Source organism: Panthera leo, chromosome B1 (genome assembly GCF_018350215.1).
Source record: "Panthera leo isolate Ple1 chromosome B1, P.leo_Ple1_pat1.1, whole genome shotgun sequence".
NCBI classification, from domain to species: domain Eukaryota; kingdom Metazoa; phylum Chordata; class Mammalia; order Carnivora; family Felidae; genus Panthera; species Panthera leo.
The window spans coordinates 45,151,660-45,223,748 of NC_056682.1; the positions used below are offsets into that span (position 1 = coordinate 45,151,660).

Below are 72,089 nucleotides of genomic sequence, written 5' to 3' on the forward strand. Positions count from 1 at the left end.
GACTCGTTCTTCTAGGTTTTTCCTGGAGTCTCACGTTCTGTTCTGTATGATGTGTTTCTCTGCAGTGGCTGGTGCTCCGTGGTGGAGGGGTTGTGAGGGGCTAATTCATTAACAGGGCAGCCCACGGCACGGGAGTAAAGATGCTTCAACAATGGAAAAACCCACCAAATACCTGCTCACCTTTTTCTGGACCCTTAGTTGGACCATGGGCCAGGACAATTGCCCAGTTTCCTTGCGATTCTCTCACCTGCTATGCAGCCCGACCCCCACCCAGAGTCTGATCCATCTGGGCGTTGTGGATGCTCTGCTAGGTGATTTGGCCTCAGCGCCCAGCTACCAACAAGTGGGGGGGGGGTCTCTAGAGGGCCCGCGGGGTCAAAAAAGTGTCCTTGCTTCTTGCAGGTGGGAAGCATTATGGGGTTTATTCAAGGTGCACATCTAGAAACTCCACCCTGGGCCGGGCCCCCCTCCCCAGCTCCAGGGCCATGTCAGATGGGCTCAGTCCCACCAGGCTGCTTCTCTAGTCGCCCCAGGGTCACCAGCCTCCTCCCGCCCTGTCCCCAGCCTTTGTGGACAGAAGCCCGGATAGGCCAGGGGCGGAGGGAGGGGGTGTAAAGACACGGATTTGGAATCCACTGAAAAGTTTACTCTGTGCAGCACTGAAATAAAAAAGCTCATTCGGAAAGTTAATGATTTATTTTATAGTTTCATTATCAGGGTCACATTACTCAATAGCATTTCAAACATGTCATTTGTACAAACTATGGTAATTAAAATTTATAACATACTTCATCAGCAGCATATGAATCTTTTAGCCGGCACTCTGCTGTCATATAAACAGTGTAATTTCAGCTGCAATTCACCCTTTATTGGCTCTCATTTGTGATTTAACAGCCATCAATGACTGTGCTATAAAGAATAAATTAACCATCCGTAAACCTTACGATGACAGGGACAGTCAAATAGACTTAAACGTCTTCCGCCCAGGTCTTGGAGCCAACAGAGAGCAGGTGAAGGCCAGGTACACACCAGGCCCTCTGCTCAAAGGGCTTGCCGGGCTCCTGCTGCCTCTTCTTGCTGGGATGGCCCCTGGCTGGTAGTGAGGTCCCTCTAGCTGCCACTGGCAAGAGTATCTCCCTCTCTGCTCCCAGGGTGGCGAGTGGAGGGAGAACTGGATCCTTCGCGGACCCACTTGGGATCTCTGTGCCTGGGGAGGACCTTAGATATTACCTTCCAATAATTGTCAAGTGAGGGCATTTGGAGGTGTGGGTGTGGGGCACTTTGGGTTGATCCAGTGACCCGGTGGGGGAGCTACTGGCAGGTACTCGTCGGTATCAGAGATGCTAAGTCCTGCAAGGAGCAACATCTGGACTCCCCCGGATGCCTCTAGTGCCCCCCATTGAGCCACACGGAGTCCAACCTTCTCCTTCTGTAAGAAGAGGGACAGGACCTCGCTGCCAGCTGAACTGAACTGGCTCTCGGGGTGGAGCAGAAGGAGAATCTGGGACGAGCGGTCTGCAGGTGACGACTCCTAGGGCAGGTCTGGCTGGCTCGCAGCGAGTGACAGGATGGAGCGAGGCCACTGCTTCCCTGAGGGCCACACTCCTGGGCGCCCCCTTGGAGAGGGTGGTCAGGGCGCTCTGGCCGGGCCCCACGGCTGACACTGTACACAGCTCATAAATGAAGTGCATTGGATTTGTTACTGAGACGTCTCCAAGGAGCCTGGGTCATGCAGGCCAATAAAATTGGCCTCATAAATTCATCCTGACATGCAGGATTACTCCAGCCCGCTGAGGTCACCTTCCTGCCCTGATTTATTGCCAGCCTATGGGTTAATAATACTGTTTACTGAGTGTTCCCGGCTTGTTTCTCCACTTGCCCTCCCCTTCTTGGAGCAGATACTAATCAAAGAGTCCCTCTGGAAGGGTGTGGTCGATGGAATGGAGGAGGGGGGTGGACATGTGGGTGGGGAGTTGCATTCTGTGCTGCCAGAAAGCAACACTTCTTTTTTTTTCTTTTCTGAGAAGTTACCTGCAGCCATTCCCGTCTCGGGCCCCGTTTGGGGTTTTACCCGAGAAAAGGTGGTTTGGGGAGAGGTGGGTGCTCTCCCACTATCCTATGCGTACCTGTGACACTAGGTAAGAGGGTACTTTTCTGTTTCCCCTTTAGCCGAGTTGTGGCATACTCAATGTGCTTGTCAATGGTGAGTGTCTGCTCAGAAATGTTATCAAACTTAGTGTCGATATGGAAAAGAAGGTAGAGATCACGTGTCTGTGCTTTCTTTTCCAATGACCAGAGGGTGAAGGTGGCAACAATATGGAAAATCCTCACATGGATTTTAAAAGCCCTTCCCAGCCCAAGATTCTCTGACCCCACTTTTTACGATTTACATTCTGGGTTTGCTGGCTATGGCTTGAACGATCCAGAAACAAAGAAAAAAAAAAAAGAAAAGAAAGTAAAAATGAGATCAACTGCTCTCAAAATATTTCCCTACGTACAACAAGTAGGCTGGAAAAGGGAGTCAGCCTTGAGGGTCCTGCTACCTCGACAAGGCAACATTTCTGAGGTTAAACTCCTAGAGAGACCTTCTTGGTGATGTGTGCTCAAGATCAAGTATTGTCCATTAGGTAACAATAGTTAAACATAGAAACTGGAGATGACTTTAATCAGAAGTGAATGTCCCAGGAACTTGGAAGCTGGTGAGGACTTGGTGGCAGGGCTATTGATGGGACATGTTATCTTGAAATAAATTAGCAATCACTGAGCAATTTCTTTGTGAGTTTCAAACCTCAAGAATTAGTCTCTGCCCTCAAGGTACTTAGCGTCTCCTGACTCTCCCGCTGATCTTGGTGATAGAGCTACAAAGAACTATAGTGAAACAGGGAAGAGAGGTCGTTCTGACTGGGGCAAAGTCTGGATGTGGTTTCGAGGCTGGGCATCTGCTTATTCAGTCAACAAACCCTTCCGACGTCCTGCTTATTTTTTAATTTTTAATTTTTTTAAATGTTTATTTATTTTTGAGAGAGAGAGAGAGAGAGGGAGAGAGAGTGAGTGGGTCTGGGGTGCAGAGAGAGAGAGGGAGACACAGAATCTGAAGCAGGCTCCAGGCTCTGGGCTGTCAGCACAGAGCCCGACGAGGGGCTTGAACCCATGAACTTTGAGATCGTGACCTGAGCTGAAGTCGGAGGCCTAACCCACTGAGCCACCCAGGCGCCCCGAGGTCCCGCTTCTAACCAGGCGCTGGCTCCCTGCCATCTGAAAACTCATGTCTGCTGCTGCCACGGAGCAGATTACAAGTGCAAGTGGTATCTCCATTCAAGTGACCTTCCTCTGCTCCCTGTCTCCAGTCTCTCCCCCAACACCAGCCCTCCTCCAGCCCTGAGGATGTGCCCCGAGAGAGCATTCAGAGGACAAAATCGCTCTTGGAGAACCTGGGCCCGCTTCCATGAATTGAAGGCTGAGGAGGGCTGGGATGGGGGGTCCATGCAGCTGTGCAAGGGGTGCTGTTGTTATTGGCCTGGAAAGAGAGTGATCCCGCCTCTCTGTGGCCAGAGAGCCTGCTGCTTTGATTCGCGTGATCTGGCCGCTTGGGGGTTACAGGACTTTGAATAGTTGTCTTTGGACACTGCCAGGCCCCAGAGGAGAGAGGAAGGAGAGAAAGTGGGGAGATCAGGGCTTTGTCATATGGACAGTGAGCCGGATGGTGGCTGTGGTGGCTCCAGGGCACACGAGTCCCATCATTCGGCTTTCCAGTCGTTACCAACCTTCCGTCCTGCTCAATAAAGCTCCGCCCGGGAGGGAAGAGGACAGATTCCCTGATGGTACAATAGGCACTTTTGCACAAATGCTACCTTCTTTCTGGCTGTAGCATTCCTGACAGGTGGGCATTTTTAGTTCTTTTTTTTTCCCTTAAAACCAGTGGGGAGATCCACTTAGGGAAGGTAAGCAATGGGGTCAAGGTCACATGTCTGGTAAGTCCTTTGAACCAAGGTCTAGCTAACCCTAAAGGTCATGCTCTTCAAAACTACATCAGGGGGCTTCTTGGCCTCTCTGGTGAAGCTGGCCCTGATGGTAAGAGGTCTGGCCAGTTTCAGGGCCAGCCAGTTGGCGGAACTGGTCTTGAACCTGAGTCCTCTCCTGCTTCTTTCTGCTGCTGGCCACCTGACCCACAGGAAGTCCATCAAAAGTAAATGCTTGTCCTCCCCAGCACATCTACTTGCTGGTGAGTGAAAAGCTTTGGGGAATTTGGGACTCTGGAGAAGAGTAGATATTGCCACCTTGGAGATGTGTACCTATATGACTGGACTTGAGACAAAGCCGACTGTAGTCCTGGGAATCAGGTGGCCTAAGTCCAGAACCATTTCTGGGTACAGCGGTATGGTAGCTGGAGCTGCTTCGGTGCCTCGCCTGTACCTTTCTTCCCTACAGCTTTGTCAGGGATTTCCACAGCCCCACTTCTTATGCCCGCTGACATTACAGCCGAGTTGTCCTCACCCTGTGTTTGCCCAGGTAGCACAATCGTCCTTGCGTCCCTCTTGGCCATGGCCGTCTTGGCCACGGCTGGGTACAAAGGGTGTTTTACGAACAAAACAGAATAAAACAAAACACTCCCCCCGCCAGCCCCAAGATCCAGGGAAGTGGTTTGTTTCGGCTTAGCATCAGGGCGAGCTTCCGGGCGCACACAATCACCCTCCATGGCTGAGCTGGTGGGGAGCAGTCACTGCTCGGACTGTAAGGGGTGTGGTGCTAACGGAGGGACAGGGACAGGCAAGCAGGCCAGCCACACGGCAGGCTTGCCCCGAGGCACTTACACATGTGCTCTGGGGGCCATCTGCCCTCTTTGGTGTGTGTTTGGAGGTGAAAACCTCTCCGGGGCGAGGTGCAGTCACATGCAGAGAGAGGTAGGAGACACACATCTCAGTTCCAGACCCACCACCTGTGGGACCCTAAGTCCCCGGCTCATTTCTCCCCTTTCGCTTTTTCCATTTGTCAGTTGAGGGGCTGCATGGAGACACCGAGACGGGACTTTGCAAACAAAGCATCATCATGATACAGAAGGAAGGCATTGTAACTTTTGCGGGGCGGCGGGGGGATCCCCATACTCTTGGTCTGACTTTGAGACATCCTCAGAGTTGTGCATCGTGTATTTGTGCTTTGAACAACGTGGCTCGGGCTCAATTGTATTGCTCCCAAATTCATATGTGGAAATCCTAACCCTTGGCACCTCAGCATGTGACTGTATTCGGAGATAGGGTCTTTAATGAGGTCATTAAAATGAGGTCACTGGGGTGGGCCCCAACAGCATGATAGGTGTCCTTGTAAGAGAGAGATTGGGACACATACACAGAGGGAGAAGGTGGCCTTCTACAAGCCCAGGAGAGATACGTCAGAAGGGACCAAGCCTACCAACATGTTGATCTTAGACTTCCGGCCTCCAGAGCTGCAAGGGAATAAATTTCTGTTGGTTAAGCCCCCAGTCTGTGGTATGTTGTTATGGCAGCTGGAGCAAAGCAATAGACACAGAGATGATTTAATAGCCACCTTATTAGAGACACCTCGGGAAATTTCAGATCACCCACTCAGAGAACTGGAGCTGATCGAGGGGACCGTCTTCTGAGTCCTCTGAGTCCCTCCTCCTCGGGAGGACTTCTCCTTTGTGCTCTTGTATTTAATCGTCCCATTAACCCTGTGAATTTGGGATTACAAATTCCAACTTACTGATGAGGAAACCGAAGCCCGGAGGCTTATGTGACTTGACCCAAGCCACCCTGCTAATTTCAGCAGAACCAGGAGTTCTAGAGGTTGAGTTGCGTAAATGCTCTGCTTGGGACCAGCCCGGCCAACGTAACTTGAGGCTTGCCACCAGCTGCCAAGGTGACCTGCTGGAAGAGCAATTTGGAAAAAATAAAGAAGGTGAGGCACAAGGAAGAATTTCAAAGCCTTTCCCTAATCAGGACGAATGGCTGCGAGCCTGAGGTGTGCGCAGATAGCCTGCCACATCTCAGAACGCAGCTCTTGCCACAAGCCAATGCCTCGCTGGCTCTGAAATTTATGCTGGAATTTAGACAGAGAACACAAATCATCGTAATCTCCCGATGAAAGATCACTGTCTCTGCAAATGCATTACCTGCTTGGAAAGCGACATGTTAAAAAATACTGATAATATATGGGCACAGGGAGAGCGATTTCCATGCCTGGGCTCCTCCAGCTAAAATACGCACACCTGCACAAGAGGCGGCAGATGACAAAGTAAGTCACCGGGGCCCAGGAGCAGCTTCTGTGTCGGGCTGTGGCTCTGACACTCCAAACAAAAGACCCTGCAAGCCTATGGAGCAGTCTCCCCACCACCACCTCCAACATGGGGCGCCTTGGATGCCGGAGGCCCGAGTGGGGGGCATGTGATTCCATCCTTCCCACCCCCAGTCAGGATGCCCTTGGTCTTTTCTGCAGGAGGGAGACGTGGGAGGAGGAACTGGAGCAACTGATGGGCCTCAGAGCTGGAGGAAGCTTCCAGAATGAGTTAGAGGGACCACCCCGTTCACTTCCCTCCCTCTCTCACCCCTCCCAAGTGCTCGGTAAGCAGCCCTGTGGGGGCCTCCTTCGCTTGGAGATAAGATACAAAGACAGCCCTTAGCTGTGGGGGCACAGGCCTGTGGCTGCTGGAAAGGCTGCCCTCCTGTCTCCCCACCTCTCCCTTTCCTCAGGCAGCTTCAAGACATAACAGCGCGGGGGAGAGTGTGGGCTTGGAGACATAACAGCGCGGGAGAGAGTGTGGGCTTGGAGTCAGACAGACCGGCTTTCTGTGGCCCTGACTCCAACTTCCCGACTAATTGGCAGGGTGACCTTGGGCATGTCCCTTTCCCTCGCTCGCTAAGCCTCAGCTTCTTCCGGGCACCACCCGCCTCCCTCTCCCAGCTCCCAGCCACTTGGCTTGTGGCTCAAGGTTACAGCTTGGTCTTTGCGACACGGGCGCCCTGTCTTCCTCCGCAGTGTGCTGTGAGTGCCAAGGCCGGCTTTCCTCCATGCCTCTGCTCGGGGAGAAGCAATTCGGAGTCTAATGGGCCTGCGGAACAGGTGCATCCCTCTTGCTGGAAACATTACTGCATAAACAAAGCGAAAAGAACCCAAACCCAAGTACATTGTCCTAAAGGGGGAAATAATACTTCAAAATGGCCAGAATGTTTACCGACCCAGTGAAGGGAAAACAGCAGTGCTGCGCTGAGCCTCGCTCTCCCCGTCTTGGGCTGGAGAGTGAGCCTCTGCCGGCTGGGCGGCAGCTCCCAGGCCGGTGCTTGTCCTTCAGAGGGGTAGGCTGGCGGCAAAGGAGTCTAAGGGTATCTCCTCGGCCATTTTATTTCCTGACAGAAATGAAAAAGAGCCTAAGGAGTACCGTCTGCGGAGAGGCCAGCTTGGAAGAACCTGTGTTTGCAGCAAAGGCGGATGGCGGTCAGAAGACGGCCTCGTGGGGTCTCTGCCAGGCCTGTTTGAAGGACCGGGCGGCTGAGGGACTGGAGTGCAGGGCTGCCGGATCCGTGTCTGCTGGATCGGTCTGGCCTCTCCAAGCGCGGTTCGGTCTCGCGAAGCTGTGCAACAGGTGTGTGGGGCACCTGCCCCTCCCCCTTCCCGGAGCCCACTTCCCGTTCACCATCGTTCTCCAGAATGGTTTCTGGCTCCATAAAACCAAAGGCATTTGGCGCATAAAACCAAACACCTTTTGTGTGATGGCCTTCTCGTCATGAGCTAATAAGATACAGAATGAATGAGCACGGCCTCTGCGCTCCTGGTTTCCCTATATAGTCGTGAGGGGGTGGGAGGGTGGTCGTCCCGCCCCTCTGGGTTATCTTCAGTGTCTTTCAGGTCTGGTCCCATTTCATCTGGCTTTTTCCTCCCGTGGAATGATAAGCTCTTCAAACAGACATTCCTTCCTTGTGCCCGGTAAGGCTTAGTGGAAGCACAAAGCAAGAAGAGGTGTGGGTAAAGACAGTGAAAACTAAGTGGACAGGGAGAGATTGGAGGTCTGCGCAGCATGACTGGGACCGCATGTTGGGCAGATGTGAGATAACACACATACAAATGTAACACTCATTCATCTAAAGGTATTTGAGGGCCATTTTGTGTCAGTCACAGTAAATAAATATAAGCAAACGAAAAGTTGCGCCTTCACCCTCGTGGAGCATTTATGAAAGAATCACAGAAGTCATGTAAAGATGAGAGCTGTAGAAATGCCAAAGAGTGTTAACTCATCCTATGAGAGCATCAAATAGTAGCATTTGATCAAATTAGGGAAATCAGAGAAGGCTTCCCTGAGGAAGCGATACTTGAGATCTGAAGGTTGACTAGGAGTTCACCTGTTGAATTGGAAGAGGAGGAGCATCTCAGTTGGGCAGGGCAGCCTGGGGCCCGAGAACATATCTATAATAGACAGAAACAGCAAAGGGTTACAATGAAGAATATGTAAAGTACTGTTACAGATCGACTAGAAGAGCACAAAGCAATCTCCTGAAAATAGGCAAAAGACACACAAAAATAATGGAAGGAAACATATGTGGCTGATAAACACATATAGAGATGTTCAGTCTAATTAGTGATCAGGGAACTTCAGATGTCATTTTACAGCATTGACTGGCAATGATTAAAAGGCTGACAACTTACATGTAGAATTAAAAAAAAAAAAATGACCCAAAAAACCAAGCTCATAGCTACAGAGAACAGATTGGTGGTTGCTTGGGAGTGAAAAGGAGTCACAGGTTACAGACTTCCAGTTATAAAATCAGTAAGTCCAGGGGATAGGATGTACAGGTGACTACAGTTAATAATACTGTATTGCATACTTGAAAGTTGCTAAGAGAGTAGACCCTAAAAGATCTCATCACAAGAAAGAAAATTCTGTAACTGTGTGTGGGGACAAATGTCAACTACACTTACTGTGGTGGTCATTTCACCATATATACAAATATTGAATCATTATGTTGTACACTCGAAACTACTCTAATGCTATAAGTCAAGTATACCTCAATAAAAAAAATAAACAGCTGACCATACCAAGTGTTGCAGAGAATATGGAACCATGGGGTCTTTTACACATGTCTGGTGGGGGTGTGAACCAGGGCAACCACTTTGGCAGTCAGCTTCCAAGTGCTTCCTAAAGCCAAACATAAAACCAACCCATAGATCCATCAATGCACACCAAGATATGTACCAAGGGGCGTGTGTAAGAATGTTCATGGCAGTACTATTTAATCAAAAACCAAGCAAACCAGGAAACAATGTGATTGGTGATCAACAGAAGAGTGCATAAGTAAACTACAGTATGTCCACACAATGGCATATTGAACATTAAACAGATGGACAACCATAACATGCAACAATATGGATAAACTCTAGTAATGTAATATTAAATAGAAAACAAGTCTCCAAATAATATAGTATGAACTATTATTATAAAGTCAAAACAGCTAGAATTACTTCTAGAAATATGTGCTGTATTTTACACACACACACACACACACACACACACACACACACACTCTCTAGAAACAGTAAGACAAGGGAATGGTAAACACAAGACTCAGGATGATGGTTGGTAACCAGGATGATGAGATGTGAGGTCACCAGATGGTTTGCTGTAGATTGTTTGCTTTTGTTTTGGTCAGTGGGATTATGAGTGCTCATGACATTGCAAAAAATTACTTATCAACCTAAAGAAATAAATAAGTAAATAAGCCATCCTATATCTGAGCAATGATGACAGTGAGTCATTAAGTGAAGATTATGATTGATACAATTCTGCTTCTCTGAGATTAGAAAAAAAAAAAAAGTCATGTACTTGGGGGAGGGGATGAGAAAAAGCCACATGCCTGAGAGAGGAGTGTGTGAGGTAAGGGATGGGGCTCAGGTGAGAGGTAGGGGAGAGAGCTATGTAGGATCTCATAGGGCCTGTTAATGACTTGGATTTAACGGGGTGGTATGATGACACGGTCTTTATATTTCAAAGGTCTCATTCTGGCTGCATCGTGGGTATTTTATTAGTGGTGGTCAGAGAGAATATGGGGAAGGCTGGTTGGGAGGCTGTATCGACTGTAGGTAAGAGGTGATGGTAGCATGGATTAAGATGAGATAATGAGAGAAGCAGGTGAATTTAAATAACAGTAAGTAAAAACTGATAATTTTCGATAGAATATGGGGCATGAGAGTCAATGATGATGCCTCCATTTTATTTGTGAAGGAGGTGGATGGTGGGCTATTTACTGAGAAGAAAGTGAGTTTAGTTTTGACTATGTTGGATTTGGATGCTTTTGAGATATGCCAGTGGGCAGCTGGATATTGGGCTCCATAACTTCCATGGGATCTGAGTTAGCTGAGGATGTACAAGGGAGTCATGGATATGTGGGTGGGGATTAAAGTTGTGGAAGTTGATAAGATTACCTAGAAAGAAACAGTGTAGTGAGAAGAAAGCTGTTGTAAAAACAAAATTTAAGTAGACAATTAAATTAAAGCAGGCCACACATATCCTATGATGAAAGTGTACCATGAATCTAAGATTATGATTAATCTAGTTTAAAAAAATCAGGGTCTAAGAAACAAAACATATGAATATATGGGAGGGGAGAAAAAAGAGAGAGTGAAACAAACCATAAGATACTTTTTTTTTTTAATATTTTTTTAACGTTTATTTATTTTTGAGACAGAGGCAGAGCATGAACGGGGGAGGGTCAGAGAGAGAGGGAGACACAGAATCTGAAACAGGCTCCAGGCTCTGGGCCATCATCAGCCCAGAGCCCGACGCGGGGCTCGAACGCACAGACTATGAGATCGTGACCTGAGCTGAAGTCGGACGCTTAACCGACTGAGCCACCCAGGCGCCCAAGATACTTTTTACCATAGAGAACAAACTGAGGGTTGAGAGGGAGTGGGTGGGGGTTGGGCGAGATGGGTGATGAATGACAGGTATGAAGGAGGGTACTTGTCATGATGAGCACTGGGTATTGTAGGTAAAGGATGAATCACTGAATTCTATTCCTGAAACCAATATTGCATTGTATGTTAACTAACTAGAATTTAAATAAAAAATTGAAAAAGAAAATCAAGGTCTAGCATTTGGAGAGATCTTGACTTTTCCAGGAGGGAAAGAAAGCCAGTCGGCCTAGGGTACAGAGGGGTGTGGGTGGTGGGAGGTGAGGTGGGCTGCGGAAGGAGATAGGGGATAGATCATCCAGCATGTCATAGAGCATGTTCAGGATTTGGTCTTTATTCTGGAAATATTAAGAAAGATTTAAAGCTTTACAATTTTTGTTTCAACTTAACGTTTTTAATTATTTATGTTTGCTTTTAAATCAACCTTATTAAGGTATATTATAACTTACATACCATAACATTTTGTATTTTATTATTTATCTATTTATTTGCACCCATTTTACATGTACACTTTGGTGAGATTTCACAGGTATATATTCCCATGTAACCACTACTGCAATCAAGATATAGAACATTTCCATCACTGTCCACCCTGCCGATTTCTCTTGTGCACCATTTGGAATCACGGATGCCCTTCCCCCATGCTAACCCCAGGTAACCACTGATGTCTTTTCTGTTATTAAGCACTAGCTTTGCTTATTCTGGAATTCATGTAAATGGAATCATGCAGCGTGCTCTTTTGTGTATGGCTTTGTTCCCACTTATCAAAATGTTTTTTAGATTCATCCACACTATTGCAAGTATCAGAGGTTCATTCTTTTTATTGCAAGTATCCCACTGGGTGGCTATGCCATAGATTAAGTAACCCACTCACTGATTGTTGGGCATTTGCATTTTTTTTCCAGGCTTTGCTATTATGTAGAAAGCTGCTATTAATATTCATGTATGTCTTCACGTGAACACATGTATGTATCTTGGATACATATCTATGACTGACATTTCTGGGTGCTAAGGTAAATGTAAACTTTACAAGGAACTGCCAAGAGTTTGCCAAAGTAGTTACATCATTTTCCGCTTCCATCAGCAACCTATGAGATTTTCAGTTGCCACATGTCTTTGCCAATACTTGATATTGTCCATCTTCTGAATTTTAGCCTTTCTACTTGGTGTGATATGGCATAGGTCAGTGGTTTTACTTTGTATAGCTCTGATGACTAATACTGTTAAGTGTCTTCTGGGAAGTGTCTGCTCAACTATTCCGTCCATTATTTATTTCATTGACGTCTCTGTCTTTTACTGAGTCATAGAAATTCCATATGTATTCTGCACAAGAGTCTTCTGTCATGTATATCTTTAGTTTTCTGCCAATCTGTGGATTGTATCTTTTCCATTTTCAAACTTTTTAACAGGGTTCACTTAAGAACAGAAATTTGTAAATTTGATGAAATTCGATTAAGGTATTTTCTTAGAAGTGTTGTAGTTTCAGCTTTTACACTTAGCTTTATGACACATGTTGAGTTAATATTTGTGAATGGTGTGAGGTCAGGGTTGAGGTTCATTAAAAAAAAAAAGGATATTTAGTTGTTCTAGCACCACTGTTGAGAAAACTATCCTTTCCCACTCAATTATATTTCTATCTGTGTCAAAAATTAATTGGCTATATATGGATGGATCTATTTCTGCATTCTTTATTCTGTACCAGTGATCCATATATATAGAAATATGATAGATCACACTGTTTAGATTACTGTGGCTTTATAAGTCTTGAAATCAGTTAGTGTAAGTCTTCTAAATATTATAGTTTTTGAAAAAATTGTTTTGTTATTCCAGGTCCTTTGAATTTTCATACATTTTTTTTGACATCTAAAAATTTTTATTATTTTAAAATTTTCTGATTAAAAAATTGTTTTAATGTTTATTTTTGAAGGAGAGAGAGAGAGAGACAGAGCATAGTGGGGGAGGGGCAGAGAGAGAGGGACACACAGAATCCAAAGCGGGCTCCAGGCTCTGAGCTGTCAGCCCTGAGCCCGATGCACGGACCACCAGATCCAAAGTCGGACCTGAGCCAAAGTCGGACACTTAACTAACTGAGTCACCCAGGTGCCTCTTAATTTTCTAATTTTTAAATTTCTAAAAGAAATTATGGTAAATTTCACATTACATAAAATTTACCACCTTAATTATTTTTGCCTTTCATTTCTTTTTTTTTTATTCAAGTATAATTAACATGCAGTGTTATATACATCACTCAGTGCTTATCATGGTAAGTGTATACTTAATCCCCTTCACCTATTTCCCCCAGTCCCCCTAGCCACCTCCCCTCTGGCAACCACCAATTTGTTCTCTGTATTTAAGAGTCTGTTTTTTTGTATGTCCTTTTTTTTTCTTTATTTGCTCACTTGTTCTGTTTCTTAAATTCCACATATGAGTGAAATTATATGATATTTGTCTTTCTCTGACTGACTTATTTCACTTAGCGTTATACTCTCTAGTTCCATCCATGTTGTTGCAAATGGCAAGATTTCATTCTTTTATGGCTAATATTCCATTATACAAATACATTTTAAAATCAGGTTGTAAAAAATCCAGCTTGGATTTTGTTTGGGATTGCTTTGCATCCATAGATAAATTGGGGGGAAAAGTCCTATCTTAACACTGGCTCTTCCACTGAATGAACATCATATATTTCTACATTTAGAGGCCTTCTTTAATTTATTTCAGCCATGTCGTATACTTTTTAGCATTTAAGACTTGCCCAAATGTTGTTAAATTTATTCCTAAATATTTTGTATTTTTATGCTGTTGTGAATGGTGTTTTAAAAATTTCAATTTCATATTATCCTTGTTACCAGAAAATGTACAATTGATTTTTGTATGTTGACCTTGTATCCTGTGACTTTGCTAAATTAATATATTATTAGTTAAACATTTGAAACATTTTCAAGAATTTGTTTGAATTTGAACTTTTCATCTGGGCTGCCAAATCATTGACATAAAGTTGTGCACAATATTTTCTCATCCTTTTAATGAGATGGCTTTGTCTGTAGGATTTGTAGTGATGTCCTTTTTTTTCACAAATCATATTGGTTATTCGTATCTTTCATATTTACCCCCATTTCTTTATCACTGGTTTTCATTAATTGGATTATATTGCACTTTTATATTGTTTTTTTGTATTTATCCTGCTTTGGATTAACTAAGTCTTTTGGCTTTGTGCATTCATAGTTTTCATTAAACTTGGAAAAAATTGATCATTATTTCTTCAAATAATTTTCTGCTCTCCATATTATTGCAGGACTCTAATTATCTAGTAACTGCTTGATATTATTCACCAGGTCATTGAGGCTCTGTTCATTTTTTTCAGCTTTTATTTTTATTTTCTCTACCCTTCAGTTTGGGTAGTTTCTATTGCTATTGTAAAGTTCACTGCTTTTTTTCTTTTGTGGTATCTAATCTACTGTTTAAATGCCAGTGTGATGTTTTTATTTAGGGTAACATATTTTTCAATTATGCAACTTATATTTCATTCTTTTAAAATATTTCCTTTAGGGGCATCTGGGTGGCTCAGTCGGTTAAACATCCGACTTCGGCTCAGGTCATGATCTCGTGGTTTGTGAGTTTGAGCCCTGTGTCAGGCTCCGTGCTGACAGCTCGGAGCCTGGAACCTGCTTCGGATTCTGTGTCTCCCTCTCTCTCTGCCCCTCCCCTGCTCATGCTCTGTCTTTTTCTGTCTCAAAAATAAATAATAAAAAAAAAACCATTATAAAATATTTCCTTTAGTCTTCCTTGAGTTTATGTATTTCTTTAAAATCTTGTGCATAGTTATATAGGTATTTAAAAATCTTTGTCAGCTTAGGGGTGCCTGGGTAGCTCAGTTGGTTAGTGTTTGACTCTTGGTTTGGGCTCAGGTCATGATGTCACGGTTCCTGGGTTTGAGCCCCTCATCAGCTGACAGTGAGGAACCTGCTTGGGGCTCTCTCTCTCTCCTCTCTCTCTGCCCTCTCCCACTTTTGCTTTCTCTATCTTAGAATAAATAAATAAAAACTTAAAAAAAATTTTTTTTTGTCAGCTTGTTTTGCCATCTCTGTTATTTCTAGACCTCTTTCTTTGGTTTGACTTTTCTCCCAAATAGTTTTCTCATATATAATAGTTCTTTCCCCCACTTCCCCCCCGCCGCCCAATGTTTATTTATTTTTGAGAGACAGAGCTTGAGCAGGAGACAGAGAGAGAGACACACAGAATCCAATGCAGGCTCCAGGCTCCGAGCTCTCAGCACAGAGCCCGATGTGGGGCTCGATCTCACGAACCATGAGATCAAGATCTGAGCTGAAGTTGGATGCTAACCGACTGAGCCACCCAGACACCCCTCATTTTTAATAGTTCTTGACTAGATGTTGGATATTTAGGATAGAATGTCAAGTTTCTGGATTTTGTTGTTATCATATATAGATTGTGAAATTTGTTTTGACTTGCAGTTTTCAATTTCTTATAAATCAAGATTGGAGGGGCCAACATGGCAGAGAAGGAGGGGGATCCATACTTCCCATGTCTCTCAAACAAAGAAGGGTTGAAGCCAAAGGACTTTGAACCCCAAAAGGAAAAGAGGAAAAGAGACTGAGTCTACCAGGGAGACACTGGGACAACCTAATGGGCCATATGTGGGTGATGGCAAACTGGGGGAGAAAAAATGGGCTGCATAGGCACGGAGGGGAGGGATCCCCTTCTGCGGAGAGACAAAGGGAAGAGAAAGAGCGTCTGGGGAAGTGTAGGACTGTATCTGGACAAGAGAAAAACCTCTGACTGGGACTGAAAGGGATCCCATCTCTAACTGCTGGGCTTTCTCCGGACTGGGGCCATCTGTTCTGTTTGCGCACCTGGGGAGGAGGGGAGTCAACCCTGGGCTCAGTAGCTAGGTCAGGGGTGCAGTCCACAGTAGGAGAAAGCAGTCCCCTCCCCTAGAGTTCTGCGGCACAGGACAAAACCAGCCAGGGACCACATATCCGGTGGCAGAGAGAGGCGCTTCCCCAGTGCCAGGGTGCGTGGAGCCAGTTTAAATCTCAGCCAAGCGCCAGGGCACAGGAGTCAGCGGAGCAAAACAGACCGCTTTGTCTGTGCCCACGGCACAGTGAGGACAGCTCGAAAGGAGTGATTTAGGACACCGGGTCCGTGGAGAAGAGACTGGGAGGTCACCATTATTCTCCCCACCACCACCACCAAGGCGGGGCCTCAGGAATCGGACAAGGGGGCCCACAGTGGAGGTGGGACCTGCCTACATCAGACCACGTGACTCCGCACTGGGTAGCTGTGTATCTACTGGAGCGGGATAGATGCTGAGGAACCAGACAGCCCCCTCCTCCAGGCCAGCACTGTTGCACTGCCTGGATTAATTCTAGGACAATTCTTGTTTTTTTAGGTATATTCTTCCTTCCTTTTCTCCTTCCTATCTCTTCCCTCCTCTAGGCTGGTTACTTTGGTTGTTGGTTTTTTTAAGCAGACATATTTAATCCATTCTCTTGATAAATGTTCTACACCTCCTTCTTTACTTTCTTTTCTCTCTTTGGATTAAGCCATTTAGTTCCTCTGCCGGGTCAATGTTTATTTTTTCTTCTTCCTTACCCCTGTCATATCTCTCTTTGTATGTGCTCTTCCATCAGCACTACCTCCACCCTGTTCTTTACTTGTGCTGGTGTTTCTGGTTTTTTGGCTTTTGGATTTTTTGTTGGTTTGTTTGTTCATTCGTTTGTTTGTTAGTTTTATTTGTTTGTGTGTTTTTGTTTCCTGTTTGTTTGTCTGCTTGTTTTCCTTTCCAGGGCTACTTGGAGGAATAAATCAAAGCGTACCTGGTGGAGGGTCCAAAACATCACTATGAGGAGGGAAGTAAAATAACTAAAGCCACAACAACAGAGAGCAAGTAACGCTCTCCAAAAAAACACCTCCTGAAGGGCAGGCCCTGGACAGTGTATGACCTCCTTTTAATACAGCAGTGCTCACAGGTGCAGAGCACATAACAAACTTTAAAGACTCATAAGGGACAGAAAGCTAGCCAAAATGACGAAACAGAAGAATTTTCCTCAAAAGAAATTCCAGGAAGAAGTGACAGCTAAAGAATTGATCAAAACAGATATAAGCAATATAACTGAACAAGAATTTAGAATAATAGCCATAAGATTAATCGCTGGGCTTGAGAAAAGCATAGAAGACAGCAGAGAATCTATTGTTGCAGAGATCAACAAATTAAAAAATAGTCATGATGAATTAAAAAATGCTATAAATGAGGTTCAAAATAAAATGGCAGTGGCCACAGCACAGACTGAAGAAGCAGAGGGGAGAATAGGTGAATTAGAAGATAAAATTATGAAAAAAGAGGAAGCTGAGAAAACGAGAGATAAAAAAATCCAGGATCACGAGGGAAGAATTAGAGAACTAAGTGATTCAATCAAATGGAACAATATCCGTATCACAGGAATTTCAGAAGAAGAAGAGAGAGAAAGGGGCTGAAAGTGTACTTGAACAAATCATAGCTGAGAACTTCCCCAATCTGGGGAAGGAAACAGACTTTGAAATCCAAGAGGCACAGAGAACTCCCTTCAGACATAACTTGAATCGATCTTCTGCAAGACATATCATAGTGAAACTGGCAAAATACAAGAATACAGAGAGAATTCTGAAAGCAGCTAGGGATAAATGGGCCTCAACATACACAGGCAGACACATAAGGGGTAGTAGCATACCTATCTACTGAAACTTGCCAGGCTAGAAAGGAATGGCAGGAAATCTTCAATGTGATGAACAGGAAAAATATGCAGCTGAGAATCCTTTATCCAGCAAGTCTGTCATTCAGAATAGAAGGAGAGATAAAGGTTTTCCCAAACAAACAAAAACTGAAGGAATTCATCACCACTTAACCAGCCCTACAAAAGATCCTAAGGGGGATTCTGTGAGTGAAATGTTGCAAGGACCACAAAGTACCAGAGACATCACTACAAGCATGAAACCCACAGACATCACAATAACTCTAAACTCATATCTTTCAATAATAACACTGAATGTAAACGGACTAAATGCTCCAACCAAAAGACAAAGGGTATCAGAATGGATAAAAAAATAAGACCCATCTATTTGCTGCCTACAAGAGACCAATTTTAGACCTGAGGACACCTTCAGATTGAAAGTGAGGGGATGGAGAGCTAACTATCATGCTACTGGAAGTCAAAAGAAAGCTGGAGTAGCCATACTTATATCAGACAAACTAGACTTTAAATTAAAGGTTGTAACAAGAGATGAAGAAGGGCATTATATAATAATTACAGGGTCTATTCATCAGGAAGAGCTAACAATTATAAATGTCTATGCACCAATTTCGAAGCACCCAAATATATAAAATAATTAACCACAAACATAAGCAATCTTATTGGCAAGAATGTGGTAATTGCAGGGGACTTGAATACTCCACTTGCAACAATGGACAGATCATCTAGATAGAAAATCAGTAAAGTAACAATGGCTCTGAATGATACACTGGACCAAATGGACCTAACAGATATATTTAGAACTCTACATCCTAAAGCAGCAGAATATACTTTTTCTCCAGTACACATGGAACATTCTCCAAGATAGAGCACATACTGGGTCACAAAACAGCCCTAAATAAATACAAAAGAACTGAGATCATACCATACAGACTTTCAGGTCACAATGCTATGAAACTTGAAATCAACCACAGGAAAAAGTCTGAAAAATCTCCAAAAGCATGGATGTTAAAGAACATCTTACTAAAGAATGAGTGGGACAACCAGGCAATTAGAGAAGAAATTTAAAAATATAGGGAAACAAATGAAAATGAAAACACAACAATCCAAACCCTTTGGGATGCAGCAAAGGCAGTCCTAAGAGGAAATTATATTGCAATCCAGGCCTATCTCAAGAAACAAGAAAAATCCCCAATACAAAATGTAACAGCACACCTAAAGAAACTAGAGGCAGAACAGCAAAGACACTCAAAACCCAGCAGCAGAAGAAAAATAATAAATATCAGGGCAGAAATAAACAATATATAGTCCAAAAAAAAAAAAAAAACCCCACAAGACAGAGCAGATCAATGAAAATAAGAGTTGGTTTTTTCAAAAAATAAAGTGATAAACCTCTAGCCAGCCTTCTCAAAAAGAAGAGTGAGGACCCAAATAGATAAAATCACAAATGAAAATGGATTTTTTACAACCAATCCCTCAGAAATACAAGCAATTAGCAGGGAATACTATGAAAAATTATATGCTGACAAACTAGACAACTTGGAAGAAATGGACAAATTCCTAAACACCCACACACTACCAAAACTCAAACGGGAAGAAATAGAAAATTTGAACAGACCCATAACTAGTGAATAAATGGAATCGGTTATCAAAAATCTCCCAACAAATAAGAGTCCTGGACCAGATGGCTTCCCTGGGGAATTCTACCAGACATTTAAAGCACAGTTAATACCTATCCTTCTCAAGCTGTTCCAAAAAATAGAAATGGAAGGAAAACTTCCGGACTCATTCTATGAAGCCAGCATTACTTTGATTCCCAAACCAGACATAGACCCAGAAATAAAAGAGAACTACAGGCCAATATCCCTGACGATTATGGATGCAAAAATTCTCAGCAAGATACTAGCAAATCGAATTCAACAGCATATAAAAAGAATTATTCACCATGATCAAGTGGGATTCATTCCTGGGCTGCAGGGCTGGTTCAATATTCACAAATCAATCAATGTGATACATCACATAAATAAAAGAAAGGATAAGAACCACATGATCCTGTCAATAGATGCAGAAAGATAATGTGATAAAATACAGCATCCCTTCTTAATAAAAACTCTTGAGAAAATTGGGATAGAAGGAACATACTTAAACATCATAAAAGCCATTTATGAAAAGCCCACAGCTAGTATCATCCTCAATGGGGAAAAACTGGGAGCTTTCCCCCGGAGATCAGGAACACAACAGGGATGTCCACTTTCAGTTAGAGAAGGACAGATATCATGTTTTCACTCGTATGTGGATCTTGAGAAACTGAACAGAAGACCATGGGGGAAGGGAAGGGGAAAAAAATAGTTACAAACAGAGAGGGAGGGAGGCAAACCATAAGAGACTCTTAAGTACAGAGAACAAACTGAGAGTTGATGGAGGATGGGGGAGAGGGGAAAGTGGGCGATGGGCACTGGGTGTTGGGATGAGCACTGGGTGTTGTATGGAAGCCAATTTGACAACAAATTATATTTAAAAAATTCTTATAAATCAGCTAGTTCCACTAAAGCTTATTTTTAAGCTTTGTTAGGTTAGGTTTAGAGTAGCCTTAACTCCAGGGTTAGCCTATTTATGTTTATTTGGTGTGACCTTTTTGGAATCTCTGCTGAGTACCCTGCATGTTCAACAAAGTCTTGGCAGTCTGGTTGATTAGAACTTGAGCATATCTCAGCCTTTTTTGGGCTCTGGGGATTGTTAAGCTTGTGGCCTCACCTTAGTATCCAGCCAAAGACTCAAGGGAATCTCTTTTTCTGTGTAGCTCGCTCTTCTCTTGACGGTTTGCCCTGTAAATTCAAGTTACCTTTGCTTCCTCAACTTTGATTTTTGTCTCATCAACTCAGTGAGTCTACGGTTTTCTGCTATTATTTTTCTTCTCTTTAATGTAATCCAGAAGGTACCCTCTGTCAAAAGTTGGGGTGATAGGCTCACCTTGTTTTTCTGTTTTACAATCTCAGGGATTGTAATCCTATGCTGCCTACTTTCAGATGTTTGAAATCAGTTTTAAATGCAATATTTCCAATTGTCTAGTTGTTTATTGTAGGTGGGCAAATCCAACTCCAGTAATTCAATGCAGTTAGAAGCAGAAGTCAAGTGTTTAGAATTCTGAGACTAGATAGTAGAACCTGAGCCTATGAAGCGAGGAGCAGCCAGACACAAAGGCAGAAATGTGAAAGAGTTTTGTGTCATAGAAACCAAGGAAGGAAAGGAAAGCCTTTTAAGAAAAGAAGAGTTGTACAACTCTGTGGAATATTTTGAGGGGGTCAAATAAAATTTAGACTAAAAAGTAGCCTTGAATCCAGTAACTTGGAAACCACTGGTGGTTTTATAGAGATCTGTTTCCAAGGAACAGATTGGAAACTAGATGGTTCTGGAGGAAGGGAATGAGTGGTAGTTGAGTTTACTGGTTAGAGTAACACTAGTTCTTGCAACAAATAAAATCCAAAATTTCAGCACCTGGAACAGTGGTGTTTCTGGATGTCCCTGGCCATTGGGCAACTTTCTCTCATGATAGGATTCAAGGATTCAGTCTCATTTCTTTTTCTTTTTCTTTTTTTTTTTTGACAGCGTCATCCCCTAGTGGGACCTCATCATTGCAGTTGTCTGCATCTAACTGGTTATTAGGGGAAGCAGCACCGGGAAAGCTACTTCCTAAAACCTTTGCCTCGAAGTTACACCCAACTTTTGCTCCTTTTTCATTGGTAGAACTAATGACGTGGCCATACCTAGATGCAAGGAAGCCTGGAAATAGAGCCTGGGCCGCCACCATGCTCTATAATTAGAAGAGGGGTATGACATTTGTAGGGCAACAAGCCATCTCTGCCACGGTAGAGATAATGCTTTTGAGAAGTTTGCTTTGAGTGGCAGGAGAGCGTTTGGCTCAAAGCTGGATAGACGTGAGAGGTTAATCTGAAAGATTGGGGCATGTTTTCAAGCCACTGGGAGTGCTCCAAGTCAAGAGAGAGGTTAAACATACAAGAAAGGGAGAAACAGAATGAATATGAAAAAAAGGCAAGGTAGAAGAGTAGGATATGTAAAGCTCAAATACCAGGACTGGTCTCAGGGAGGGTGAACAGCGGTTCTGTTGTATCGAAAGGGGAGACTAGGGGAAGGCATAGGCAGGTTTTATGATTAGTTAATGTCAACACAGGGAGTTCCTCTCTGCTGGTGCCTATTTTTTTCTAGGAAATAGGAGGTAAATTAAGGAGGACGTGTGGGACATGGGAAGTTTGAGGTGAGTAAAGATTTAGAATTATTGCTGCCTTGCTCAGTCTTATTGTACAGTAGATGCTCTATAAATGTTTTTTGAGTATTGATGTATGCATTGCCTTTCCCAAGATTTTTAGGGCACCATCTAGGGATTGTTATGAATAAACAAGGGCTCCTTCCTTCTGCCTCTGAGCAGGCAACAAACTCTTGCTGTGAATCTAGGTGCCATTGGCTGGAATGAATTATAAGGGAAGCCCATCTTTTTTTTTGACCACACCTGGAGGAACTTGGTCACTGAATTCCTAAAGAATCTTGTTACATAAATTACTCCTCTGACCTGGAGCGCATGGAAATATTTTCACCTGCTGCCAACAGCTGCAAAGCCCCTGGTTTCAGGATGGAGGTGGGAGGCAGTGGGTTTTGAAGGGTGTCGAGTATCCAGTAGGCTGTCTGGCCTCCCTGAGCCACCCATAGAAGCCCTCGCCTTCCCCTCTCCTATCCTTTTCTGTTGCCTCCAGAGTAGAGAAAACCAGACCTCAGAGTTAACAGGCACCTGTTTCCTGCTGCATGTATTTAGGATTAGGTCATGAACCTGAAATGAATGAAATGAAAGGTGGGCGCTGTGCCAGAAAATACTGAATTTACAAAGCGAGCGTGCTTGTGTTCAAGCCCTCAGAAGATGGACTCTCCGCCCACCCTCCTCCCCACCACGGGTCCCTTCCCTCTCCACCTCCTGCGCCCTGTCGCCCACTTGTCCCAACCTCTTACTCTTTCTCCCCATTTGGCTTCTCTCCCCGTGCCCTCCACAGCCCCCATTTCTCTTCCGTTCCCCGCTCTGACCCCGCAGAGCCTCGCGAGCTGGCGACCCTGCAGCCAAGGGCTCCCGCAGCCTTCCTGGAGCCTGCTGCTCCCTGTTATTTTCATTTCCCTGTAATTCGAGGGGACAGGTGAGATGTGCTTCAAAACACTGTAATCATATTTTAAATGGAAATGAAATGTGTGAATTAAATGTAAATTACAGTAGAATGGAAGGACAATCACTATTAGTTAAGGGCTGACACCTATTTTTGCAGACCTTTCCCAAACGCCACAACTTGTTTCCCCACATGTGTGATGAGAAGTTGTAATTATGTGGCAGCTGCTTCTGCAGTGGGGCTGATGCTGGTTACTGGATCATTTGTGCAAGGGGGTCTGGGTGCCGGGCCGCGGATGTATTTTAAATAGATACGGACTGCTGTTGGTACTATAAAATTACCCAGAAGAAATGATATTTTTATGCGAGGGCCGTGAAAAGAAACCTTTTTTTGTTGTTGTTTTGTTTTCCCCTTGGAAAGGTGAGGCGGTAATAGAAAGGGACACTTTTATATAGTCAATTTATTTACGGATTCTCCATTTGCTTTTATATTGGAAAAATATGTGCTGTGCCAATGGGTTGCAATTTGGCTCTCAATCTTGGCCTGCCTCCCTCCCACCTAGTGCAGAATGCCTTGGTGCTTCCTAGGGGAGCCCACGGTCCTCCTGTACGACCATTACTGGAGCATTTTTCAAGACAGGATCAGCCCTTTGCTATAATTCCTTGGATGATGAAGGTAATAATTTTATTATCTATCTACCCAAAGCCATGACAAACAGCAAAAAAGATTTAAAAAGAAAATCATTTAATCCCCATCAATCCAGTCTTTTGTTTTGCTTTATGTGGGCACAATGACTGGTTGAGTGTGTTTTAAAACTTTCTGAGCCGTTTCTGTGGTGTGTTGCAGAACTTTCAGAGGTAAGGGCCGATCTGGATGAAATAGATAAAGTTAGAAGCAGCAAGGGGCGATCAGTAAATGCATTAAAAAGGGATCTATTTACATGTTCATTGTTGATTCTAACTCCTGTTTGCCTCAAGTAAATTCCTCGTTCTCCGTGGGAGCAGTCAGCAGATAATATATGTTGAATAATCACGTGTGTCACTGAAATTTACCAATCTTGCATTTTTCGGGCAACAGAGATGCAAGCTCAGTCAATATTTAGTTCTTAGGGACACTGGTGATTAAGGTGTAACGTCTGGCTTGAGATTAGCAAAGGGTCCATCTTGAAGATTCTCTGGCATCTGGCCAATCCCCACCTCTGCCCCTGGCCTCCTCTTCCATGGTCTCTCGTAGGCCACTGCCAAGGGCTCCAGAACAGCCCAGCACCTCGCTGGGCTCCACCTCGCTGCCTGAGCTCACATTGTAAATGCAGCTCTGACCGTGTCACTGGCTGCCCTGGTGAGAACCCTCGGGGGCCTTGGTGAGACAGAGTCAGGGGTCCGCGATGTAGCCACACATGTAGTCAAGTGTCCCTGATGTAGCTCCCAATACTCCAGGCCCTTTCCCTCTGCTTCCAACCAATTCTTCTTTGAAGGTCTGCTCCCAAGTTCTCTGCCTGGTAATCCCACTTACCCTTTAAAGTTTCTCTTAGAATTCTCCTTGGGGGAAAAGCTTTCCCAAAGCTCCTGAAGACCAAACCAAGTGCTTTGGTGGCTGTGTCCAGGCATGCTGTGCTCACCACACTGAATTATTACTGACTTTATACACACCTACCTCTAGATTAACACCCAAATAAATGCCTGGCACAGCTTGACAGTAAACCTCTTGGGTGGTGGCTGCTTCTCTTTGCAAAGTTGAGGGGCTAAAATAAATAAACTTGACTATAGGCCAATTTTTGAATTCCTCGACAGTGTCTTCTTTTGCTGACATTATCCATCTTCCTTTTAAAATAAAACATAAAACGGCTGTATACAACAAAATGTAAACCACATCAAGTGTCTTCCTTTTGATTGCATTATGTCTACCACCACCTTGTTTATGTTCGTGTGGAAATAAAATTAGTTGGCAGCATGTGTTCTAAATGCAAATCTGATCATGGCACTTGCTCCTCTGTCTTCTGGCTTGCTGATACAAAGGGTGGTTGGGATGAGCAGAAAGGTCAAAAGGGAATTTATAGATATTTTATAATATCTATATTTTATGTTATAATATCTTATTTTATTATATTTTATAATATATAGCTTTGTAAATATTTGATTATATTTTATAATATATAAATATGTAAATATTTTATCATATTTTGTAATATATATAAACATAAATATTTTATTATATTTTATAATATATTTTATAATATCTATATTATAGATATAGATATTTATAGATATTTTATATCTATTTATTTGCTAGTGTCTTTTGTTTTATTTAGTTTTTATTATCATTTTTATTTTAGAGACAGTGAGAGTGACAGGAGGGGAGAGGGACAGAGGTAGAGAGAATCTTAAGCAGGCTTCATGTTCAGCATGGAGCCCAGTGTGGGGCTTGATCCCACAACCCTGAATCATGACCTGAGCCAAAATGAAGAGTTGGATGCTCATCCGACTGAGCCACCCAGGCGCCCCTATGCTGTGATTTATAAAAAGAAATACATATTTGATGTTCATTCTGTTTCTGGCACAGAGCTCCTAAAGCCCTTAGAATTTGTCTTTTGTTATGCTGATGAGGGGACATCTAGACTGCACCTAAGGATGGGGTCTGGTTGCCAGGATAGTCAACTTGGTGATTAGAGGGCTGCAACTTTCAGTACTACCCTTGAATTTCTGGGAGGAGTAAGGGGCTGGAGATTGAGTTCCATCATCAGTTCCATCACCAATGACTTAACTGATTGTGGCTATGTAATGAAGCCTTCGTAAGAACCCAAAGGACAGGGTTCAGAGAACTTCCAGGTTGGTGAACACGTAGAGGTGCTGGGAGAGTGCACACCTAGAGAAGGCATGAAGATCTGCTCTCTTCCCTCATACCTCGCCCTATGCCCCTCTTCCATCTGGCAGTTCCTGAGTTATATCCTTTTATAATACACTGGTAATCTAGTAACTAAAATATTTCTCTGAGTTCTGTGAGCCACTCTAACAAATTAATCAAATGCAAGGAGGCTATCATTGGAACCTCCAATCTATAGCCATTGGATCAAAAGCACAGGTGACAACCTGGACTTGTGAGTGGCATCTGAAGTGGGGAGATGGGCAGTCTTCTAGGACTAAACCCTTTCCTATGGGATCTGACACCATGTCTAGGTAGATAGTGTCAGAATTGAGTTGGATTGTAGGACACTCAACTGGTGTCACAGAATTGCTTGGTGGTGAAGAACCCCGTACGTTGTACTGGTGATGAGAATCATCACATAGTGAAAAGGAAAGAGTAGATGTTTCTGGAGATCCCTTCAAGCCCACTTCTGTTCTATAAAATAGAGAAGGCATTAGTATTCCCACCATAAAAATGAGGAAACTTATTCAGAGGGCCGGTACCAATCAGAGAAATGGAGGCAAAGAGAAATTAGGTGGTATGTTCAGAGTAAGAGTTAGTAACAGAGTTAGCCAGAAGCCCCGGAGCTGATGAGGTTCCCTGCAGTACCTGGAGTTCTCGTAGGCTGTGGCATGCCTAACAGCTATCAAAGAAGCAAAGTTGTTTGGGGCCCAACAGATTTGGTGAGTATTCTAGAAGAACAATTATTCCTACACAATTTATTATTAAGAAGCCTGGATGTTTCCTCAGATGATAGTAATTCTGATTGAGATCTACCTGGGGTACCAGGATGAAGTGTGGTGGGGGTGAGAATAGCCCTTGCTTCTGACCGCACCCATGCCATAATGCCCATGTCAATCTCTGCATCAGAAAGTGAGTTGCCAAATGTCCTTCTGACCTGCACTAGAAGTTAAGAAGTTTCAACCAACCCCTGCCCCCTGCCCCCAGGAAAACTCAGCCACCAGATCAACCTCTTTCTATTAATATATCTAGACAGCCTCTACAAACCTGGGATTTATGCTGGTAACCTGGGTCTCGGGAGGGCCTAGCTCAATTTGTGCAGAAATTCCACCAACGGTGGAGAGTTGATTTAGTGTCAGAAAAGGGTGTTTGAAACAAGTGCATTTTCCTTTACGAGTCTTTTAACATCAGGAGAGAAATACAGCTGATTGCAATTGATTTGTATACGTGGCTCTTTGTGTGAAGTGTCACAGCATGTTTTATAGGAAGAGGGAAACAAAGAAGGAGAAGGGAGAGAAATCGCTCTCCTAGAAGATGCAGGACAGAGTGCAAGGAAGCACATCTTACAGAACACTGTTTGGCCCTCCCGGTGACAGGCATGGATCCCTGCTCCATCACCTACTTTCTGTGTGACCCTGGCAAGTCGCTTAAGGTCTCAAAGCCCTGGTTTCAACATCCGTGAAAGGGGAATAACAATAGTTCCTACCCCATAGGCTGTGGGGAAGGTGAAATCAGCTGGTGCGGCTGAAGGGAGAAGGGTAGTGCTTGCAATAAATGATAGCAAAAAGAAAAAGCACTTGGGGGCCTGGGTTGCTGTATACTCACCAAGTCAAGGCTTTCAGGAAGTCTTTCAGAAGTCAGTGGTTAAAGTCGCACTCACTCCTTTGGGACTGAATCTTCAAAAGTTGTGAACAGGCTTTCTGCCTCTTCCCCATGCCTCCCAACCCCAGTGGCTTTGTTCTCCTCCACTTCCTCTGCCTCTCTAAAAGCTACTTCCAGGAAAGGGCTTTATAAGAGCCCATTGTACTGAATGGACCATTCAGTTTAATGATCATTTAGAGTGTGTCACATATAGGAGAACACCGGAGCCCTTTATGGTTTGAGAAACACTCTCATGATGGCCCCTGGGGTGGCTCAGTTGGTTAAGCATCTGACTCTTGATTTTGGCTCAGGTCACGATCTCTTGGTTTGTGAGTTTCGAGCTTCGTGCTGACAGTATGGAGCGTGCTTGGGATTCTCTCTCTCTCCTTTTCTCTTTGCCCCTCACCCACTTGCTCTCTCTCATAAATAAACAAACTAAAAAAAACACCAAAAACCACTTTCATGCACATGACCTCATTTAATCATCTCAGCAATTCTATGAGATATACAGGTGGCCCCTGACATACTATGATTTGATTTTTCAGCTTGAGGAGGGTGTGAAAGCCATCACATTTATTAGAAACCAGACTTCAAATTTTGAGTTTTGGTCTTTTCCCCGGCTAGCCATCAGGCAGGATGATTCTTTCTGGTGATGCTGGGTGAGGCAGGGAGGCGCAGCCCCCAGTCAGCCATGTGATCACAAGGGTGGACTGACAACTATTCTGTTTCTCGCTTTCGGTACAGTGTTCAATCAATTACAGGAGATGTTCAACACTTTATTATAAACTAGGCTTTGTGTTAGGGGGTTTTGCTCAACTGTCGGCTAATGTCAGTGTATGGAGTATATTTAAAGTTGGCTAGGCTAAGCCCTGATGTTCAGTAGGTTAGGTGTATTAAATGTATTTCCCACTTCTGATATTTTCAACCTATTATGGGTTTATGGGGACATAACTCAATTGTCAGTCAAAGAAGATCCGTATAAGACAGGTGGTATTTATCCTATCGTAAAATGAAATATAGGCAGAGAAGAGTAACTTTTCAAAATTCATGTTTTTGTTCCTATATATAGTTTTAGGTATACATAAATGACTGACTAAAATTGCACAATTAATAAAGTAAGGATTTATGACTTGGTTTTGTTTTTCTGACTGAATTTTAGTATATTTTAAAAGAAAGAACATTAAAGCAAAGAAAAGACTAGTTGTGGAGTTTCAGCATACGTCAAAAATCAGGGAGTGGGAGTACTTTGTGGGCTAGGAGTCTTTTCCAATGTCTTTGCTGTAACATTGTACAGAAGCCTGGCAGTCTATGGGAAGGCCCAACTCTGCCCAAGGTATATAATAGCAAAAGTTTTGACTTTCTCTTGGCCTTAAGCTTTCTTAATGTGTCTGTATATTCCTTCACTATCTTCTCCACTAACGTGCCTGTGTTAGTTATCTACTGCTGTGTAACAAGTTACCCCCCAATGTAGCAACTTAAAAAAAAACATATTTATTATCTAATAGTTTCTGTGGGTCAGGAATCCAGGCACCACTTAGCTGACCCTCTGCTTCTTGGTCTCTCAGAAGGCTGCGATCAAGGTGTTGGCTGGGACTGTGGTCATCTTGAAGCTCAAAGTGGGGGTGGATTTACTTCCAAACTCATCAATGGTTGTTGGCAGAACTCAGTTCCTCAGTGGCTGTTGGCTGGGGTTGCCCTCAGTTCCTTCTTATATGAGTTTCCCCACAGGGAAGCTCATCCAAGTGAGAGAGAAAGAGAATGAACAAGATGGAACTCACAGCCTTTGTGAGGTTAATCTCTGAGGTGACATGCCATCACTTTTGCCGTACTCTATTCACTGGAAGTGAGTCATTAGGTCCAGTCCATACTCAAGAGAGTTTACAAAGGCCCACATACCAGGAGGTAGAGCTCGTCGGGTCATTCTAGAAGTCTGCCGAACCACAATGCCTTTGTAGGGACTGGAGCCAGCCCTCAGGACCAGAAACAGGCTCTAACAGCTTCCTTCTCTTATTTCTACTTTGAAATCAGTAGTATCTCCTCAACCTTTGTGGGAGCAGTTGTGAGGGTGTCCTCTTGAGCCAAGCCCCTAGGCAACTGACTTGATAGTGAAGCAAACTGAATTCAACCTAAGCAACTCATAACCAGTACCCGAAGCTGGGCTGTAATGAATGAGAACGAGCGCGCTTCAAGGTTGGGCAAGTCTTTTGATTCTTTGTTCTTTCCCTCACTCAAGTGGTTATGATATGTGAACCCAGAGGACAAACTTTCCCAAAACAGGGATAGAGAATCTCTTGTTTTGGCAGTACTGCCTCCTGCAAAGGTAGGGTGGGGTCAGAATCCGGGAGCACGGATGCCGCTGCCAGCTCCCAGTCCCCAGGCGGCGGTGTCTGCGAACAGAGGAGGTATGCCCTGGCTCGGCCGGTACGTCTGTCAAGGCAGCTCCAGGCTGCCTTGAAACAGAAGCCTGTTGTTTCCCAGGAATGTCAGGTCCCATGTGCGCAGAACCATGCCATTGCTTTGGCAAGTTCGTTTTATTTTCATTCATTTAATTGCCTCTCTCAGCTGTTTGTTTTATGAGGAGTTAGTTTCATTAGTCTACTAAGCCCACGTGCTAGCTCCGTGCGCTCAAACGTTGCGTGGACGTTGAGTTTTTCCCCAACTGGGTCTTGCAGAGAACATATATGACCCTAGCGTTGCCCTCTTGAAGTTGAGGCCTGGCATGGATTGCCTGGCATGGGGCCAGGAAGTTCATTAAGTCTTCATCTGAGTTGGTGTAACTTTCTTATGTAAAAGCCACTGACGGCTCCCTGTTTGCAGGAAATGCCAAGCTTGTTGGCGTGAATACAGGCCCTTCACAGCCTGGCCCGAGTCTGCCTCCCCACAGGCCTGTCCAGCTGCTTGTCTGGATCTCCTGTCCACACAACAGCTAGAATCCTAGCCTGCTTTCACGCTGTTTCTTTATTCATGCATTTCCCTCACTGTGGGATGAAGGCCCTCCCTCTCTGACCCCCTCTGCCCATCTCTGCGTGGCAATCTCCTCCTCATCTTCCAAGGCCCTGCTCAAACACTAGCTCTGCTTTGTAACTTTTCGGACCTCCTGCTTTCCTTTGGGTTAGAACTCGCGGGTCGATAGCAGCTGCCATCAGCACCCCACCCATTTCCCCTTGGCATTTACCACGTTTTGACACACCAGCCTGACTTCCCACTGCCAGCACCCGCAACTCTTTTTCTGGGGGCTTCCTTTGTCTGCCCACCCTGCCCAGGTGCAGGGTGGGTTGGAAATGTTGGGAGTTATGTCCCCAGAGCAGCCCACCCCCAATAACTGATGGGACTCAGTAGACAAACACCCCGGCTCCCTCACCCTTTGGGCAGGGCATTCCCGAGGCATTTCTCTACAGCAGCCCCTGGGGTCTCCCATGGAGCGAAGCTCCACTTGCCCACAGAAGCAACTGGTTGATAACACATCCCTTCATCCCTTCTCGGTTCCTTCCCCTTCCTTTCTCATTCCCCCCCTTCCCTATCACTGTTCACCCCCCGCCCCCACCCCAACAGCCAATAACGTCTTTGTACTTGAATGTTTGCTTCAGGGTCTGCTTCTGGGAATCCCAACTAATACAGAGCCCTTCATTTGTGTTTGGGCTCTGTCTACACATTTGTTACAGCCCATATTACAATGTATTGTGTGTTGCCATGGTGTCCTGTGTCCACCGTGACCTCCTTGAGGACAAGATCTCTGCCTTGTCCCTCTCCGCATCCCCCACACTGAGTGCAGTGTCGGGCCCACAAGCAGTGCTCAGACTTTTGCAGAGTTGATTGATTCTCTTTGCTCATTTTCCTGTTTTGTTTTGTTTTTTTATTTAATTTTTCTGTTTTCATAGCTGATGGAGTTTAGATCCTGTTTTTGAGCCAGAGGATGAAGTGGTCAGCCAGAGCATCTCAGCATCACTGTGGGCCCAGCCTCTCTTGTGGCCCTTTGTGTCAAGAAGTTTGCCCAGAGGGTTATGTAGCCAGGTGACAGAGCAGCCCTATGCTGGCCACTCTTTGACAGACTGCGAGATTGCATTTTGCATTTTGTGTGGTTGCACTGGTCTTAATTTGGTACAGACAGCATCTGTTCTCATTTCTTTTACCCGGACTCTGTAGTTGCAAATGAGAAATCGGGACGAGTGTAAATGAGATATTGGGAATAAAATCCCATGCTGCAAAGTGCTGAAGTCCCAGGAAAAGGAAGAAATATCTGCTGTGCTATCCTGGGATCACCTTAGATGCCTGCTGAGGTATACTCACATACGCTCCCTGGCCAAGTTTGGGACTTGGGGCAGAATTTCTCACCCCACCTGAGTGAAGAGTTGGAGGGCTGGGGAATGACACATTGGAAGGTTGAGTAAGATTCTCAGAAGAAAGTCTTTACTACAATATTATTATTATTATTATTATTATTATTATTATTATTATTATATTATTCTGTGATGACCTTATTCAGTTTTGTCTATAATTATTGCACTTTTTTTCAGGGTGAGAGAGGAAAAGGGACCAGGAAGTGCTCACCAGGTGGGGTATCACTCTCTTTTGTGTCAAGTACTTCTTTACAGAGGACAAAACCCCAACCACAGTGCAGGGAGCATTCTGTACCTATTGGCAGAGCTCCACAACTGACAGACAATGAATGGTCCCAGGTTGGCAAGCAGGCTGGGTGCCCCATCGTCTAGTTTCATCTGGTTGAGCTTGGTTTGGTTGGTGCTCCATTTGCCTCCAGGCCTTGAGAATGTTTCTGATGGGGCAGGAAGGTGATAATAAGGCCTCTTAGCACCACTGATTAGCCCCTCTTGCTTCTGTCCCCTTGGTTCCTGGGAAGTTAACACCTGTGGGCTTTTCCCTTGGAAGAAGCCCAACTGGGTCGTTCTTGCTGAAAGTAGATCCTTGATCCAGAGTGTCGTTTTTATTTTTCTTTTTTTAACAGCAGGTCTTTAATGCATTGTTATGACCTTGGGAACACTGCAAAATAGAATGGCATGGGGCATCAAGGGTATAAGACGGCCCAGAGTCTTTTCTTGAGAACTGTGCTTTGCTCTGACATATGTCTTGCTTAGTTAGTTTATTAGAATTAAGATATATTCCTTTATGAGTGAAAATATATGGTAGGATTTCTATTGACTATCCTTACTTGGCCAAATAAAAAGTTGGCAACAACCTTATCATTTCTAACATTCCCTTCAAAAATATATTTTTCATAGATTGGTGATACACAGAAGACAGTGGACAGATATAGAGGACTGATTAAATACTCCATGAGTCCTCATCTAAGCCTGATTTTTTTTTACTTTCTGTAGAAGAGTATACTTTGCCATCGATGCCTAGCTTTCCTTATCTGCAAGATGGGGGCGGAGACCAGGCCACCTAGCTTTATATAGATCAACTGAGAAGGTGATTAGGGTAAGAAAAATCCATGAGGAATGAGGTAGGCTGAGAAATGGCCTTCAAGAGATATCCACTTCCTAAGCCCTGGAACCTGTGATAGTTATCTTATGTGGAAAAAAAAATGGAGGGGGTGGGTGGGTATTTGCAGATGGGACTCAATTAAGGATCTTGAGAAGGGAAAACTGTCCTGGATTATCCAGGTGGCTCTAAACAAAATCACACACATCCTTATAAAAGGGAGGCGAAGGAGACTGCAGACACAGGAGAAGGAGATGTGAAAGCATAAAGCAGAGCAGAAAGAGATTTGAAGATAATGTCCTTGCAGATTAGAGTGATGTAGTCACAAGCCAAGGAATGCCAGAAACTACTAGAAGCTGTGAGAGGCAGGGAATGGATTCTCCCCAAGCACCTCTGGAGAGCATGGCCCTGGCCTTACTGACATCTTGATTTCAGCCCAGTGATACTGACTTTGGACTTTTGACCTCCAGAACTGTGAGAGAGTAAGTTTCTGTTGTTTTACGCCTCCGACGTTGTGGTAATTTGTCACAACAGTCACAGGAGACTAACAGAGGATTCCAGACTCTAAGCTCCTTTAGACTAGGGATTAATCCTGTGTTTCTTTAATCTCTCAAACAATGCCTTATCCTTAGCATGGACATACCTAGCTGCCCACACCTGTAGATGAGACGGCTCAGCAGCGATCTGCTATTTAAGGGCAAATCTTCTGAGTCTTCTCTTTTAGGGCCTGTAGACATTTCCTGGATTGTTGAGGACATGTAACCATGGCTCTTTCTCAACTTCATTTCTAGAAACATTAGACTGTCTCCTTGACGTTACACAGAAAGAGATGTTCTTTGCAAGGCAGTGGTTCGGACTTGAAAGAGGCATATTTTTTAGCAGACAGTGGGATGAGAAACGGGAGTCTGTGCCACGAACCCTTTCTACGAACAGTACAGTGAAAGCATACCTTTTCTTGGTTCAGGTCCCTTCTGAGTAAGAATTCGTTTCCTGTTTTGCTTTTCAACCTGAGAAGTGACTGTCAGGGGTTGAATTATGTCCCCCTCAAATCCACATGGTGAAATACCTCAGAATGTGACCTTATTTGGAAATAGCGCCACTGCAGATGTAATCAGTTAAGATAAAGTCATTAGGGTAGGCCCTAACCCAGAGTACTGGTGCCCTTATATAAAGGGGAAATTTGGACAAAGACCCACAGACATGGGGAGAATGTCACGAAGGCAGAGATGGCGTGATGCACCTACAATTCAAGGAACACCACAGATCGCCAGCAAACCCCTGGAAGCTAGGGGAGAGGCGTGGGACAGAGTCCCCCTCACAGCCTCAGGAGGAACCAATGCCGCAGATACGTTGATCTTGAACTTCTGGCTTCCAGAACTTCGAGACAACACGTTGCCGTTGTTGAAGCTGCTCAGCATGCAGTTCTTTGTTATGGCGGCCCGAGTCAACGAGCCCAGTGCCACCAACTTGTGCTCTATGTGTCTTGCCTGCACCTTGTAGGGAGCAGCTAAATGAAAGAGAGAGAACAAGAGGGAGTGCTCCTGCTTGCATGCAGGGCAGAAGTGCAGCCTTTAGAAGTGTGGCCTTGATGTCTGAACAGCAATCCTTCCACACCCAGCAATTTGTCTGCTGCCTGTGATAAGAAGATCCATGGAGTCTCAAAGCCACCTCCCTGTCCTAATCCCTCCCCAGGGAGCCAACCTTTCCCTCCAGATGGGGTCAGTGAAGGAAAGTAAAGTTTCAGTCATGCCTTTCAAGTTGCCCTCCCCTCCCCTCTCGCTTTGGTCTCTCCCCCTCCCCCCACAGCCCCCCTTGTTTCCAAGTGCCCAGCCTTGTCAGAAGAGAGGGGACCATCTGGTTAGTCCTTGTTTACTGCACACCCTGCCAGTTTGAGCTTATTAATCATATTTACCCAAGTATCTTAATTACTCCCTGTCTAGCAACTTGCTTTGCACTCAGCTGTTGACCCCTCTTTTTTTATTCCTTTCTATCATTAATCATAGGCGCAGCGTGGGTACAGGAATTCCTGAAGCTTGGATTTCGCTGGCACCGTTACCACTCCCAGAGAGGAGCGGCTGGAGTTCACGGCTGGTTCCTGACAAACTTCCTAATTAATCTGCTGAAGATCAGAGGAGGACTAATCGGGGCTGAAGACTGTGTTGGGCCCATCCCCCCGCCCTTTCCGTGTGTGTGTCTGTGTGTGTGTCTGTGTGTGTGTGTACCGCGCGCCTGTGCACACACTTACAGTGCTGAGCTTGGCAGGAGAGAGTCTCAGCCAGCGATTCAGCACAATAGCATTCCTGCTGCTGCCACCTACCTTCCCTGCTTTGGGAGGAGGAATTTTCTTCTCTTGCTTAGAAGTTTCCAGGAGTCCCCACTCCTTCTGCTGGCGGATGCATGGCGGAATACACATCTTCCAGCCCACTTTCCTATGGGACCAGAATCTCGGGGCCGGTGCAGGCAGGAGCTGTCTCGTGCAGAGCGGATCAAAGCTTTCTCCGGTGGAGCCAAAGATCGGGGGGCCTCTCAGGAGCTCAAGATGCTCGGGGGCCCAAGACCGGCCAAATCCAGGGGCGGCTGCAGACCTCAGGAGCACCCGCTGCAGGGTGCCAGGCTAACAACTTCCAGACAGACAGCCGCTGCACGGGAGGAAATGCAGAGCCGAGGATAGCTGAGCAAGAGTAGGAAGTCTCTCGAATAAGCCGTGCCCCGTGTGCCCCTTTCTCTTTTCTTTAGCAGAAGGCAGCGGGCAGGCAACAAGGGCCGGGCTTCTTTCTTTCCGCCGGGCCTGAATCTCCAGGCCGAGAGACACCATTAAGGAGTATAATTTGTTGATCCAGGCTCTCCTTGCGTTTCAGTGCAGAGTGGCATCGTTTTCTTTATGACCTCGTAAAGTCACAGCCGAGAGGCCGATTTGGAAAACAAACTGCCTCAGGTTGACAGATAATTAGATACAGGGGACATATTATATGCCTTTGCATATAAATGTGCTCCGAGGCGTGTTGGTTCATCTGAAGTTGAGGTTAAAGGCGCGCCAGGTATTCCTGACACATCAGGATATATATTTTCATACGGTCTCGGGCGCTGTGTTGGTTTTATAGCCCTTTCATCCTGGCGCTGACTGATGGCGACCGAGCGCAACCCAACTTAAGAGGAGCGGGGCGCTCGCTCACCCATGAGCCTCTGCGCGGCCGCTGGGCTCCCCACCCCCTCGCTACTCCCCCCCCCCTTACCTCGCCCTGGCAGAGGGGCTGTTCTTCAGGCTTCCATGCCTTGCGCATGACCAATGGCCACCCTGGGCCGGGGGTGGAAGTGGGCAGGATCCACTTTTCTTTTCTTCTCCCCCCTCCTTTTTTTTTTTTTTTTTTTTGAATTCTGGGGACCCATTTAATAACAGTTACAAAACAGGGGCCTCCCAAGACTGAGGCAGACCCTGGTGGAGTTCTATACAAGCTAAGCCATGGAAGTGGCTCTTTTCTGGAACGTTCTGCGGACTGTCGAGGCTGCTGGTGGACAGCTGCCGCTGCTCAATATGGCGGCTGGGCCGTGCTGGGGAAGCTCTTCCGTCCTCGGGAATCAGGTCCGAGAGCCAGGGCGTGGCGCCAACCCGAGGAGGATGGGTCTCTCCTTCCCCTGCAGCCTCAGAGCGCCGGGCTAGGGACAGGTCTCTCTGAACACACGGTTCCAGTCAAATTCATCCCCACCAAAATGTAAAGAGCTTAATTTAATGCCCGTCGGGAGTAATTTCAATTTAAAAGTGGCATTACAGCCGGTGGCTGAAAGAATGGCTTAGCGGTTAGTCATCTACCGTTTGGGCGAGTCACTTAATCTCTTTGAGTCTGTTTCTTCATCCTAAAATAGGAGTAAGAAGCCGTGCTCACCTTATAACGCTGAGAAGATTAACTTCGATAAAACTTGTGGCCCAGCGCTTCCCATACAGTATCTGGCACGTGTTAACTGTCTTTAATGAGGAAGCTTAACAGAGCTCATCCTAGTAAAAAATGAGGAGAGAGGAGAGGGCCTCGACCCCAAGGAAGGGGCTGCCTGACAGGCCGTCTCCTCAGCGCCGTGTGGAGGTGGCCGTTGTCTGGTGAGCTGCAGAGGCCCCTGATTCTTGGGAGGTCTGGTTTGGGCCCTGCCTCTGATTAGCTGTGTAATCCGGCCATGTCACTCCGTCCCACTCGTTAGTTTCCTCATTGTAAAATGAGGGGCCCTCTGAGGGCCGCGGGGGGCAGCATCCGACCCCTGGCCGCCTCGTGAGGCGGGTCTGTGGGGGGCGCTCTCCTGTCCTCTGCCAGGCGTCCGGCAGGCCCGCTGTCATCCCTGCCGCTGCAACAGGCCTGTGTGGTTTTCCAGGCCAAATTAGAGGGCCGGGGGTGGGGGGGTGGGAGCTCTTAAAAAGACTTCGGCGAGATGGCTGAACAGTTCTCAGCTTGAAATGATCCTCCATCTTCAATCTTGCCAGGGATCTCTATTAGAAAGGGACAGAAGGAGAGAAAGAGAGAGAGAGAGATTGAGATGGAGGGAGAGAAAGCAGACAGAGCAAGAGAGAGAAGGCAAAAGGAAGGAGAGGGAGAGAGAATAACCTCATAGGCCAGCCCTAAGCCCTGTTGAAGGGGATGATATAAATAGAGTTGCTGTCACTTTGATGAATTAAATCCTCTCTTAATTAGGATGCATCGATTTAAGGGTTGTCCAGGCAGATAGTCCTTTTCCCCTTCCCAGCAAGTGATAGCAGAGGGAGGAAGCAAGAGAGGGGTGGCTTTCTCTCGTTCTTGCCTAATGGCTGCTTTCTCTCCCAGGCTTCATTTATTATCCCAGAACATGGGCACTGCAGTTTTCTCCATGTGCCATTCTCTTTTCAGCTGGAGCTTGGCAGTGGGCTACACAGGAGCTTTCTGGAGAAAGGACTACCTTTGAACCCCACGACCTTCTGCAGTACCTTTTCACAAGGTGGTCTGTTGAGAACAGAGTGAGGGCCCCTCGGTTGTTCTGTGGGCAGCTCTCTCTTTAGAGCCCCTCGACTTCTGGAGCCATTACTCGGCTGGCCAGCTGGATGCCATGCCTGTAAACCACTGGCTGTACCTTAGGGCAAACCACTTTTGGTCCCAGGAGTCTGAGGTTCCAGGGGCCTGTTCTGGATACCGTTTCCAAAATGAAGATATATTGTTCACAAGGACCTGGAAAATCTGAGTGTAGATTGAGTATTCCCCGAGTACGAATGGTTCAGCACTTTGTAATATTGGATTCATGAGCGAAAATACTTTGGAGGAGCAGGACATAAAATCGGCAAACTGATTCATCTTCTCTTGACCCCTTCACTCCCAAGGGGCCCATTACTCAGGCAAAGGAAGTGTGTTCCTCGGGGCGTGGAGACATCGTGTGTGCATGTGGGGGGGGGGGGCTTCTCATTGGGCTTCCTTGTGATTCAGAGTTGTTTCATAAATGGAACAGAGTCTGTAAGAGAAGTCTCTTACATTTGGTCTTTCATATCAAGACTCTAAAAACCCTGGTGTCACTCAGTGAGGGAACTCTCATGTACCCCCTCCCTTAATTCCCTAAAGTCTCATATACACAAATATGTGCATGCCTTCCCAAACTAATGCTGAACATGTCTTTCTGGAATTGCTTCAGCAGTTGAGAGAGGAAAGAGTTTCCTTGTTTTTTGTTTTTTTTTTTTGTTTTGTTTTTTTAAGAAGAACAGAGTTTCCTTGGTTTGAGGAAGAAGAATAAACTCATAAAGATGGAAGTGTGTTTGAGTGTGTTTGGAATTCCAGACCCACCGCCTCTTACCCAGCTGAGGGGATTTGCTGTGTTTTCTGTCCTGGCTCTCAGGTGACATGTGTCCCTGGCTGCCAAGAGAGAATCCTTGCTTGGATCATCTGGTCACAGGCCAGAATCTCTTTGTTCCCTCTACTGTCCTCTGTAAGGGGATCCATGTGGCCACACTGCTGGAGAACCTCTCTACTCTCTTTGTTTCTACGCCAAGGGGATCCATAGGGTGGAGGTAAAATTTTTTGTAGCAGATTGTGTGTGTGAGCCAGAAAGAATGAGGTGGAGGGATGCAGGAGGAGAGGGAGCAAGCAAAACAAACAAACAAACAAACAAACAAAAAAAAACAAAAAAAAAAACAAGACAGGAAAGAGAGAAAATGACAAGAAATAAATTAGCAAGGGACAGAGGCAGGAAGAGAGAAGAGGAACTGAGAAGAAATTCCCAAAGAGGAAGTGAGCCTGCAGGCGGGAGGTGGAGAAGAAACCCTCAAAGAGAAAGGAGTGGAGAGCAAGGTTGCCGGCCCAACTGGGGAAGGCAAGACACAGAAATCAGGAGAAGGAAAAGAAGGGATCAAGCAGGTGCTAGGAACAGAAAGGGAGAGGGGGTTGGTTGGGAGGGGAGAGGCAAGAGATGAAGGCGAAGAAGAGGGGAGCAGCCACCGGTGGGGGAAGCAGGGGGAGCGAGAAAGTGCTGTGCTGTGTGGATTATTGTGTGTTTGTCATCTGGAATGGTATAAGCTGTAGGTACAGCATCTCCTGCCCATGATTTATGGTCCCTGTCAGGCAGGGAGCGCGCTTTGTCTGCTGTAGCGTGGAGGATGAATGCGTTTCTGTCATCCCAGCCTGGCCAGCCTTTCTCTCTCTCTGCTCCGAACGCTCGCTCCCCATTTCACGCCAGTGAACATAAACAATCTTTTGTAAACCTGACAGTCACACTTGCTTCTTTGGAAACATAAAGCAGAAATGTATGACTCGGCTTTCATTACCCAATTTCCTACGCTATATAAAAACACTCGGGAAAGACATGTAAGTGGTCACGAAACCTGGGAAATTGGAAGTGTCCTGGAGGGGGGAAAAAAAAAGTGGAGGGGGAGGAGGGGAGTCTGGGGGTGGGAAGCTGGTGAGGAGAGGAGATGATGTGTCTAACCCCACCACATCCTTCCCAGAAAATGCTGTCTGATAAACTGGGCCATCCAGACACATAATTATATTACATTTCTGAATAATAGACATTTCCTGCCTGAAATGTTGCTTCCCACCCCCCCTTTTAGCCCAGAGTGCAGTAATGAAACAGTCTTGAGATCAAAGCTGGCTGATAATGTTGCTTTGTTTTTTTTCCCTCCTCTCTTCTGCTTTGCATTTTTCTTCTCTACCAGCCATTTGGCTAACTCCACCAAGTCAAAAGTGCAACTTCTTTTTAAAGAGCTATTAGGGTGCAGTTTGCCGTGATTTCTGAGCTGGAGCGCCTCAGCTGGGACAGTGAGATCTACCGTGGAGAATCCGCCTCCATTCCTGACGTCTGGAGCCTCACTAGGGCCAGAACAGGTGAAGGGGGTCTGTTACCACCGAGGGCTGGGGTGTGGCTCCAAGATACGCTGGGGCCTGGCCTAGAAGCCACTGGACACCTTCCCAGGACACCTTCTGGGAAGAAGAAGGGAAGAAGTCATGGGTGACTTCTCTTCCTGCCTTCAGTTACATTCAGCTGTAGTCTCCTACCCAGCAGAGCAGAGGGGTGCTCGGGGGATGCTCTGGTCCTTTCCATCGTGCTGGGGTTCTGGTCTCGAAGTCCCGGTAAACAGAGTTCCTGGTGAGGTTCCTGACTGTGGATCTGGGAAGTGACAGCAATTTGTTAATAATTATTGTAATCATGTCATTCTTTCAGATCAAAATCTTTGAGAGGCATCTGTGAGCTGCCTTAATTTCTTTGGCTGTCTGTCTTTAAACATAACAGGGCCATGGAACATCTACTTAAGAGTAGACTGGGCAAGCTGCAAACGCCAGTCCGGCCTGTTCATTGACTCAGAGACCCGGAAGTCACTCTGCTTCCTTGAATCTCAGCTTTTCCAGAAAGACAGACACCCCATTCACCTGTCTGCATCTCTCTCTCTCTCTCTCTCTCTCCCCCCGCCCCCGTCTCTCTCGCTCTCTCTCTCATGCACACACACACACACACACACACATACACACACAGAGAACACAGTTTCAAGGACTGGAATATTATAATTCAAAAGAGTTTTGAATACCTACTAGGTGTCCAACACGCTAATAGTTTCTGTAAAGTGCATGCCCTCAAAATGACTGTTGTTGAATGGGAAAGGTTTTGATAGATAGACGTATAGAGCTTGACCAGAAAGGCCTATTGTAGACGTGCATACCTCCTTCTCTTCCCTCTCTTTCACCCCATCCGTGCCCAAGTTTTATTCATGATTCTTCCAAGGTTGTACTCTCATCGACCTCCTCCATAAAAACCTCCTGCCCTCTACAACTCCTGGTGAGTGGTCCGTCCCCCTGAATGTCCTGAACTGATAACCTGTTCCTCATCGGTGGCAATTAATCATATGCTGTCTTGTGCCAATTCTCACATTGTTTTCAAGTGTTCGTGTATACTAACCATCTTTTGGGGTTGAGATTTTAATCATGTCTTGTGGCTTTTAGGACCCCCCTTGCACTCAACATGGGGATTTGTTATATAATACACCCACGACTTTTGGAAAGCATAGGTCCCAAGACTTTTTCAGATTCCCTAATTTGTCCCAATATATAAAGGCACGTTTGTATAGATTTCTGACGTTTTCCCTAACAACATATCCATAAAGAGTTATGTTTAATTTAAAAATACTCACAGTTTAGGGGTGCCTGGGTGGCTCAGTTGGTTAAGCGGCCGACTTCGGCTCAGGTAATGATCTCGCAGTCCATGAGTTCGAGCCCTGCATCGGGCTCTGTGCTGACAGCTCAGAGCCTGGAGCCTGTTTCAGATTCTGTGTCTTCCTCTCTCTGACCCTCCCCCGTTCATGCTCTGTCTCTCTCTGTCTCAAAAATAAATAAACGGTAAAAAAAAAATTAAAAAAAAATAAAAAAATAAAAATACTCACAGTTTAAATATCCTTTAAACTCACTCAACAGCCATTTCTTTTTCACAATGCAACATAGTTTTTATTATTTCAAAAGAATTAGCGTATGCATGGTGAGTATTAAACATGAGAACACATGGAGATTTGGGTGATGGGGCTTGGCTAGTCTTACTCATCAGCTGAATTGTTCCCTTCTGCCACTAACCTTTCACTAGCCATGCTTCTCATTTGTACCTCAATAAAATTTCATTTTATTTTTTCTGGTTATGGGACTGTGAGTTAGCTCACATATAGAGATAACCACTAAGGAAAAATCTACCGAGTATCTGTGCAGTGGGTGCCAAAAATCTGTTGGTTGTTTGGAAATTAAGTATACCTCGAATGTCCTATGAACCCTTGCTTACTCCTCTCTCCCACCCAGCCCCTCCCTCCTTCTTCCCCTTCCCCTTCCCTTCCCCTTCCCCTTCCCTTTCCCTTCCCCTTCCCTTCCCCTTCCCCTCCCCCTTCGCCTTCTCCTTTCCCTTCCCTCCTACATTCCTCCCTTCCTTTCTTCCTTCTCTCTCTTTCTGTCCCTCCCTCCCTCCCTTTTCTTTCTTTCATGATACAGCGTTTATTTGGTGTTTTATTTGGTACAGTCTTACTTGTAATCTAAGGAGGTAGCATAGTGTAGTGAAAATACATAGGCTTTGGCCTCAAGTCCTGGTCCCACCATTTTACTGGTTATGTCGTCTAAGGCAGATAACTTCTTTGAAGCTCAGTTTTTTCATCTGTAAAATGGGCAATGTAATAACTCACCCAGTGAAGATTAAACCTATAATGACTGTTGCATAGTAGGTATTTAATGTTAATTTCTTTTCTCTCTGCGTCATCCACTACAGATATATCCCCCATTTCATGGCATTCAAAATACAGGGCTTCAAATAGTCTCAATGCTGGCAATACTTAGGTAGGAAATAAACAGGCAGCTTGCTGAGCACTCCTAACGGTGATATATATAGACTCTGATACAGGCTTGGATGGCTTTGGTGCTCTGGAGGAGCCCTTCCTCTGTTATTGTTAGGCATGCGCATTGGACAAACAAAGTAAGCACAATGAGCTGAATTTAATACCTGCCAGGCAGCAGAACAAATGTCGTTGATCTTGCTGATACTATATAAAAAGCACAAAAGTGGATCTAGTTTGGTCCTATGGCGATTTATAATCCTTTTACTATACTAGGTTATTTTCAGTAGGACGGACATTCTTTTGCCTGCTGGGGGGAAAGGCACCAACTTGTACAAGCTGCTTATACCACATCATTAGGAGACAGCCTCAGAAGTGCCCAGAATCAAGAAAGTACAAAGCAGAGAGGGAAGAGTTGGGAATACAGTTTCAGGTTAAGAGCATCCAATATATGGAAAGCATAGATCCCCTCTCACCGCCCCCCCCCCCATAGATAAAATTAAGGGAAATTATTTATAAGGCAGAAGAATTTCCCCTCCTTTTAATGATTCTTAGAAGTAGCCAGCTTCCTGAGCGGGTATACAGAATAATTTATACTCAACTGAATAGGTACCACCATTTTATAGGGGATCTGGGGAAGACAGAAAGATGACATTGGAATGTGCTGTTTTATGGCTATAAGATGACAGATGTCATTCCCAGCTACCAAAAGTAGAAGGCGTTTATTTTGAGGAGCTTTTAAATGGTGATAACGTTAGTGTGCTTTCAGTATTTGGTTGGTTGGTTCTTCTGTAAGATCTTGTCCGGGGCCGTGGAAGAGAGATTTGTGTAGGTGTCTCAGCCATACTTTTGGTTTCCAAACCCTGAAGCTGGCCATTGCCAGCGTTCAGTACTCGGGATAAGAAAGCCCAGCTCCACCAGCTTTCTCTCATTATTAGATAGTAGCTAAAGGGGCTCATTGGTGTGAGCAAACCCACCACAACCCATGCTCTGCAGTTCTAATCTTGTATGGATCATTGAAGTGTAGCCCATCTTCTCTATTGATTTTCTACTGCTGTGAAAGACAATACCCCCAAACTTAATGGTTATTATCTCACACTTTGTGGCATTTGGAAACAGCTTATATGGGTATTTCTGGCTCAGGACCTTTCCTGAGGTTGCAGTCAAGACACTGGCTGAGGCTATAGTCATCCGAAGGCTTGACTGGGGCTGGAGGATCACTTTCCAAGTTAGCTCACTTCCTCACAAAGCCTCTGTTCCTGTCTGGCTGTTGACAGGAGGCCTCAGTTCTTTGCCAGATGAACTCCTTCCACAAGTCTGCTTGGATTTCCTTACCACATGGCAGCTGGCTTTCCTAAGAGCAAGTGATCCAAGACAGTGAAGAGGAAGCTACAATGTCTTTTATGACTTAGTCCCGGGAGTCATACACCATCACTTTGCCACATTCTGTTTGTTGAAAGTGAGTTACTGTGTCCAGCTCATTCGCAAGGGGAGGGGAATCAAGGTTAAAAAAGCCTTTCTATCTTCCTTTCTTTATTCTTATTCATTTATTAAAAAATCATAGCCTTCGACCTTTATTTCCATTCCTAGATGTTTCCATTTTCATACTATAAACTTACCAAAATGGGATGTTGAAATTGAATGAGAATATAAAATAACAAATGAATGCTTTTACAGATATTTATTAAGTACGCAAAACCAAACTGAACGAAAGCTTGTCGTGAATATTTTCTCTTCATGATTCTTTTTCATGGGTTCCACTGGGTAAGGCCCCTCCCCTACCTTATAGGTTTTCTTTATAGACTTTCTTCATTGCCTCAGGGACCTTCAAGTTGTGTTTAAATTTATGATCATTTGTTTGGGCAATATTTAAGAAATTTGCACTGCCAGCTCAATGAGGTTGTTCAATGGAAGTTTTTGAATACTAAATCACGGGGAAGGTGCAGTTTCCATAACAGAACCTCCACCGTCTTTGCTTCAGGGATCTCCTGCTCTAAATGTAGTGCCTATTGAGTCAGCTAAGATGTTGCCAAACTTGACTTTGGCCAGCAGAGCAGTGTTTTATTGAGTATCAACACTAGGATTTGTTATTTACTGGATGGCTGCAAATATGGTTTGGTCATTTAGTACAGAAGGTTCCACACTCAAACTGGAGACTTTTAGCAGACTACTGAGCCATGGTTGGCATTCAAGTACACAAGGCTGGCCCTATCTAAAGTTTTCCTAAGTCCTCAGTTAGGTTCACTCATCCAGTCGTCTGTTTATTCAACACATGTTTACTAATCCCCCACTTTGTGTCAAACCCATGCCAAAGCAACATGGCAAAGATTTTCCAAATAGGTCGGAGAAAGTATTGAGATGGGGAAACTGGGGCTGGATACTTTTCCTGACAAAGAGCTGGCCACTGGACTGATGTTCAGGAGACTCTAAGCAGCAGTGACTAATTAAAGAGAGTGGCCCAGGACACCTTTTAAGATCTTGGCACAGAAGCCCAGATGTAAGAACTGGGTTCAGGGTGGGGCTAGCTGCCAGAGATAAAGGAGACATCCAATTATCAGACCTGAGGTCAAATTAACAGCAAGCAACACTCGAAGCTAAGTCCTGGACCTTGGAGAGCATCAAGTTTCCCAAGCGTGGGGAGAGGACAGCTGCAGAGACCCAGAGTCCAGCTGGACCCAACACTTCCCAGTTGCTTTCATGTGGTGGAGATTTATTGGGATGCTCTGCAAAAGAGGAGGAGACAGAACGAGGAAGGAGATGTGATGAGCTAGGAGAACCCACGGGGTCAAGAAAGGATCCCGGGCATATTCCCAGCACCTCCCCCACAAGGCCCTGCTGCTTAGCCACCTACAGAAGAAATGAAATCCTCCTGCCTCCTGATGCAAGGCGGAGGGAGAGGCCTCAGGGGGAGGCTTAGAAGGGGGTACCCTGTTTTGTCAGATCACACAGGCACAAAGTCCCTTGGAGGCTCAGGGAGCTTTCCACCCTCCTCTCAGGCAGAGGCAAGCTCCTTCTCCTCAGGGGGTTCATTTCAATGTTAATGAGACTAAGAAGGTGGGCAAAGTTGTTTTCTTCTAAAAATTCCATTTCACCCTTCCTTGCTCTCTGAGCATACCTCTCTGATTTAGATTCACTGTGTTTAATTAAAGCTGTGTTTGTTTTTTCTTCTTCTTTTGCTCTTTCCACTTCTTGCCAAATCCTCTCCTCCTCCCTCTACTCCAGGAGACTGAGTTCCTCAGGCTGCCCCTCAAGTCCCCCCCCCCCCCCCCCCCCCCCCCCCCCCCCCCCCCCCCCCCGCCCCACTGGGCCTCTGTGGAAACCTCTGGAGGCAAGCAGGGTGGGGCTTCTCTTTCTCTGCATTGACATCTGGGATGAAAGGAGCGTTTTTGCATCGGGAACCGTGGTAGCACTAGGCAGTGCTTTGGATGCACATACCCCTCATTTTTGGTACACCTGAGAACCCAGGGAAGAAAAACTTGGATTTCCTGGAGACTAATTAATGAGGACAGGAGAGTTTCCCGGTGGATGAGAGAAGGCTGAAACAGAAAATGGGGGAGGCAGGTTCTCTGCTTTTGGGAAGTACTCTCCCCATCAGACAAGGATTCAGAACAGGCTTCCTTTAAACAGCTAGCTCCTCTACTGCATCTGAAATAGGATTTAATCAACAAAATGGAGACTATAAAATGTGGTAAGAGTAGAGATGAGTATTAGCTACTCTTTATGTGCCAGGTCCCGTGGAAGCGCTGGAAGCCAGTGAGATTTTTACTGAAGCTTTAGATTAGTTTACCTATTTTATATGCGAAAACATTACAACTCAGACAGGTTTTAAGATTCTTGTCAGGGTGCCTGGGTGGCTGGGTCGGTTGAGTATCTGACTTTGGCCCCACATCAGGCTCTGTGCTGACAGCTCAGAGCCTGGAGCCTGCTTCAGATTCTGTGTCTCCCTCTCTCTCTCTCTCTCTCTCTCTCTGCCACCTCCCCGCTTCATGCTCTTTCTGTCTCTCTCTCTCCAAAAAAATCAACATTAAATTTTTGTTTTAAAGATGCTTGTCAAAGTTCAAACCACTTGTAAACAGTAGAACTGAAATTTGAATCTAGATTTAGCTAACCCCCAAATCACACATTTCCCCACCATATCCCAAAAGGACCTCAAAGGTCATCTAGTCCTGAGCAACTCAGGCTGTACTGATTTTTAGAACCTATAATAGCCATCTACTGGGGACAGAAAGGCTGTGAGGCATTTCACATTGGGAGACTCCAAATCTGAGAGGAAGGGGTGGAAGGTATACCAGGAAGCTATAGCCACAGCTAGCTAATCAGAGGCCTTGATCTGGCTTGACTCTCTAATATGATCAGACACCTGCTTGATGGAGTGCCTGGGCCTGAACTCTCGGTGCATAGGCCAATGGTCTTTCCACCTCTCTATATTATTGACCTTCACATCTGCTGGGTAAGTCGAGGCACCATAGCATTCAGTACTTTCTATACATGGGGTGCTCGGATTGGGAAGAACTAGTATTCCTTGTCCAATGCTATCAAGGATTATTTATCTTCAAACTCAGGGCCGCCCAGTAGAAATAGAATACAAGCCACACGTGTAATTTAAAATGTTTTAGTAGCCATTTTAGAAAAAGTAGAAACAAAGAGGGGAAATTAATTTCAATAGCATATGTTACTTAACTCAACATATCTCAAATATAAGCGATATAAAAAAAAGCAATATAGGAAGTGATGAGATATTTTACTTTTTTTTTTTTTTTTTTGCACTTAGCATTCAGAATACATTGGGTACTCTTCACTTACCACACGCCTCGGTTCTGATGAGCCTATTATGAGTGTGCTATAGTCACCGCAGCTCGTGGCTGCTGTATCAGAGAGAGCAGCCCTAATTCGTGAGCTCTTCTGAAAGCAGGAGAGTCGATCCAGTTACAGGCTCTTCTCCCTGGAGCAGAGCTTTCTGGTTTCTCGATTGCGAAGGGAAGATTCGGAGAAGCAGACAGGTGTGTCCACTTCATCTTTTCACGGATAACCCTGCAGAAAGCATCACAGGGCTGACAGCAGCCTTCTCCAGCAAAGATGAGCTGCCAGGGGGAGGAGTTGGGTCCTTGTTGACATGTGGCCCTAGGTGCACAGAGCAATTCGGAGGGGATCACAAACTACGGCTGCGGAAAATGCCTCCTGTTCCTGTTGTGCATTCCGATCGAGACAAAGATCGACTAAGTGTTTACAATCAGTGAAGGCAAGCTCGGCCCTCGGGAAACTGTGAAGCAGGAAAGGTTTGGCTTCAATGTCCTTATTATCCCCTGAGCTTGCTTCTGTCCCTCAGCCTACAGTGGTCCATCCCCTAGTTTGGCGGTCCATCCGCCTAGTTCGGCGGTAGAGCAAGGTTCACCATGCTCTACCACCCAAGAGCCTTTGAGATTTCTTCTTTATGGCTGCGGGGCTGGGTAGAAACAGAGAATGTAGGCTGTGGCCTCCTTTGCTATCACATCCAGTCCTATGTTGAGGCCTTGGTGGTTTGAGACTTTTGAGGAAACTGACTTTTACTCAGTGTACGAAGATGGGGTAAGGTGTGCAGATTCATTGCAGACAGGGAGGAGGTATTATGGCTCTTGTATAGATGACAATCACCAACTGAGTCTCTGGCCCTTGGTTTCCTCGTCCTCGGGCACTAAGACCTCTTCATGACCACCTGTAGGGGAAATGCACCTGGGACTCTGAGACCAGCTCCCATCCTTGGGCAGGGATGAAATAGAAGACTTGAGGCCATTAATCCTCAGATTTAGCTGTTGGTTGTGCTTGAACTTGCACATAGTTTCAATGTTTCTGCTTGTTTTCTTTTGATTTCCTGTGATTCTGGATCCTTTCTTTATACTCTTGGTGCTTTTAAAGATTCATATCTTTTCCCTTAGACATATGGTACCTTAAACTTACATCAAACTCTGCTTCAGATGGGAAGCCGAATTCTGGTCTTGCCTGATCATTGATAAGGTAAGAGAATTCTACTGAACCAAAAGAAACAGTAGGTATGTTTTACAAGTGCTAGTGTATTTATTCTAGACAGCACTATATGGTATGTGTTTTATATTTGAGGAACGAAGGGGAGAAAAGGTAACTCCCTCTGCTATATTGTTTTTTTCCCCTCTGTTATATTGTTAAGCCATATTGCAGAAGAGTGCAATGGAACAATGGATTCCTTATTTTATAGCTTTTGTGTCTACTTGTTCCTCCCAGCATTGTGCTGCCCCAGGGGGAAGGTGCTTTAACAGCCCCCTGATTGTGTGTTAGCTCAGAAATGAAGCCAGCATGCTTATCAGAATGATAGAAATCAAGACCTGATGGTACATAACATTGTGACTTAGTCACATCGTCATGGAATCAGCTATAGAAGGCACGCTTGCAGCAACTGTCTTTACGTTGTCCTGGATTCCACCAGCTTCCTCCTTACCTTGTGACCTACCACACCTTCCACACACACTTTGCTTTGGCCACGCTGGTCTACTTACTGTTCCTCAACTCGTCCAACCTTTGCTTTTACTGCTCTATTTCTCCAGAAGGCTCATCACCCCACATTCACGAAGCTCACTTCTTTATTTCCTTCAAGTCTTTCGCCAGATGGCACCTGCATGGTGAGATTCTCCGGACCGGTCTCCCTCCTCTGTTTCAGGTGCACCGTTTCCGTCCTGTTCGCCTGTCTTCATTGTCTTCGTGGCAGTATCATTACGTGCCATTAGCGCATACCCTTATTTGCTTGTTGCCTGTCCTTTTCGCTGGAATGTAAGTCTAAATAAGGGTAGGGACTTTGATTTTATTCATTACTGTGTAGAGCACAGGTCAGCCTATGTTACCTGGGAAGTGAAAAATAAATGTTGATGAATAGTTAGTTGAAGGAAGCATATGGTCCGCATTCCACCCGTCCATGGCATCCTAGAAAGATCTGGCTTCTTCTCAGATATCTTGAGGAACACCAAACTCAACAACATCTATTACTGGATAGCTCCACCTTTTCTAAAGGTCTGTGTGTAGAAAGATGGCCTGGTAGAAAGAGCACCAGAATCTTTCTAATAAGATAAACCTTGGGGGTGCCTTGCTGGCTCAGTTGGTTAAGCATCCAACTCCTGATTTCGGCTCAGGTCATGATCTCACAGTTTGTGAGTTCGAGCCCCATGTTGGGCTCTGTGCTGACAGTGCAGAGCCTGCTTGGGATTCTCTCTCTATCCTTCTCTTTCCGCCCCCATTCTCTCTCTCTCTCTCTCTCAAAACAAATAAGTAAAGCTTAAAAAAAATTAAAAAATTAAGCCCATTTGTTTAAAAAAAAAAAAAAAGATAAGCTTGGACACCTGGGAGAAGCCTGAGAAAAAGTAATAGGCTGTGAAGCCCTTAGTCTGCCCTGGTCTTGCCATCACTTCTCATGGGATGTCGGAGAATTATTTTCATCTCTCTGGCCTCAGCTTTTTTTCTTCTAAAAAATAGGATTGTGTAGACGTGTTAGAAACAGGGTATCATGACCAGAACAGAAGCCTGCAGAGATGCAGAAATCTGGCACAAGTAAAACAGCCATGTTGTTCAGCCTAAATATTGAATCTTAGAAAGTGTCTCACCAGGTGTGTGTGTGTGTGTGTGTGTGTGTGTGTGTGTGTGTGTGTGTGTGTGTAAGCACATAGGTAGATAGACAAGCCATCTCAAACTAGCCTGAAAGGTCCACTTGGTCTGGGGCTGCATCCACTGTTTCTTTCTTATTACTCCACAGGGCCTGCACAGAGACCTGGACCAGCTCAAAAGGTTGATAACTGACTTAATATAAGCACAAGAATAACTACGCATTTATGTAAAGTCTTTCTCAAAGGAGCGTTCAGCACTCTGCAGATAATGGACTTATTTATCCTTAGAGCACTTCTCTGAGGCAGTAAAAGGACAGGGGTGACCAGACTCATGTAATAAATAATGTCAAGGACAGCATGAGGCAAAACTAGCCTATACGTCTGAGGCCCTGGGGGAGATGGGATGGGCCCAAGGTCACCCAGGGAGTTGGGAACAGGATGAGTGTCCATGCTCCAATGAGGTGATTCATTCTTTCCAGCACCTCTGCTCCTGGGACCTGACTACATGTCCCCCGGGCTGGCTCCTGCTTACACACACATATCCCAAGGCATATTCTATGGGATATCAGAGGTGCTCTTATCAGTGCATGGCTTAGTAAGCTCCAAAAATACTTGGTTTCACAGAGTTAAACAGTTTTCTTCACTAGAGGACTTTGTAGACGCATTAACAAGTTACTTTGTTCATTGCTAATATCCAGGAGGGATCTCCAGTATGCGGAGTTACCCAAATTTATTTGTCCATGGACACTTCCTTCCCCAGGATCTCATTGGATTGGTGAAATGCTGATTTCTTAAGACGTGGTACCGGGACTTCCCTTGTGGAAGGAGATACCTGGGTTTAGAGAAGATGTTGGCAAGCCAGGCGGGGATGTGGGTGACTTTGTAAGTCTGGCTGTTACTGGATGCTAAGACAGCAAGAGGGAAAACTACCCTGTATGAGACAAAGGGAGGAATGAACTGTTTTTGTTCCTGGGAGGGAGGAAGAAAGAGAAGAGGAGAAGAGAGAGAATGGGTAAAATAAAGAAGCCAGGGCCTGGGTGGGATCAACATTCAGTGAAACTGCAGGTTGGTGGGAGAACAAAGGACATTTTATACGGATGCTTACTGCCTCATGTGGAACCGTCAGAGGTACAGTGTAAACCTCTCTCCATTATCTTCTCCTCCTCTTTATAGGGAAGTCTATTAGGGTCATGTGTGCTTTGTAGAGTGGTGTGTGTATGTGTGTGTGTGTGTGTGAAGGGATTGAGAAAGAGCTTCATTCCATCCTTGAACTTTTGTGGACGGCAAATAGATAGTATTAACAGACACAGGAGCCTAGAGGCAGAGATGACCATGAGAAGTAAGCCTTCCGGTGTCCACATAACACTTTAAGAGGGGTGGGCACTTGGGGCTTGAGCTAAACTCCCTCGGATCTCAATTGCTGCAATGGATGTCGTGTAGATCAACTGACTTCTAATGCTGTCCTCTGCCCTGTCACCCTCGGGGCCTGACTACCCTCTCCATTTGTACCATAGTAGCTCTGGCATCTGGAGCCACACGGAACACATGTCTTCAGACAGTGATTCCATTTCCCTTCAACAGTCTGTTCTCCAGATTGAACATACTTAATTCCTTCCACATGTCTCGTATGATGAGTTACCAGACTTGTCACCATGCCGGTCACCCTTGTCTGGACAGCCTCCAGGGTTTCAGCGTGCCTCTTGGGATTTAACACAACACAACAAGTGTGGTCTGCACATTGCCAAATACAGTAGGGTCTCTGCTTTTTGCGATCTGGACCTTCTGCTTCTACCGAGGAAGCCTACGTTGGACCCAGCCTTGTTTTTATTCAGCGGCCACGTTGGGTTCTCGGCTCCGCTAAACTTGCGGTCAACGAAAACCCTGGTCAGGTAATAAATACGTTCTAGCCATTTTGGTCACAGCTGTTCTGAGTGTGTGGTCTTGTTGCCACGTGGGTGAGAACTGCTGCGTTGCATGTCGTGTTGTGTGATGATTATGGTTTATATCGTGTTGTGATGGGGGAGGATGTCTTCAAATACATGCACATGTGCACGGGCACTGAAAGCTACCATGTGCCACTTTCGGGAGTGCCTGGGTATAACGAAGTGATAATTAACAGCGTCAGTCACCAGCAACTTTTTTCTCTTCTTCCTGCACGACGCAGCTTGTTTGTCAGAGCGTGCCGATACACTAGTGATAGGTGCTATGTAAACACATAGGTAGACAGACAGAGAGAGACCGGCAGACGGTGACTGTGGAGTGGTACGGAGACCCCATCGCAAACATCCGTAACAGTAATGACAGCCACAGTGTATACACAGAATTCACCTTAAACAGCTTTTAAGTGCTTCTGGGGTAGGAGGTAGGGATGGTGAGGGCATCAAGGGCTTCACTCATGTTAGCTGAGCTTCTATGTTCTGTCAGAGTTGCGTTAAAATCTCCTGATGGAAGTGGTTCTGGAGGGGTCGAAAGCCCCCAGTGAGCCATTTGTCGTAGGCCCGTGGCCTTGTAGGACCATGGGCTTATGTAGGGAGGGGAGAGAGAAGGTGCTTTCTCTTCTCCTGCTCACTAGCTCTGGGACCTTGAGCAAGCCAACCTTTCTGAGTCCCAGCTTCTTCGTCTGTAAAATGGACTTTTCCCAAGTGGGCTTAGGGGATATTGGGAAGGTAGAACCAGTGCCCTGATGCCCTGGAGTAGCTATAAGTTAGTAACCTGGCATAGACCTGTCCCCTCTTAGTCAAGGTGCTGTTTGGAGAGAGAGTGGCCCGGTCACTCACTCATGTAACATTCTGCGAGCCTCTCGGGGGGTCAGGCCTAGTGGGGGGGGGGGCCCTGGGCTTTCACAGCAGACTGTGATCCCATCTTCCTAAGCCAGCAGAGGAGACCAGATCTGCACATCAGTAACCACAATGCAAGGTAGAAATGGGAAGCATTTTAAGAGGTCAAGATAACGTGAAAAGGAAGAGTGTACTCTGAGGGGAGGGAGGAAGGGAGGTCAGGAGGGGTTGGCATTTATGCTGATCCTGAAGGAAGTGTAGGAGATGGACACAGAGGGGGTCAAGAGGAGCTCCATCTTTGGAGAAGGGAAGAAGTACGACTCCCATTTGATGCAGAGTGATCTGATCTGATTTGGCCCTTACTCCAATTACAATCACAAACTAACATTGCAAAGCATTCCACATGCGAGGCACTGTGTGGACTCTCTCTGCAAAGGCAGGGCTGAGGGTCCTGGGGTTCTGTTCGGTAGTGTCCCAGGATGTGGGTAGGGAAATCCTGAGAGACAGGTTGAAAGTCAGTTCCAGGAGGTTGGCCTTAGTTGGGCAAGTGAAAGGAGCCCTGAAGAATTTAGAGCAGGGCACCAACAAGATCCAAGTAGTAGCTTTAGGGGGATGACTCAGGCCACTGTGTCTGATATGAATGGAGAGTTCCCTCGAGACTCTCTCCTTGCTTTCTTTCTTTTTTAAAAAATTTTTTTAACGTTTAGTTTTGAGAGGCAGAAAGAGCGTGAGCAGGGGAGAGGCAGAGAGAGAGGGAGACACAGAATCCCAAGCAGGCTCCAGGCTCCGAGCTGTCAGCACAGAGCCCGATGTGGGGCTCGAACTCACAGACCATGAGATCATGGCCTGAGATGAAGTCGGACGCCTAACCGACTAAGCCACCCAGGCGCCCCCTCTCTCCTTGCTTTCTAAAGGGCTTGGAAACCTATTTCAATCTGAAATAACGAATTTCAGATTGGTATAGGGCATGGGAGACAAGGCTGAAATGAACCCACACAAGCTACAGCGATCCAAAGGAAGGAACGATTAAGTGATCGGTTCCATAATTAATTCAGTCATTCATTCTGCAGATATTTAGGAAAGATGCCAATGCATCCGGCACAGTTCTAGGCTCTGGGAAAGGAAAAATGAACAAGGCCAATCCTTGTCCTACTCAGCCTCCAAGACTTGGCTGACAGAGACCCCTGGTCAAGACGTGTTTCCTCAAAGTCTTCTGATGAAAGCCCCTCCTTTCTCTCGAGTTAATTCCTAAGATGCTCCCCACTTTCTCAAGTATCTCACTCTCTGCAGCTGGAGTCAGCAGATTCCATGTGGGAGGCCACTTGATTCCATGTGGGAGGCCATTTTGGATCTCTGCATGGAGTACGATGTGAGTACAGGGGACAGGCAGTCAGAGAAGACTTCTGGGAGGAAGTGAAATCTGAGCAGAGCCTCCAAAGGGGGTCCTGGAGAGACAAAGTGAGAGTATGAGGGGACCAGAAGTAACTGGAGTTGTTACAGCAGAGCATGTGAGGCAGGAAGTTGGGACAGATGTAGCTGGAGACGTGTAGATGGTCATCAGGTCACAGAGGGACTGCATGCCGTGCTGAGGAGTCCTAACTTTATCTGATAAATGACCAGGAGCCACTGATGCCTCTCAGTCCCAGACAGAAGAATGACATGGTCAACTTAGAATTTTCCATGGATAACAGTAGCAAATACTGGCATTGTTCTGGGGCCTGTTTAAAGGCTTTGCAAATAATTCTCATGATAACCTCGTAAGACAGGTGATATTATCATCCCCATTTTGCAGATGGGGAAACTGAGGCACGGGGCTTCAATGGCTTGCCAAGGTCCACACAGATAATAAGAAGGCAGAGCCAGGATTCAAAGCCGGGTGGTCTTGCTCCAGAGTCCATGCCCTTACCCCGTTTACACCACTGAATTCTGGATACTCGGGAGATGTTCCAGGAAGCAGGACTAGAAGTGGGAGACCCATCTGGAGGTTGTTACAGAAGTCCTGGTGAGAGATACTGAGGTCCTTAATTAACAGTAAGAGAATGGAGTGTACTCCAGATATGTTAAGGGGATATCCATCAGGTGTTCGTGACTGCCAAGGGGGTGAGAGAAGTCAGTGTTGACCTAGCTTGTGGGCTGGCAAATACTACAGGCCTTGGGGGTCATAAGGGCTCCGTTGTAACTACTCAACTGCCTTGGGAGAATTTTGAGAGAGTGCATAGACACCATGTAAATGAATAAGTATGGCTGGCTTCTAATAAAACTCCATTGATGCACACTGAAATTTGAATTACATAGGATTTTCATATGTCATGAGATATTACTCTTTGTTTAATTTTGCTCAATCACTTAAAAATGCCCAAACCATTTCATAGCTCCAGGGCTGTGCAGAAATAGGCAGTGGGCCAGATTTGGGCTGGGGGCCATAGTCTGTTGACCTCTGGTCTACTAGTCCTGGGAGGGGAGGGGGGGTGAGGAGGAAGGGATCCAGGATGATCCGAGAAAAGCACAAAGCAGAGGACAGGAGGCCACGCAGGTCCTTCCTGAGCCGGGCCCCTGCTTGGGTGTCCTCTAGGAGGGCGTCCATGCTGTGGGCTATGGGAGTGATTCAGAACCAGTGTGCGGTGCTCGACCCCCTCAGACCCGAGCTGCTGCTAATAAAAGAACATTTGCAAGGACAGTGTTAACAAGCAGTGGTGTTCCAGCTCCCCCTTCCCAGCCCAGACCTGGTGGTAATGAAAACACGTTTACATAAACACAGAGGTCATGGTCATACCGCCACCCTCATGGTAAAGCGTTTCCGAATACTAATAGTTTTCATTTAATGCAAAATCCAGGTTGTACAGGAGAGCTTAAGGTGACCCGAAATACCACTCTAAATTGCACAACTTTATAAATAAAAAATCATTCTGCAGGCGAAATTACTCCGTGTCTTCATCCGTGCTGGAGACGGGGAAACACAGAGTTTGAAATTGTATCTGAACACGAACCTTACAATACCAACTGGCCATTGGTTACATGTCAAATCCCCAAGAAAAATCTTGGTAAAAGGCCACCCCCATAGACCACCAGCCCCCCGCCCCCTCACTGCCATAAATGTCTCACTGTGCACAGGTGTCAACCCTTTCGTGGGTGTCCAGCATGAGGGGAGTCACTTGGGCAAAATGGTGGCCACCATTTTAGAGTAATAGCTGTGTGTAAGGCACTTGGCCAAGGCCTCTGTCAATACACAAGGGTAGATGCTTGGTTGGTGCTGATGACTCCATGGACAAAACATAGGGGTCTTAGAGAGTATGTCCAGTCCACGTATTTTTCTTTAAAGTTAATTAATTAATTAAGAGAGAGAGTGAGGGAGAGAGTGGGGAAAAGAGCAGAGAGAGAGGGAGAGAGAGAATCCTAAGCAGGCTCTGCACTTCCAGCACAGGGCCTGATGTGAGGCTTGATCCCACGAACTGTGAGATCATGACCTGGGCTGAAATCAAGAGTCGGACACTTAATTGAAGGAGCCACCCAGGTGCTCCCCAGTCCAAGTGTTTTTTAAACATTAAAAACTTTTTCTTTAATTAGTAGAATCTCATGTATACCATCCTGTTCACACTGAACCTCAATAAGTAACACACAACAGAGGGGGCAGGACACCCCCTTCTTGCATGGTAGGCCCCGAGGCACCCTAAAATTTTTCATCTTGAGTATGATCTTCATTTTATAAAGTAGAAAACTGAGACCCAGAGAGGCTAAGTGACTTTCCCAAGGGCAGACAGCTCTGGTTTAGGGCTGTTACTTCCCAAGTCAGCATACGCTTAACTTGTACAAGGGTGTGTTAGTTCGGCCTTTCGTAGAGGTGGTTCCAACTGTGGGCACAGACCTTCCCGTGTCTGCCAGCAGTCCTAGACGTCCAATGGGGGCAGCTCAGTTACATTAAATTAGCCCTGGATTACATGGCAGCAACTTGGGTTTGGGTCCCAGCCGCCACTTACCAGCTATGACTCCTGGCAAGTAGCCTCCTTCTTAGCCCCAGCTTTCTCATGAGAAAAATAGAAATAATAATCAGATCTGTTACGAGCATCTTGCAAAAGAAGTAAGTGAGAGAATTTTGTGAGAGGCTGTATTTAGGGATGCAACGATGGCTGTTTCTGGCAGGCCTGGGTGGCCGCCCTACGAAGCCCACAGCCTGTGCTTGTGCAAAATGGAGCCGCGTGGGAGTTTCAACCAGCCCGACTGCACGCTCAGCATGTAAGGATAGGCTTTTTGGGGTTGGCAAAAAAATACTGCTGCATTTCAATCCTTGCTCTGTGCCCATCTTTCTAGCTCCAACCGTGTGTCCCATCTGCCATCCATCTAGGCAACTGGGAAGGAGAAAAGGACTTTTCTTTACCCTCTGGTTCCTGGGCAGCATTTGAGAGTTATAGGCTTTTGCTCCCCCAAGAAAGAAACATTATCCTCAGCCTTCAAGGGTGAGGATTCCTGCCTGTAACAGGACTGAGTAATGCCTTTCCTCCGTCTCTCATACTGGAATTTAAGAGGACCCTAGAGCAGCTGAGTTTATTAGGACCCATAAGAACCATCCTATAACCAGGACACCCGCAGCCATAAACCTCTACCTTGAAGTTCGCAACAAATCCTGAAATGGTGAACTAGGACGAGCTCTTGTCTCTGTCAGCAGAAAAAAATAAAATAAAATAAGGGGAGAAATGCAAACTCAAGCAGAAAAAGAGAGCTGAGGAGGGAAGGCAGGAAGAATGAGCAAAGAGCAATGACAAAGGTGATGCCGTTAATGATGGTGACAATAATAATCATAACATAAAAAAAGCAGGCGGTGTGTCAAGATATCCTCAAACGTGCCCTGAAGTCACCTACACGATAGGATGGGGCCTGGCTTGTGACAGGAAGGGGGAAGGGGCAGTGAGAAAGGAAGATACACGCACACAGGTACACAGGTGGACACATACACGCGCACGCGGGCACACACACACACACACACACAGCCTAATAGTGGGCAGAAGAAGAAGTTGCTTGGAGGAAAACAAAGCCCAGGTAAACAAAAAAAGACATCCGGGGCCCTGCCAGGCTGCTACCGCTCACAAAAGAGCCATCTGAAGCAAGGTCTGAGCTGAAAGAGTGGCTACCTTCCCCTCTCCCCTTCCTTGCCTCTTAGATGGCCGCACTGGCTTTCCTCTGAATGCTGTGAGTTACTCAGAGCTGTTCCCAAGGCCTTGCCCTTGGTAGCCAAGAACAGGACAGATGGGAACGCTTTTGGCCCATGTGGCCATGCACACTCAGTGGCAGCAGTTGTGCGAGGGCAGAGCTGGGAAGCCGAGCCTGGGGGAGCAGTACCTCAGGGGACAGGAACTGTTTCTGTCCACAGCGTGAGGAAGATACACACCCAGCGACCCCTCCTCTGCGGGGCCCGGCTTCGGCCCCAATTCCACTTCACCACCTCACAGACCCTGTCAGTTGCCAGCGCAAAACCCATTGGTCCCCACCTCCTTGCAAACAGAGCCCCATTTTTATTCAATGTGACAATGTGTCCACTTCACCTCCCAGGCTCTTTGGCAGCCATCTGGGGCAATTTGGTCAGTGAGAGAAATGCTGAGGTTCGCTGGTGGGATCTGGGAAAACTTCTCCTGATACCAATGGCAATGAGGGCTGGAGACATCCTCTCCCCTCCACTCTTCCCTTGGACATGGTCGTGGCGTCTGGAGCTGCGGTAGCCACCTTGTGACCAGGGAGTCACAGCAGGGCAAAAGCCAACGCCCTAAAGACTATAAGGCAGACATTCAGAAAGCCAGTCCAGCACCTCCCACCTCTAGACTTCTGTTGTGTGAGAAAAACAAACACTTCTTTGTTTAAGTTGCCGTGACTTGGGTTTTTCGTGCTTGCAGCCAAACTCCATCAGAGCTGGTACATTCAGGTAGAAGGGACTTGGCACTTTTTTGTTTTTTTAACTTCCAACCTTCCTCCTGCCCCTTTCTAGCTTGTGAGACCTCGTTGCCAAGGTATTAAATAACCCCAACATTCCTGATGGTGTGAAACTGAGCATCGTGGGCTGGGCTGGGCTGGGACAAATCTAGAAGTGTCGAGGCCCTGGCTGGATGCAAGCTCCCTAGCCCTCTGCCCAGGCCCAGCGTGGTGCCAGGAACCCTCTCCTCCTTCCTTGGCCTGCTTCTCGCTCCCCCAGGATCTCCACTCTCTCTGGTCTACGCTTTGTAACTTGCTACTCTGACGCTGTCTCTGATCTAGAATGGGTTAACTTTTTTATTGATTTATTTTTCTTTTTGCGAGTGTGTAGGGAGGAAGAAGAGGGAAAATAAATTATACATCTCCCAAGATACGATCTGTAGTTAATTCTTAATTAGGACTGACAGATGCTTCCCCCATAATCCTATTCCCAACATGTTCTATTTGCTTTGTTTGGTGCTGGAAGATATATTGTGACACAGTAATGACCTTTCTAAGCTTGTCCTGGAAGTGTTATTGGCATTCTAATGATTTATTGCATGTTCCAGTTGATTACAGGGCCATTTGTCAACATTTTATTTCTCTCTCCATAAACCTGTCTCCTGCGTCACAGACATTCACTGGCATGAAATTTAAACAAATACAGTATATAGCCCTTATTCAACTTCTGTTTGCACTTGGAGACTCTGGAGCAAACCCACTCTGGCCAAGAGAGGGCTTTTTATGACCAGTGCTGCCTGTGGCTCTCACAGAGCGGGAAGTGGTGGTTGTTGTGAGAGGCTGGGGATGGTTTCCTCTCCACTGATTTGTCATTCCTTGTGTTGGAATTTTTTTTTTTAAACCGAATCTATCAGACCAGAGTCCCATTTGCTTATGTGGACTCTGTCTCTGGGTTTCCAAGCAGACATTTTGGGCCTGTTGGTGTGCAGGAAATGTTTGGTTGGAAAAGGAGGTGTTGGCTTGTCTTAACCAGTCAGCCTGGCAGATTTACCTCCTAACTCCTTACGACTACAGACTCACCATGCAGGTGACAGGACTGAGCACGCCCAGGGGACATTCGGAGAGAATATGAGTCATGCCATCACCGCACAAAGGCTTGAGCTGTTCCCAACTTCCTGGGTGACCTTGGGCCCATCCCATCTCTCCCAAGGCCTCAGATGTATAGGCTAGTTTTGCTTCACGCTGTTTTTGACATTATTTATTACACGAGTCTGGTCACCCCTGTCCTGTAACTGCCTCACAGAGGTGCTCTGAGGATAAATAAGTCCATTATCTGCAGGATGCTGAGTGCTCCTTTGAGAAAGACTTTACATAAATGCGTAGTTATTCTCATGCTTATATTAAGTCAGTTATCAACCTTTTGAGCTGGTCTGTGACACATGGTGGGGTCACGTGACAGAAACAGAAGACGCTGGTCCCGTCCAGCTTCTGTTTGAGAAGGCATGAATATTCACCTGGATGCCTTCACACACAAGCACATGCACACACTCTTACACACACACACACACACACACACACACACACACGCCTGATGGAGAGAGAGCACTTCTTACAGTTAAAGACTCATTCTGAACAGTATCAGGGCTTAACTTCCCTCAGATTCCTGCAGCGAGGAGACTTTCATCCTGGTCCATAGCATTGTCTCTTGTGAGTTACGTGGTGAAGCCAGAAAGCTCTGGACGTGCTCCTGTGTGTTGTAGACACTGCCACATGTGTTTCCCACAGGCATCTCAAAATTGCCAAGTGGATAACTGAACTTGTAATTAGTTTGCATGCTTTAGTTCCCTGAAAGCTGCTTTCTCTTGAATTATTTTCCTCACTGAATGGCATGAACATCTGCCCAGTGGCCCAGTTAGAAGCCTGGGAAGCCTCCTTGCCTGTATCCTTTCCCACATCTCCCCGAGGTCCTGTTGGATTCTGTGTGCTATATATTCATTGACTTCAACCCCTCCTTGCCATCACATCTGTTCTCAGACCCTCACAGTCCCTCTCCTGGACCGTAACAATATGCTCCTCATCAGCTGGGGAGAGCGCTTGCAGCCACGGACACCCAATCTTGCTGTGTGTGTCACACAGTCAGAATGCTCACTGGAAAGAGATTTGGTGACACAACACTAGTGAGAAGCTAGGGAGTCAGAACTAGAAAACAGCTAGGAGTGTGGAGACCTCTGGAGATCAGGCAGTTGGATCCCCAGTCAAGGTCACTCTTCCAGTGATCTAGCTCTGTGTAACAAGACACCCAAACTTCAGTGACCTAAATGACAAGATTGTTTTGTTCAGGAATCAGCAGTTTGGGCATGGCTTGGAGGGGACAGCTTATTACTCTATCTGGCATCAGCTGCGATGGCTTGAAGGCTGAGGCCTGGGGATCATCTAAAGTCTCCCTCACTCACATGTCTGCTGGCCTAGCTGGGCTATTGGCTGGAGCACCTACACATGGCTCCTCCAAGTCTCCTGGGCTTCCTTGCAACCTGGCGGCTGGCTTCCTAGGGCAAGCTTCTCTAGAAAGAATGAGCCAGATGGAAGCCATTTCACTTTTTATGACATCGTCTCTGAAGTCTTGTCCTGTTACTTCTGTTTTTCCTCTTCTGGAGAGGGAATAGACTCCACCACCTGATGGGGAGTGGTGAGGCTCTAAACGAGCTTGTGGGATCAGAAAGGTTGCTAGGGCCATTTTGGGAAAACACAGTCCACCATCGTCTATGAAAAGTCTGTTTTTATTTACCCTCTCAAAATGCAAAGTTCCTAGAAGGGAGTGTCAGATGGGCTGTGTGGGTCACAGGCCCGGCCCTGGCTGCTCCAGAACCATGAGATGGAGAATCTTACCCTTTGACAACAGGAGAGGGAACTGTCTCCCTCCAGGCTCCACAAAATGGTGGGGAGTTTTTCCCCAAAGGGAAATCGGGCTGCTGGGAGGCAGGTGGTGAGGGGGATGTGAAGTGAAGTATTGAATTCCAGAAAGCCAAAAAAAAAAGGACAAATACCTTTGACAGCCTGACCGCAGACGTATCTTTCCACTTCTACTTAGGTCTTCATGACCTTGGGGGCCATCGTGATCGAAAATCCTATTGTAATTATGTGCGTCTCATGCCTAAAATCCTCCGATGGGTCCCTGCAATTTCAGAATCAGCCCCAAACTCTTGAGCCTGGCAGAGTAGACACTATGGACCTGGCTCTTGCTTATCTTGCCCCGTGACATCTGGCCACAGTCCACATACACCCTTTGACCCCCCGGGCCTCTTTCTGGCTATTTCTCCTATTTGTTATACTCTCAATTTCCTCTGAGTTTTCGTGCTTGCAAACCTATAGATTCATCTACATCAATATCCCTCTTCTCTATCGGTGTGTCCCAAGCTAGTTTTTATTCACTGATATGTGTCTTTGTCGAGAGCCACCAATGAGAAGCCTTCTGTGGGGTGACTCTCCTGCTAGCCCAGGCTGAGTTGGGGCTCCCTTCTGTGTTCCCAAAGCACCTCCACCCCAGCTCTACCGCACTATAATCTTTGTTTTCCTGGTCAGTTTCCTCAGTTAGATGGCGGGATCCTTGAGTCAAGGACTGTATTTTGGTTATCTCTGAATCCCTTGGAGTTTAGGATGCTGCTGGCTACTTAGTGGTTGCCCAGGAAATGCCAACTGAATGGTGACAGTGTCAGGTAGCCCAGATTCCATTTTCTAAGATGACGACCTAAGGTGGGGTGTTGTGGCAGGAGGACACTTTTGCAGCCATGTCGGAAGCCAGATGAGACCTGTTTCTCACCAATGGCCTGTGCACCCGTGGGGTTGGAAAGAAAATCAGCTTCACCCTCATTGCTGAGCCACGTGGACACTGATGCTGGGGGCTTATGGGTTGGTCATAATTCGAACCTGAGTGGGGCAGGGAGGTATATATGCACACCGTCTAATCCTTGACCACCATTGTTCTTTGGTTCAACATCATCCCAAGAGAAATGAATACTTAAAATCGCAGAGGGGAGCAAACCCATGTCCCAAGCAAGTAAGTAATTGATTTTTCCATATGTCTTTCTAATGTAACCGCTCTCTCCTTACGATTGGGCAGAATATGGAGAAAAGCAGGAGGGGTTAAGGTAGATGTAGAGAACGGAGATGAGGTCAGGGAGTCAAGGGCAGAGAACCGACCTGTTCTTCTTGTACAGAGACCCAAAGCGGGGTTAGGCCTGGAGAACCTCAGCTTGGGGATAGACAAAGAGGCAGAGATTAGCAAGGCTTTTACTGTCTTTTGGGGGACTCATTTCTCAACCATTGCTGGAGCCCCATTGCAAAAGCATGGTCTGTCGAGGATGTCTACACCGCAGGGCAGGCATGTCTTGAGTTTTGTGGGGGAGGCCACAGGCCTCGTGCAAGGGGCCAGCATGAACTCTAGCCCCTGGCTGAAGAGGACAGATGGGGTGGAGAGAGGGGTGTCCCTGAGAGACCCGGAGGCTGAAGAGCTCCCAATCCCAGTGCGAGCTGCGTGTAACGTATGGCTTAATTTCCTCTCAAATTAGACACTTGATAAAAAAAGTTATTATATCTGTCAAATTGCCAGGGCATTTTATGGGTGTGATAAACTAAGAACCACTGCTTTACAAACCTTGATGGGATGTTTCAGTACCTGGAAAACAATTTTATGGCCGCCCAGGCTACTAACAAATTGCAAATACTGATTAAGCCATAAAGTTACAACAACATTAAAATATAATGAGAGGTTATTGCACGCGGGAAAGCTCTTAAGCAACAGCCACAGCTGCACTCAGCCGGCGAGTGGGGCTTACGCTTTCTCTGGTAGAACGACGTGCTTCAGGCTGCAGAGGTCCCTTCAGGGCCAGGCCTGAGCTCTCGGGGGTGTCAGGGGGACATTTCCTCCAGGGTGGAGCAGAGAGCAGGGGGAGGCTGCCCTCATAGAGGGCCGGGACGCATTGTTCTGAATGTCACTTCTTGGGAGCCCAGGACGTAAGACTAGGCAGAGGAGGCCACTGTGACTGTCGCACACACTGCAGCGTGTCTGTGACACCCTTTCCGGCCCGTGGGAATCCCCTCTTGAGACTCTACTTGAGATTCTTCTAGGGAAGACCTTTCTCTGCGCACTGGGAAAATAAAATGGTCAGTATGCCCTGTTCACCAAGGGTAGGCACCGTGTGGCGGCCCAGGCAGATAAGACCTCTGGCCTGTAAAGTGCTGGGGTCTAGCAAGGAGATAGGACACATGCCAGGAGAAGATGAAAATACGGCACGCAGGTTCCTAAGAGCTGGCCAAGTCATCACACGACGACGTGCTGCTGAAGGGAAGGGAGACAGGTTGGCGTTCTCGCTGGTTCTCTTGACTCTTTCCGCTTCAGCCAAGCTGAGATTTTCTTGAGATCTCTGTCTGTCACCCAAGGAAGCAACCATTCTTGTCTGGATCACTGGTCCATACCTTCGGCTAAGAGAGAATGTCAATCAAAGCTCAGCCTCCTGAAGCTTCCTGGGGTTTCTGCTTGCCTCTCTCAGCCCCGGATGATTTGCATTGCCCCGCAGGCCTGAATTTCCTTCTCCAGCCTTCCTTCCAGGGCTGAGGTTGTTTGTGTGGCTCCTTTAGTCCCAGAGCCTTAGCTCTCGTCTTCACCGCAGAGGCTGGGAGCTTCTCAGAAGCCGTAGGTTGATTTTTCATTGACGGCCTTCATACCAAACGAAGGTCACGGGCTTCACAACAGCACTGATATGCATTTTATCTAGGGGACACTGGGGTGTGGATGTGCACCTTGCGGCCCCAGGAGTGGGGAGGAAGGTGAAATTAAACACTTTTAGGGAACTCGTACAAAGAGCCAATCATGTCAGCCGTTGTTCAGTGTGGAGGTCAGAGAGGGGACTCTGGAGTCAGGGGCGTGTGGGCATGAGTGGCCTGTGGCAGGTAAGGTGGCATCTTTATACTTTATTTTCCCTCTCTTTAAAAAAAAAAGGGAGAGAAAAGAGTTTTCTCTCTCTTTAAAAATTTTTTTAATTAAAAAATCTAATATGTTTCATATTAGATTTCTATTATATTTATTATTCGTGCATTTATTATTTTTATTTATCCCCATTTCAGGGACCTATTCACAGAGTTGATGGGAGGATTAAATGAGTAAATACCCACAAAGCCCTTAGCATGGGCCTGACACACGGCAAACCCCGAATTAATGCTGGTATTGCTGCTTATTGAGTGGCTGCTGTGTATTAGACTCTCTATTTGTACTTCACATGAATTATTTCCCTAAGATGCATAATATGTGTAGTAAACTTCAAGTAAACGTCATAGGCTCCATTTTATAAACACAGCAACTGAGAGAGGCTCTCGGTTACAGCTAGTAGATGGCAGAGCTCAAAGTCAAAACTAGGCTGTTCTGATTTCCAAGTCCATGCTCAAGAGGAGATCATTAAGAACATCTTGAGACTTTCAGGGAACCAAGCCCTGGGACAACCCTGGGAAAAGGGGGAGAAAACTCATACCCACCTGGCACAGCAGACCACCGGTCCAGAGCACCTAAACTTGGGTTCTGTTGACCCTCGGATCCAGGAGCACCTCCGGTTCCTGGACACCTTGTGTGTGGTGTGATCAAAGCCACCTGGCATGCCACCTTGTGAAAGACCGTCCACCTGCCTCGGCACTGCCCCTGAGGTACCTTACAATGAACAATGGTTCTGTTAGGAAGGGGCTTGGAATGGAAGCATACTCAGGAGATGACAGGCACTCCATCGTTTTGACTGTACTGGCGTGGGAGGGGATGGGCTGGTTTAAGGGACAATGACAAGCTCGAGGGACAATGCCACCTATGGAATAAATTACGTGTTTCGCTCTTTTAGGATATGGTGTGCGAAGAATGCAGTACATAGAGCAAGAATACTCAGAGATTCTTATTCATCCATTCCTACTTATTCTAATTTATTCCTCTAAATATAACAGTTCATAACTACCCATGAAATAGCATCACTGCGTCACTATAAGAAAGGGTGTGTGTTCAGAATAATGGACTATTGTAATCTCAACACCTGTACTGCACGTCAAGTGCTTTAACAAAAGAAGATGACAGTACAGGGACAATAGGAGAAAAGGTGACCCCAAGACAGCTGGGAAGGTTCTAATCTGAGTCTGTGCTGAACTTCCTGGGTTAGAGGGAATCGGGACCAATCGTTCCAGTTTCTTTCCTCTTCTCTTAAGAACACTGCTCCTTGGGCATTATTTACAATAACCAAGATATGGAGGCAGCTCAATTGTCCACCGATAGATGAATGGATGGAGAAGAAGTGGTATATATACACAATATTACTCAGCCATAAAAAGAATGAAATCGCGCCATTTGCAACAACGTGGATAGATCTAGAGGGAATAATGCTAAGTGAAATAAGTCCGTCGAAGAAAGACAAATACCATACGATTTCACTCATATGTGGAATTTAAGAAACACAAAGAAACAAAGAAAACAGACACACACAAAACAGACTCTTAAATAGAGAGAGCAGGCTGGTGGTCACCAAAGGGGAGGTGGCGGGTGGGGGGGAATGGATGAAAGGGGAGTAAGAGTGCACTTGTCATGACGAGCACTGAGAAATGTACAGAACTGTCGAATCGTGATATTGTACACTCAAAACTAACTAATATAACACTGTGTGTTAATTATACTTGCATAAAAAGAAGGAAAAGAAAAAGAATACCGCGCAGCAGGTCTGGGCTGTGAAAATATTCACGATGATAACTAACATCCATGTCGCACGTCACAAAAGGGCACAACAGCCTCATAAGGCAGCTGTTGTCGCCAGTCCCATTTGACAGATTGAGGAACTGTGATGCAGGGAAGTAATGGCGTGGGCCCCATGTTTCCGGTTCACCACTGGTTCTCACCCCAGTAGAATGCGGCTCCCATACAAGCAGGGACTCTGGCATCATCTGAGTCGCCACGCGCTGGCAGATTGCCAGAACCTAAAAGAGTACCCGGTACGTGCTGGTCACTGGATGAATGTCTTGTTGAATGTGTGAATAAAACACAGATCCTTTTCAGTTCCAACACATATGTGCTGTTCATCGTATCCCCGGCTCCTGATGAGGTACCTTGGCCCAGAAAAAATTTCTGGGGGAGAGAATGTTACACACAGCGATTCCTTTTACCTCTAATCCAGGCACAAGGTTGGAGTGACCACTGTCGGTACAAAGCACACTCAGCCGGAAACTCTCCAAGGTACTTGGGGGCCAGAAACCTGGCGGGGGGGGGGGGTGAGGGTGTGTCTGTGGAGGTGGGAGGGGGTTAGCATAAGAAAACCTTTTGCGCGGTGGCTGGCCAAGCTGGGAACAATCTTCTAACCATTTCACCTCATCATACGGGGGCCCCGTTGTGGCCCAGCTGGAGTCAGACACAAACAAAGTAGCCTTCTCCATGCCAACAAGAGTGGAAATAAGATGTGTCAGCAAGACAAAACCTCTCCTTGAGGCTCCTCTGCGGTGCCTATTAGACGTGAAGTCAAGAGGCTGCGGGTGGCGGGAGAGCCTGTGGTTAAGGAAAGGCGAATATTAGCGCCAACACACTGGGCCATAATGGGAAATGTCACCTTTTTCAATTCCTTTGAAATAGTCACCTGTGGTAGGTTTTCTGATATTGCTGCCCTGTTCTTAGCTGGGTCATGTCCCCTCCCGGGACCTTGGGAAAGGGGAGAGATGGGAATAATGGGACAGAAGCCGGGATGGGGCATCAGTCTCCATGCCTGCCATATTCTAGAACTCAGGCTGTGCCTCTCTGCATTCGGTCATAGTGGTCCTCTCTGTCTCAGGGTGTGATGCCCTCACCTTTGTCCTCATTCTCTCGGCCACTGTAAATAGGTCTTGGCTTCCTCTGGTAGGAGTGGAGCTGGTCACTGCCTGGTCTATCTCGGAGGCACCTGCTGGTCAGCTGTGGTGAATGTCTCTGGATATTGCCGAGGGGTGGCATTACTGTATAGGTCATCACCTTCTGCTTTACTTTGTATATTCTCCAGCTCTAGGAGGCTTAACCCGCGTCCCTGGGCCCCACTCAAGCAAGGCAAGAGCTTGTGTGCTTCCCCAGTCGGCTGATACCGGATGTGTGGTAATGGAATGATCACGGCAACAGCAATACCGACCACGTCGTGACCACGTCGTGACCTTCGATGCCTGGCACACTGGTCATCACTTTCTACACCAAGTCTCTCGTTCCCCTCCCTTTGGCTGGGTTTCCATTTGCCCTGATTGGTCTTCAGTGACAAGATCACAGCTTCTTGCTAAGAGATTCCAAAGCTTCATGACAGAGTGTTTTAGAGTTTGGTATGCTGTATTTTTGATGTGTCCACATTCCCCCCCCACCCCAAGATTTTTATCTCCGGATTGTCCCTCCTAACTTTCTCTTTACATGAAGGCATTTCCGACCTCAGTCAATCCCACTGTGGGGCGAGGTTGGAAAATCACACCGGCATGTTCTCCTGTCTCCCCCTCATGTCCTCTGTCTTCACACCAAACAGTGTGCTTATTTCATTTGGCATTGCTTCGTATTTGGGGCCGATCAGTCCATACCACCCTCTCTCCAGGACCCACTTCTATTGCCTTGGTCTCCTCCATTCCAGGAGTGGACCTGTTAATTCCCTATCCAATATGTTCTGTAGGTTTACCCTGAAGCAAATAGCTCAAGCAGTTCTGAGAGCAGAAGTTGGGGGTGAGAATGGGGTGTCCTGGAACTTCCATAGCATATCAGTGTGTTTGTTGACCCTACATGGGTCATTGTATTCATTTTATATATAAAAAAACAAAGCTCGTAGACCCTAAATAACTGGCCCAAGAGATCATAGCTAAATCTAGGACATAGGTGAGTTTCCATCCTAAGGCAGCCTGATTCGAAGCTCTTTCCACTATGTCCACTTGCCTCTTACTGGAAAGGATATTATCAGCCTGGTTTCTGAGAAACTGGCTAAAAGGTTCAGGCAATCTGTCCCTCTAGAAACTAATCAAAGACCGCTGTTACAGGATCTGTCCGACAACAGCTATTATATTACTAGTAGAAGCTAACATATACTGAATTCTTACTAATCTTGTTGAAAGCACCTTAAATATATCAGTTCTTGAATCCTTATAACACTCCTCCCTAAATTTGTCCCCATTTTCTGGATGAGGAAACTGAGGCCCAGAGAGGTTAAGAGAATAGCTGTCCAATGGCACCAACTACCAACATGATAACGAGTACGTGGCATTTCTGAAATACATCCAATGTACGAATATTCAGAAGGTCTCCTACTCCAGGGCCGCCTGGGTTTCTCAGTCGGCTAAGCGTCCGACTTTGGATCAGGCTGTGATCTCGCGGTTTGTGAGTTCGAGCCCCGTGTCGGACTCTGTGCTGACAGCTCAGAGCCTGGAGCCTGTTTCAGATTATGTGCCTCCCTCTCTCTCTCTGCTCCTTCCCCATTTGTGTTCTGTCTCTCTCTCTCTCCCTCTCTCAAAACTAAATAAACATTAAAAAAATTTTAAAAAAAAGTCTCCCCCTCCAAACAAACAGACAGACAAACCCCACACTGGTCAGGACAATAAGGAGATGCAAAGGGAATGAAGCCTGGCAGACAGAGTGCTCAGCCCAGCAGAATAATAATCATAACCATAATATCCCATTAAAATAATAATGTAACATGTATGAACGCCCCCAGTGCTCAACACCAACTGCTTTCCTACATGCACCAAAATGTATTTCATCTTGAAATGACACGATGCCAATGTGCTTCTGCCAGGCTGGCCATACAGGAAATCAGCCTTGATCCGTGGAGGTGTGCACTGGGCTCACTGCATTTGTGTTGTTCGTCTCTGGCAGGGCAGTGTCTGGGGCTCTTGAAACAGTGCCTCAGCACTTTATAGTCATAACTTTCCCAAAGCGAAAAGTTTATTGCCCACATTCTTTGACCATGATGCATCAATGCATTAAAAATAGAATTTTATGCGATGCAATAATGCAATAGTACTTGCCAAACACTTCACAGATTCAGGATTGTAAAAAGGCTCTAAAACTTAAAACAGGTCAGAAAGGAAATCAAAATAGGAATTGTAGATTGTTTAAAATTATTAATAGTCTGAAGCCCTGCACATGAGAAATTACGGAATGTAGAAAAATTTTTTAATTTTATTTATTTATTTTGAGAGAGAGAGAGACATACAAAGAGAGAGAGACAGAGAGCACAAGCAGAGGAGGAGGAGAGAGAGAGAGAGAGAGAGAGAGAGAGAGAGAGAGAGAGAGAATCCCAAGCAGGCTCTGTACTGTCAGTGCAGAGCCCGATGCGGGGCTTGATCCCATGAACTGTGAGATCATGACCTGAGCTGAGATCAAGAGTCAGATGTTTACTGAACTGAGCCGCCCAGGTGCCCCTAGAATAAATTTTTTAAAGATAAGTCATTTCCTTAAATAACTTTATTAGTAAGAAAAGCTGAAAAGCAAATGGTGTAATAATTGGATTCAAGGAGTGAAAGAAGAATAAAAAAAAAAACTAAGAAAAGACCAAAAAAATACGAGAAAATGATTACACGTTGGCAAGAATGACAAAACAAAACAAAACCCCAAAATCTCAAAAACCAAGTGACACATCACTTGCATGGATTAGTTTCCTGTGGCTAGTGTGCAAATGACCACACACTTAGTGGCTTCAAACAACACACATTCATTCTCTGAAGTTCTAAAAAAAACTTCTTTTAACATTTGTTCATTTTTGAGAGACAGAGCATGAGCGAGGAAGGGGCAGAGAGAGGGAGAGACACAGAATCTGAGGCAGGCTCCAGGCTGTCAGCACAGAGCCCCATGCGGGGCTTGAACTCACAAACTGCAAGATCGTGACCTGAGCCGAAGTTGGACGCTCAACCCACTGAGCCACCCAGGCCCCCCTCATTCTCTGAAGTTCTGAAGGCCAGAAGTCTGAAATCAGTTTCACCGAACAACTGTTAAGGTGTTGGCTGGGCTGGCTTCCTTCTAGAGGCTCTGGGGGGGGAGTCTGTTTCCTTGCTTTTTCTAGATTCCTCAGCCCCCTGCATTCCTTGTCTCCCGACCACTTCGGATTCACTCCAATCTCTTGCTTTTGTCATCACATTTCCTGCTTCTTCCTTTGACCCTCCTGTGTCCCTTTCATAAGGACTCTTGTAATTATTATAAGATCCACTTGGATAATCCAAGAAAATCTCCCCATTTCAAGATCCCTGACTTAGTTGCATCTGTAAGTCCCTTATTAAGTAGCATTCACAGTTTGTGGGGATTAGGACATAGATACCTTTGGGGGGTATTATTCAGCCGACTACATTACATAACCACAAGTATTTTCAAAAAATATTAGAAATGTGAACGAAACATATGCAATAGGATTCCAAAAATCTGGCAATCTAAATGTAAAGGTTTTCCTCCCCCTGGGAAATTGAAAATGTCCAACATTGACTCAAGAATACATAAAAAATAAAGGAATACATCATCCCTCTGTTTGAGGCTCACCAAAAAAAGGCACCAGGTCTAAATAGTTTTGTGGGACATTCTATCATGTCCATAGTGAAAAGATAATATCAAGATCCCATAAATGTCTCCAGAGCATAAAAAAATATGAGATAGCTTCAACTTTTGACTCCATTTTTGAAAACTTCATTTTTTGACTCTGATAATGAAAGTCAACGAAGTCTCTCAAAGAAGAAATATAGAACCATCTCACTTGTTTAGAGATGTAAAATTGCTGAGAATGATACCAACAAATCAAACACAGCAATATATTAAAGGGAAAATATGCCACATCCTAGGAGGCTTTATTCTTTTTTTACTTTTTTATTATTATTCTTTTTTCTTTTTAAATTTTTTAATATAATTTATTGCCAGGTTGGCTAACATACAGTATATACAGTGTGGTCTTTGTTTTGGGGTAGATGCCCGTGATTCATCGCTTACATACAACACCCAGTGCTCATCGCAGCAAGTGCCCCCCTCAGTGCCCATCACCCATTTGCCCCTCTTCCCCAACCTCCTATCAACCCTCAGTTTGTTCTCTGTATTTAAGAGTCTCTTATGGTTTGCCTCCCTCCCTCTTTGTAACTGTTTTTTCCCCTTCCCTTCCCCCATGGTCTTCCGTTAAGTTTCTCAGATTCCACATATGAGTGAAACCATATGATATCTGTCTTTCTGTGACTGACTTTTTTTTCACTTAGCACAATACCCTCCAGTTCCATCCACATTGCTGCAAATGGCAGGATTTCAT

The 72,089-nt window shown here is 45.8% G+C and overlaps 2 long non-coding RNA genes across 2 annotated transcripts; both read left to right on the forward strand.

Annotated features, from left to right (window-relative positions):
- The first annotated feature begins 29,431 nt into the window (after window positions 1-29,431).
- LOC122216907 lies at window positions 29,432-35,170 on the forward strand. The gene is made up of 3 exons (XR_006201180.1): window positions 29,432-29,518; window positions 31,843-31,879; window positions 34,768-35,170. It is a non-coding gene; the product is annotated as an uncharacterized LOC122216907 (long non-coding RNA).
- Window positions 35,171-36,211: 1,041 nt separating this feature from the next.
- On the forward strand, window positions 36,212-50,458 carry LOC122216908. The gene is made up of 4 exons (XR_006201181.1): window positions 36,212-36,344; window positions 39,915-40,083; window positions 48,464-48,542; window positions 50,302-50,458. It is a non-coding gene; the product is annotated as an uncharacterized LOC122216908 (long non-coding RNA).
- The last annotated feature ends 21,631 nt before the right edge of the window (window positions 50,459-72,089 follow it).